We start from the raw sequence: 71,356 nt of genomic DNA, 5'->3' as shown, positions 1-71,356 counted from the left end.
TATATAATATTTTGTCTTAATAAAAATGAAATTTCTTACATATTTCTACGTGTGAAAGTTATAGTAAACTATCTACTAGTTCAACTTAATCCTAAATGAAAGAACGAGCCACATGTTCACGAGTCAAAGAGCAAGTAAAGAGAGGGACTTTGAGTCCTTCAAACGCCCTATTGGTAGGGATCACAAATCGGTTGCTATATGGATGCTGGGTTGCAAACAATTTAAACCAAATGTCTGACAGGACCCATGGAAGTGTCCCATGAAAAAGGTTGCACAAAATTATATATCACACGTGGGAGTTTGTCACAAGTTCGCAAGAGTAAACAAGCAAATAAAGTAAATCAACTTCTCAACCGATAATAAATGAACGCAAATCTCCTATTCTCAGGAATAACAGCAGCAAACATCTTCTCAAGCTTCGAGAGCTCTTAAACTCCAAGTTCCAACCTCCTGAAAACAAAACAACAATAAATATAGATGATTACACGACATTAGTTTTAAATTAGAATCACTAGAAATTGAAATCAAACAATTATTGGAAAATCTCACCACATATATATTCCTATCACTTCAACTTGTAAAATCTATGTACCGTCAATCTCCACGTTAACATGATCCATATCTAACAAAAAATAAATAAATAAAGCATTCGCTCATTAGATGTAATTCTAAGATGAAAAAATATGGACTTACCCAACTCAAACTTTTCCGCATTCTCAATGCACTCTTCAACATTAATCGGCTCGAGAACCGCTCTCAACCAATCTTGAGTGCAAATCAAAGCTTCCACGACTCTAAGAGTCAAAGAACTTCGAAAGCCATCAAGCACATGACTAGATGTACTGAAGGTCGATTCTGAAGCAACGGTAGTTACAGGAATAAACAAAATATCCCGAGCCATCAAAGATAGGATTTTAAACTTTTGGCCGGCCGTTCTCCACCACACCAAAATGTCAAGATCATGAGCCTTTTTCAAGTTCAGCTTTAAGATATCAATCCAGCTCAAATAAGTTACCCTCAGACTCCTTTTTCTCCTCGTTAAGAAAGGCTTCATACGAAGGCTCTTGCACATAGAAATCTAAACCGCAATCTTCCCCTTCATTTCCCTCGTCGCAATGAGGATCGCAACTACTACCGGTATTAGTAGAACTCACAAGTTTTACCACCCAAACTTTTGTTACAAGATCAAGAGAAGATTTCTCATAAAATTTAAACAAATGTTCCAGGGCGAACTTCACCTTATTAAACATCTCATTAGCTATCGCACTATCATTATAAATGAATCTACAACAATACCTCACATAATTCATCTTTTTTTCTACGGTCCAACGTTGCCGCAATCAGCAGCATCTTATTTATTTTCTCAAACTCTCATAATATTTGTCAAACTTATTTTTCATTTTCGCACCCATAACTCTCACCCTAAGATCCGAAGCCTTTGCCGCTTCTTTTAGATAATTATACAAAGAAGCTATCCCCTCAAAATAATAATTTGAAGTGATATACAAAGTCACATACATCTTGTTGGTGGCATCATAAACTTCTTCAAAACTTGCAAAGAATAATGGCATTTTCCCAATCAACACTATTTGGAGTATCAGAGTTAAGCTTAGTTGAGAAAGAAATATCATCTTCATCCATCCTTTCAAAAGCTTTTCTTAGCTTTATGGCGGTGTCTAACATTAGGTAAGTGGAGTTCCACCTAGTAGAGACATCAAGACAAACCAAACCCTTATAAGTGATCCTTGCACTCTTAATGCAATCTTTAAATGTTTTAGCTCTTATAGGAGAATTTCTCACATATCTAACCACTTTATGAATACGTGTAATAGAATCATGTACCTTGGCCGAGCCGTCCCTCACAATCAAGTTTAATACATGAGCCGTGCACCTCATGTGTAAAATTTCACGATCTAAGATCAATAGCTTATCTCTTGAAAATTTTTCTTTCAAATAACCAATGGCAACATCATTCGAACTAGCATTATCCACAGTGATTGTAGACACTTTTTTCTCTATACCCCACTAGTAGATGCATTTCTCAACCATTTTCCCAATATCCCTGCCCTTGTGACTAGGCATCACCACAAAAATAAATAATTCTTTTATGCAATTTCCAGTTTTCATCAATAAATGTGTGGTGACACATAAATAGTTCAAATTCTGGCTCGTCCTCTCTTTTCGCTCCCCTCATTCCAATTTTCATTTGGTCGTGACATTCTCTCGGTCGGTATCGAAATCCCCAACATTGACAGTTCACATTGCAGATTAGGGATTTAGGGTTTTATTTTTTCTAGGGTTTTTAAGTTAGATTGACCAAACAAACAAACAACTTATAGATTTAGGGATTTAGCGAGTAGATTAGAGATTAAGTATTCGAACTTACTTGGAGGCAACCAAGAGCAAGGGCTAGAGGCGCGGCCATGTGGGAGTTGACAGTCAAGGACTCAAGGCCATGAGTCGAGGCCGGAGAGATGGAGAGTCGGAGACGGTGAGTTGAGTGTCGACCAAGAAGAGTGAGAGAGTGAGTGTGAGGCAAAAGCGAAAGAATGTGTTTCTCTGCTCAGCATGAGGCTGTGAGCGTCAAGCGAGTTAGGTTTAGTTTAGGGATTTAGGATTTTTCTTTTTAAAAAAATTAAAAATAAAATAAAATATATTATATTATATTATTATTATATTACCGATCCAGTCCAGGTGGATGGATGGACGATTCCACACCTGGAACCAAGAACCAGACCGGTACCCACTGGTTCCCAAAAACTGGAACTGGGAACTAGTTCCCTTAGGAACCACCGGTTCCGGTCCAACTCCGAGCGATCCCAGGCGGTCCAGGTGGTTCCCGGTTCTTTTGCACACACCTATTACCTGGATAGTAGCAGATCAAGATACAAAATAAAAAGAGATTTTCTCTTTTCAGGGCATACTTCTACTCTCGCCCTTCTCTCCGGTCGTGATCTAAGCTGCCTTCATCCGCTAAGAACGAGCAGCTTCACGTTGAACAAGGGATAGTATCCCAAACAAAGCAAGAGCATCTGGAGGCATAAGCCTAACCCTCCTCGTAACAAGGAATCGGTTGGTCAAAAAAGAAGTAAAAGAGCTCAAGAAAGAGGTATTAAGATTAATTTCTTTGAATTGCATAAGTTTTTATTTATCCTACTTTTAAAGAGTCTATAATCACACTAATTAACTATTTTTTCGTGGCTTTTTTAATTACGTAGACAATGTAATTTCGAATTACCAAATTATGTGTTCATGCCTCACAGATGGCTATCTTTATTTGCAACCATAGCATCTATAGTTTTCTGATTCCGGTTTTCATCTTTTCATTTATTTTTAACACCTTATAACAAAGCAAAGAAAACATTCGCAAGTCAAAAGTTGTCCTAAACACGGGGAAAAATAAACTTATGACCGCCACCATCAATACTTATGCTTTTTAAGATATAAATTTGTTAGCCTCTATAGTACTGAAAAGTTCTATTTCATTTTTTTTTAAGTAACTTTGGAAAGAAGAGATCTTAAATTAGCAGGTATCATTTATTTATCTTGTATTTTTTTTCATGTGGAGATTTTTAATTTGGTCATTAGTATATTAGCCAAAATTACACTCAAACATGTCTTTTAGTTTTATTTGTTTTGTGATATGCAAAATAGTTTTAAATTGTGGAGATCAATAATTGGATGGATTTGAGACTAACTTTTACAACAAAGTCACCCCCACTTCATGAGTTTTTAGATAGTACATAATCCGTGCAATACAGTTGTTACACAACCCACTTCCAACAATATTAACAGCATAATTATAGTTTGAAAATGAATAAATATTTCGAATTAAGGGTAATGTACGTGGGTCGTATAAAAATAAAATCACACAAGCTTAAATTACACAAAGCTAAGCTTGTGTATTCAAAAGTAATCACTTCTACTTCAATTGAAGTCCAGTATTCCTCCATCACAGTCTTGCAAGCATCTCTTTCAGAATCAAGCGCAGACAATTGAAGCACCTCTTCCCGCAATCGATCATCAAGAACGTGGAAGAAATTCAAACGTGATCCCCATGCTATGGAAGCACTCAATCTCAAATTGTCGACAAATTTCCCAATTACACCAGATCTGTATAGAAAATACATTCACAACAATTCAAATTATTCATACTTAGTCCGCCTTAATTCTACTTCTAAATTTAGCAGAGTGAAGCTCGAAAATACATTCACAACAATGTATTTCTTTTCTTTTTACTCCATGAATCGTTCCAACTTTTTGTATACATAAATAATGACATGGTAGATGCCCCATAAATCGTCACATCATTTAGTAAGAGTGCTCGATAAACTTTTGGTACATCTAGCCTTACTTTGAGAAGCGGTGCTGAAAAATTGAAAGATGTTCGTAAAGAAAGATAAGTAGTACTCAAACCAATATGATTTCAAGAGTATGAAATAAGTAAATCAACCTAAACCAAGGGTTAAGAAACATGAAACATGTAATATCCTCGTACCCAATTAAAAGAAAACCTAAATAAACTAAAGAGTATCCGACAAAAATAAACCAAAAGATCCTAACCAAAGTTTAAGAAACATGAAATATGTAAAACCCTTGTACCCAATTAAAAGAAAACCTAAATAAACTAAAGAGTATCCTACAAAAATAAACCAAAATACACTATGGAGAATCGCAAGTAGCTTCAATAGCAAGTCTATAAACATTCTGATGGCATCCCGTGGGTCCGAAAGTGTTCTCCGAAACATCAAGCGTACAGCTCTCTTGTCCAAGACATTGCTGCAAAAAACCGATTTATATCTTAGTTTGTGTCTTGGAAAAAATAATCCCAAAAATAACCTAAGCATTCAATAATAGTAATTAGGAAAAGGGTATTTTTATTTGTTCATTACCTTCTGAATGACGGAGAGCGTGTTGGGAGCTTCGCAGCTACCCCTCGCGTAAGACCCACAAGCACCCGTCGGCTCGCCGAAGCTGGCGAACCGGATTTCTGACATCACGCGCCTACCTTGACACGACAGCTCCAGCTTCTTCCCCTCGTCGGTAGTGGCACAGATCGTCCCGGCCGTGACAGTCTGGAACCTCACGTGGAGCGGCGTGCCGCCGAACTCCTCGAAAAGTACCAGCTTGTTGCCATCGTCTTCAAGGAAGGACCGTGGGATGTGATACCTACACAAGAGCAAAAATCATCATCCATAGTCTCAACAAAACCCTAAAAACAACATGTCTTATGACGAAAGAAATTCACAATAACAAGTGGATGTCTACTGTTTATTACCATCTTTGACTAGGTTGCCCGCAATTGGTCAAGCACTTGTTGGAATTGTAGGCTCCACGGTAATCGCAGGTTGTAGTGCAACCATCCTCACCAGCAACGTAGCTCGGCCAGAACCTGCCAATGTTGTGGCCATTGACCCAAGCAACGCCTTTGCCAAGCCCTTGCAAGTCCACGACCACAGGGTCACTGCCCAAAGGAGCCTTGAAGGTTGTCTGACGAAATTCCAAAAAAAAATACAGTAAATCAGCAAATTTAAGCAAATAAATCAAAGGGTCTGGGTAAAAACCATTCCTCTCTTTTTACCTTGTACCATATGAACAATCTGTTGGAAGGGAGATTGTAAGATTTCCATCCATGTTGGTGACGTGCGTTGTCCAATTGGAGTCCCTTTACTTCCATGCCGTTCAAGCCCACCTTGTACGTCCACGGGTTGGTCGACAAGTCCTTGGTCACCTCGTCGCTTTGGCCTTTGTTGCCGATCAGCTTCACCGGGCCGTGAATCCCGACCTTGGTCGTGTCAAAGTTGGCCCCATAATTCTGCTCGAAATATTATCAAGCAACTAAATTAATGAAAAACTAAAAAGCAAACTTCAATTTTTTTTTAAAGAAAGTTCTGTAATATAAATTTTTATACTTGCAAACCAACGGTGACACTGAGGAGCGAGATTGTGTTGGTTTTGCCAAGCTTCAGTTTGATGTCTTTCTCCATGATGAATTCCAAGTGATCACTTGAACCCCATTGAGACCCTAGACTCGGATAAAATTTAACCTCAACGTAAGTAATAAGAAGCAACCCTTGATACTAATCACTGTATTTTATAGTAATTGACATAATTAAATGGAGATTATATAGATAAGAGCTCGACTCACCGACGTGCTTCCCGTTAACAAAAGCATGAACGATGTGTCCGTTGGTGTGGACATGCAAGGTTATCTTCTTGCCCACGAGACTATCGTTCTTGCTCAAATCAAGACTGTATAACATTCATGAAGAGGCCATTAAAAACTGTGGTAATTCCATAACCAAAACAATCAAAAACACCATATAATACATCAGAACATTCATTGTATTTACCTAGTTAGATACCACAAGTAGTCGCTAGTGTCATTAGTGACGGTCTTTTGATCCAAAAGTTTGTTCACGGTCATCACACTTCCTTTAGCTAAGCCATCATGCAAGTGCTCGGGATGCTCGGGCCTCCAATCCCATGTCAATTCGTAGGGCTCCGTTTGATCGTCAGCTTCATTGGGCAGTTTCACCATTAGCGACTGTTGGGTATTAACCTACACAACATTTAGGGTTTCATCAGCACTAAAGTACACTTGAAGAGCTTTAGCAATGTACCGAATTCAAAATGTAAGAGTCCGATTTTCACCTTCGCCGTGTTGTAGACCTCGGTGTAGCAGTCAGGGAGGATGCTGACGGACCAAGCCGGGACTGTGTAATTGTTCCCCATGAGATTGACGGTGAAGTCTTGGTTTGAGTTGGCATTGCCCAGGAAGCAAATTTGCTTCCCGTCGTACATGTACACGGTGCCCTAATCGACCAACGTAAATATATATAATTATTATCGGGGACATCGAGGAGACTATGTTCGATTAATTTCAAATCTCAATTAATTAGCTAAATTACTCACCGACATCATGTTTCCGTAATCCACATCCCTCTTCACTCCGTGCGTAAGGATCTCCTCCATGGACATGATCAATTCGTGGAGCCGTTTCAGATGTCCCCATTTTGGTTGATTCAAGTTACCTATCGAACGCGATGAGTATTAGCAAAAAAATAAAACAAAAATTGCTTTTTTTTTGTTTATAGTAATGGAAATTGAAACTAAAAAAACAGGTAAATAAAAACCATATTCATCAAGTGGTGCATCATAGTCATATGATGTGGCGATATAGGGACCGCCGGCTGTTCTACCAAAGTTCGTTCCGCCATGGTACTACGAAGGGAAAAAAAATAATTGTCATAAGTACATTAAAATAATATAGTTGTAATAAGTATATTAATAGATTAATATATATACTTACCATATAATAGTTCTGAAGCGATCCACCATATTGGAAAAATCTGGCTACAGCAAAAGCAAGATCCTCGGCAGTCCTATGTGGATCCTTCATACCCCAATCCTTGAACCTAGTTAATTTTTCAAATTAAACCCGAATTAGAAAACTATATTTTGGACATTACAAAAAAATTTGGAAGAAAATAATTTTTCCCTTACCATCCAGACCAGTTCTCAGTCCACCATTTAGGACTCTTAGGATTATTAGGAGAAAATTGGTCGCAATACCATCCATTACATGTATTGATCTGCGCAAGTAAACGAAAACATGTTAATTCACTCAAAAATAATTCTTTTCTTTGGGAATTTCACATTATATTGATGAGTGATTACAATTAATCATACCAAAGGCGATGGGGCGTCGTTCTGTTGACACATGATCCATGGAACATCGACACCATAACTTAGGGCCAATTGCGCGCACCAATTCATGTATGACTTCCCGTTGTTGCCATAAGCCCATTCCACGTTTCCGTACTCATTCTCAATCTTGACCAAATCACAAAGTAAATCTCAAATCAATAAATCAAATTAAACCACTTAATTAGCACGCAATCGATTTAATTAGTAGTGAAAAAGGTTAGAAGAACCACTTAAATAAAACCCAAAAAACAAAAATTAACCAAGTATGAAAGTCGATTTACATACCTGAGCAACGATGATAGGGCCACCTTGGATAGCAAAAAGATTATGCCTTTTCATCATGTCTACTATCACCGTGACAAACGTTTTCATCTCATTCTAAATTACAATACAAAATAATAAAAAAATCCATCAGAAATTCAAATTAGAGATCTTTAAGTTAAAAAAAATTGAAGCTAAAAATGGCATAAAAATTATATTACCTGATAAACGGTGTTGTTTGTTCGCATCTCTATACCAGGCAAATTATGCAACCAGACGGGAAATCCTCTGAATATAAAAATTGGAAGTAAAAAATAATTATTATTATATGACTCATAAAAGGAAAAATAAGGCAATGCACGTTCATAAATACTAATGCAATTCCAAAAATTTTAACAATAATTACCCATAATTCCACTCCGCACATACATACGGGCCGATGCGAAGAATGGCGTAGAGCCCGGCGTCTTGAATGGTTTTGATAAACCGGACTAGATCCTTATTTCCCTCGAAGTCGTACTAAAAACAAAGAAAACACCCCACCACATAAACGAGAATTAAATTCACAATTTAGAGTAAAAATTTACGAGATAAAAAAAAAAGAGAGTAAAATTCACAACGAAATAAAGAGTAAATTAGTAAAACACAATAAGTTCTTCAAAAATTGTTGAAATACCTGACGGTACAGGGGCTCGTGGGCATTCCAGAAAACGTAAGTCTCAATGGCATTGAGGCCGCCTTCTTTTGCTTTTCTAATGAGATCACCCCACATCTAACAAAAAATTTGCAAAAATTAAAGATTCAATTAGGATCCAAATTCGCGAACTAATACACGATAAATTAGCATATAAACACGTCAAAAATTCGGCAAATTCACTTGAAAAAGACCAAAAGCTTTTACCTCAGGAGTGCTACGAGGGTAATGTATCGAACCGGAGATGATGATCTTGCTCCGACCATTGATCTTGATCCCCCTCTCGTCGTACGAGACGTCAAGAGGGATTGCAGAGGCGACGAGAAGGAAGCTCAGAACGCTTAGAACAGCAGCAAACCGCAAACCGAGGGTCGCCATGTCCGTCCGACCAGCACTACTTCTGCTCTAAACTCTGCTCGCAGAACTGCAATTGCAGACTGCGAAACTCGCAACGCAGCACTATATATATAACGAGAGCTCGTAAGAGCACTCGGAGAAGGAGGAAAAGGGTGTGACTTATCGAGTGTTTCGGGATTAAGACGAATTAAAATCTTTCTTATCTGATTGGATAGGGTCTCTCGATGCATGCTGTTTCTTGTTACGAAGTATTATCCATGTACGAAATTAATGATTAGTTAGTATCTTAATCGGACGATGTTCTGTCGTTTTTTTAATTTGGTTACCAAACCATTATGGACGAATGTCGAGACTTTATCTTAGTAAACGAAATTGCATCCTCAATTCGAAAGATAGAGTTCGAGAAAAACAAGATATTCTGGCTTAACTAGAACAAGGTCATCCTCGAGACGCGATAAAATTTGATTTTTTTTCTATTTATGTGTTTTTCATTATCTAAATTCTAAAAGGTGGTCTCTTAAGTTTTTTTGTCATGTCTTAATTTCTAACACGAGAGCTTTTTCCTTTATAGGTGGAAGACGTGATGTGGGAGGTGATGTTTCCTCTGATTAATTGGAGTATATGCATTGTCTTCTTTTTAATTTCTTGTTGACAGCTATTTAAATTCTTTATCTGTAATTACAGTTTTAGGAAAAGATGCTGCAATGGATAAGCAAGATCATGAACTACGAAGTTTGAAATCGTGTGGTTTGTTGTTGCGAGCCTCAGTGTCCATTTTATCTTATTTTCTAACAAAAAAGAAAATTGATTGGGCCTATTTCACTATGATTTAATTGGCTACATGTTCACCTTCGCAAGTACACAAAAAAAAAGGTAATACATTTTTAAAAATTCAGCAAATTTTTTTTGAAAAACCTCAATTGAACAAAATAATAACATGTCTAGGTCTGATGATGGGAATAAACTTGGGTTCGCAATAGTTTCAGTTAATCTATGTTTTTGGTCTGAAAATATTGATATGTTAACTATAGCATATACCATTCAAGCAAATCCGTATACTTTGAAAATAAATTTCCGGCACATACAAGTCTATGAATTTTTTTCTTTTATATCATAATCCGAATAAATTGGAAATTAAATAATATATGAGAATATATCAAGAAGATACATTATCTTTATCTATATTTTAAAATTTAATTTTGATAAGAAAGCAAAACTCAGAGAAAGGCAAATCAATAAGCTAATGATTATTTGGTCGAACGTGGGTCGGGCATGGCAATCACAAAAGCCAAGTGAAGTGACACATGCCGAGCACGAGAGCGAGCATTTTCTCAATTTTTCCTCTAAACATTTGTAATAGAATTACAGATATGAAAGCACAAGAGAAAAACTACCAAATCCTTGGACACAGATATTTCATAGGCGGATCTGTTGGAAACAATCTACTTATTATCTTTGGTAAGATTTCATATGGAAGTACGTTTGCGCAACGAAAATATTTAGGACACTAACAAGAACAAAGGATTAAGGGTGTGTTTGTTTCGGTGAAAGTGTTTTCCGGAAAAGTGTTTTCCGGACTTTTAGTTGTTTGGTTCTCTGAAAATGATTTGGTCAATGGAAAATAATTTTCGGTCAACACAAATATCATGTTTAATTTTCGGAAAGTGAATTCCTTGACATGAGAAGATGAAAACATTGTCCCCTCTTTATCGGGTTCTCTCTCACCTTTGGTCTTCTCGAGTCTCTCCCACCTTTCTGAGGTACGCTTGCTCTTCCTTAGCTCTTTCGCTCGCTCTTCTTCAGATCTTCTTCACCGATGCTCTTCTTCTTCGCCGTTGAAGGTCCAGTTCGTCTTCTTCGCCATTGAAGGTCCAACTCGTCTTCAACGACACTCAACACAGCTCCAGGTTCTCTCTCCCCTCTCTAATTTGAAAATAATCTCGGAAAATTTGATCAATGCTTTACATCATGGACTTGATGTTGATTCTCTGTGCTACGGTCGTTTGATTCTCGTTTTAGTTCATCTTCTGCAAGCAAAATTTTAGAAATCAGATCCTAGAGATTCCATTTATCTAAGCGCTTCACCTTTTTGCTCGATTTGTCGTTGATTTGCTCGAAATTTTCGGCGATATATGCTTTTATGAAAACACATATCAAAGGTAATCTATCAAGATGAGTCGAGTTGGTTGTTGTTTCCTGGTTTGATGAGTATTCCACTTTTATCATTGGTTAGGGTTCTGTTCTTGAGATATGTGCTTTTATGTGTAACATATCATACCCTGTTAGGCAAAGTGATGGGTTTACATGTTCCTTCAGGAGTTGGTTCTGCTCTTGCTAAAATTGCAATCCAGTTTTTAACTTTCTTAGGGCTGGATCTCTTTTGTGAGGTTGTTCTTTTTTCTTTTGTTTGTTAAAATGTCCAAAGGTAAAGAAAATCATTGATTATAAATTTTGTTGCAACACCTCGTTGAAATCATTCATAAGCCTTGTTGTTTAGAATCTATCATCGTGCACATGTGCTACTGCTGTTGCATTGAGTCTAGCTCTCTTGAGCAGTAAACTCTGTAGAAAAAGACTCTCCTTTTTGTATTCAATGAATATTTTTTCTGTACATTTACAATGCTTAATCCTGTTATATATATAGGACATATGACAACCCTAATTAGGAGATATACAATAGGAAGGATTCTATACTAGGAAGAAATCTATATAATAAAAATGCCTAACGAATAGGCTAAAATAGCTCACGACCACACTCCCCCTCAAGTAGGTGCAAAGATATCTTTGATACCCAACTTGATAAGTGAGCAATGAAATTCTCTACTTGACAGAGCCTTTGTCAATATATCAGCTAACTGGTCTTCAGACTTGACAAATGGTAACTGGATCACTTTTGCCTCCAAATTCTCTTTGATGAAATGTCTGTCAATCTCCACATGTTTGGTTTTATCATGATGAACTGGATTATGAGCAATGTTTATGGCTGCTTTATTATCACAAAACAATTTGATTTCCAAACCTGGTGGATACCCGAGCTCAGTTAGCAGCTTCCGAAGCCATAGAAGTTCGCATAACCCCTTTGCTACACCTCTGAATTCAGCTTCTGCACTAGACCGAGCTACAACCTTTTGTTTTGGCAAAAGGACACCAGAAGTGCCATAACTTGTGTACGGAGGTCACTTTGGTGCCATAACTTTTTTTTGGATCACTTTGGTGCCAAGTCGGAGAAAAATAGATCACTTTAGTGAGTCCAGCCAAAAATTGACCTGGCATTTACATTTAAAAAAAATGGTGACCTGGCATTTATATTTTAAAAAAAATGATATGCCTTGTACACATGGAAATTAGGTGGCTTTTTAAAAAAAATTAAATTTAAATTATATTCAAATAAGGAAAAAAAAAAGGGAAGCAGCAGCAGGCGAGGGCTTGCCACTGCCCCACCGCCGCCAGCCGGGCGAGGGCTTCCGTCGCTCGACTCAAGCGAGGGTTGCCCTCGCCAAATCGGGCGAGGCGACCCTCGCCGGCGTCGGGCGAGGAAGCCCTCGCCGGGCGGCGACGGTCGCCCTCGCTTCGAGTCGGGCATGGGCGACCTCGCCCGCCCGTGCGAGGGCTTCCTCGCCGATGCTTGGCGAGGGAAGCCCTCGCCCGAGAGGGTCGCCCTCGCACCGAGAGGGTCGCCACCGCCGGCCGGGCGAAGGCCGCCTCGCCGGATCTGGCGAGGGCGACCCTCGCCGGCGTCGGGCGAGGGAAGCCCTCGCCTAGGCGGGCGAGGGTCGCCCTCGCCTGAGTCGGGCGAGGGTCGCCCTCGCCGGTTCAGGCGAGGGTTGCCCTCGCCGGAGAAGAAAGAAAAAAAAACAGAAAAAGGAAAAAGACGAAAATGCCCTTGGGTTAAAGTGTTGTGAGGTAAATGTATCACAATGAGTATAATTTGGGGTTTTTAGTATCACAAAAAAAAGTTTAGAGTAAACTTGTCACAAATGGCATAGTTTTGGGTTTTTCGTGTCAAAAAAAAGTTCAGGGTAAATTATCACAAGTATCATAATTTGAGATTTTTGGTGGTATTTTCCTTTTTTTTGTTTTTTTAATTATTTTAATATAATTTAAATTTTACTTTTCTAAAAAAGTACAAGTTAGGGAACTAAACGGCGTCGTTTTTGGTTGTTAATGCTGACTGGACCTCTCCGGCGAGCCATGTCAGTGCCACGTAGGATTTCCGGCAAGCCATGTCAATATTGGCACTAAAGTGATCATTTTTCAAAAAAGTTAGCACCAAAGTGATCCAAAAAAAAGTTATGGCACAAAGTGACCTCCGTACACAAGTTATGACACTAATAATGTCCTTTTGCCCTTTTGTTTCTTACTTCTCCATGTAACAAGGTTGCCTCCCACAAATGTAAGATACCCTGATGTAGACCTCATGTCTGTTACACTTCTAGCCCAATCTGCATCTGTGTAACCTTCTATTTCAAGGTGGCCATTCTTTGCAAATAGCAACCCCTTTCTTGGGGCTGACTTCAAATATCGAATGATGCGCCACACAGCACTCATATGATCCTCACTAGGTGCATGCATGAACTGACTCACCACACTTACTGCATGAGCAATATCAGGACGTGTATGTGATAAGTAAATCAATCGACCTACTAACCTTTGGTATTTCTCTTTATTAGTAGGCGTCTGATCAGGGTACTCTCCAAGCTTACAGTTTTGTACCATAGGAGTGTCTGCAGGCTTGCAATCTAGCATGCCAACTTCGGTCAAAAGATCAAGAACATACCTCTGCTGAGACAAGTAAATCCCTTCCTTCGACCTAGCAACCTCGATTCCCAGGAAATATTTCAGACCTCCCAAGTTCTTCATCTCAAACTCCCTAGATAATAATTCCTGCAGTCTCATAATCTCCGCACTATCATTGCCTGTAATAATCATGTCGTCTACATATATGATAAGAGCTGTCATTCTTCCTTGAGCACCTTTTAAGAACAAAGTATGATCTGTGTTACTTTGGGAGTATCCATACCCTTTCATAGCTGAGCTAAAGCGACTAAACCATGCACGAGATGACTGCTTCAACCCATACAATGATCTTTCCAGCTTTCAAACCATGTTCGGCTTATCTGCGCATCTGTATCCAGGTGGAAGCTCCATATAGATCTCCTCCTCTAAATCTCCATGAAGAAATGCATTCTTCACATCAAATTGATGCAAAGGCCAGTCCAAGTTTGCTGCCAGAGATAACAACACTCTTATAGTGTCTAACTTTGCAACCGGAGAGAATGTTTCCTGATAATCCACCCCATAAGTCTGTGTATACCCTTTAGCTACCAATCGCGCCTTATACCTCTCAATAGTGCCGTCTGCCTTATGTTTGACTGTGAACACCCACCTACATCCAACCGGCTTTTTACCCTTTGGTAGTTCCACAAGTTTCCAAGTTCAATTTTTCTCCAACGCCTCCATCTCTGCCTCCATCGCTTGAAGCCATTTCGGATCCTTCATGGCTTCTTCAACCCTGTTTGGAACTTGAACCGAGGAAATCGTAAACACGAAGGCTTGTAGTGGTGTGGATAGCCTCTTGGCAGACACATAGTCTGCAATTGGGTATCGAGACCAGCGGTCCTCTACATCTGGAGAATATCGATTTGGTGGTTTACCCCTATTATGCCTATCGGGTAGCTTATAACCAATAAGCACATCAGTATCTTCAAAAGAATCAAGTACAGTAGAAGTACTTACCTCAGGTACATTCTCAGGAGCTTGGAGTGGTACTGAAGAGGGCGAAGAAGATGAAGACAAGGAAGGCTGTTGTAGCTGTTGCAGCTGTGCATCTGTTGACACCTATTCGGACCCATGCAGTAATTCAGTGTTGTCTGGTCGTGCAGCCTCAGAATCATGCGGCAGTAGCTCAAAATCTTCAGCCTCAGCAGCCTCAGAATCATGTGGTCGTGCGCACCCATCCGTCGCTCCTGCAATTCCTACCTCCCACCAATGTCTGGTTCTATAACTAGTCTCCCCCTGAACAAGACACTGGGGGGAAGGAAAATAGGACTCCGTCTCAATAAATGTTACATCCATGGTGACATACGTGCGCTTCCCGGCAAGATCATAACACCGATACCCTTTCTGAGAAGGGCCATAACCAAGAAACACACATTTGACTGCACAAGGGTCAAGTTTGGTCCGCTGATTTTTGTGAAGATGGACATAAGCAACACACCCAAACACCTTAGGAGGCAATGTAAGAACCGAAGGAAGAGACACATGGACAGCAAGTGCTTGCATTGGCGTGCGATAGCTCAGAATGCGGGAAGGCATGCGATTCAACAAATAAGCAGCTGTGACTACGGCAGAATCCCAAAAACGATGGGGAACATGGCTACCCTCCAAGAGTGCTCGAGTGGTTTCAAGAAGATGGCGATTCTTGCGCTCAGCAACACCATTATGCTGAGGAGTCTGAGGGCAAGAAGTTTCATGTATCAAACCATGTTCTTGAAAATAAGCTGCAAGAGGTTTACTTAAGTATTCGCCACCATTATCAGACCTGAGAACCTGAAGTTTGGCCCCAAACTGAGTCTGAATCATACGGTGGAAAGTACGAAAGATAGCTTCAGCCTCATTCTTATGTTTCATCAAATATAGCCAAGTCATACGTATGCAATCATCAACAAAGATGATAAACCATCGAAACCCAGATACAGTAGTAATAGGAGACGCACCCCATACATCAAAATGAATTAAGGAAAAATGAGTAGAACTTATATTCAAACTAGGAGGAAAACAAGTGCGATGGCTCTTTGCCAAAATACATGTATCACACTGAAAACTAGAGTTCGATAGACCATGAAATAACTTGGGAAACAAATACCGTAAATACCCAAAGGATGGGTGACCTAACCGACAGTGCCATAACCAAAGTTCCTTCTCTTGAGCTAACTGTCCACGAGAATGATAGGTCCATCCAGAAGTAATTTCATCCACGAAATACAGCCCCTCCCTCTTAGTACCACGCCCAATAATCTCCTTCGTGAGAATGTCCTGAAACAGGCAAAAATCAGGGTACATAAGCACAACACAGTTCAACTCACTAGTAAGCTGTCCAACTGATAACAGACGATTAGACAATGAAGGAACAAGCAAGGTATGAGATAGAGAGAGAAGGCGTGACAGACACACGCCCAGCAGCCATCACAGGAAAGCTATGTCCATTAGCATTGTAAATATGATCTCGACGTGGTGTAGTAGATGTAAGAAGGTCACCAGATTCCGGAGTCATATGATCTGTAGCGCCAGAATTAATTATCCACCCATGATGACCATCACCATGTCCATTAGCAAAGACAAACCCACAATTACCTTCAAGAGATTCGGCATTAGCATATTTAGGCTCCATGGGAATTAATGACAAGCCGCTAGTCACTAAGGAGGCTTGCCCTCCATTCCGCCCCGATTCAGGCTCCATGGGAATTAATGACAAGCCGCTAGTCACTAAGGTGGCTTGCCCTCCATTCCGCCCCTTTTGAGAGCCTAGTTTCTTCTTCTTGGTCTGAAAATCATCCCACCAGTCTGGATAACCATGCAGTTTAAAACAAGATGCTGCTGTATGTTTAGGATTCCCACAGTGAGAGCATCCCTCGGACTAAATTGGCATACCAGGTTTAGGGCGAGGTCCCCGGGCAGAAAGTACTAACTGATCACCCTTGCCCCGCTGTGACACCATGGCTGAACCAAAGGTGACCTCGACAGGAATGGAGAGCATGACAGATTGGCGCATATCCTCTCGCCTAACTCGAGCATAAGCTTGCTCAATAGTTGGAAATGGATCCATCTTCATAACATCAGCACGAACATTATCCAGGCGGTCATCGAGACCATCCAAAAAAGTATAAACTCGATCTTCATGGACAATGGCATTGTACCTCAGAATATCGGCCGGACATTGCATAGGATTAGGATGGCGGAAATCAATCTCACGCCAGAGCCCTTGAAGATCATTGTAATATTTCTCGATGGGTCCACCGCCTTGCTTCAATCGAGAAACCTACCTCTTAACATCATAGATTTGGGAGGTGTCAGATCCATCAAAAAAGGTCGTTGTCACAGCATCCCATACGGCTCTGGCAGTAGGAAACCCAATAAAGTTTGGTATCAAGGCTGGGTCTATAGAATTGATAAGCCAACCTTTCACCGTAGAATCATCGATCTTCCATTGTCTAAAAAACGGATCAGTAGGAGGGGGCTCAGGAGAATCACCATTCAAATAGCCCAGTTTGTCTTTGCCTGAGACATACATCTCAACAACCTGGGATCATACGCCATAATTTTTGCCATCAAGCTTGATAGCAATCGGTGTAACAGGAGGTTCAACGCACAGCGGCGCGGCCTGCTGGGTCAAGAGCTGCTTCATCGCAGTGGTCAGGTCTGCCAGAATGGCAGTAGCAGAGGCACTAGCATCCGCTTGGTCAGTTGCAACAATCGGATGTTCGTCGGCCATGAGATCAGCTTCGCAAACTGAATTGCGATGAAGAAGATCGGGTAAGACGCACGTCGAACGGTGCAATAGAGAAGAAATCGAGCCCAAAAAAAAAATTTCTCAGCCCGCTCGCCGGCAAGCGGGACCGCCGTAGCCAATGATTGACGTACAGTACCCCAAGGATCAAACCCTAGGGCTCTGATACCATGTAGAAAAGGACTCTCCTTTTTGTATTCAATGAATATTTTTTCTGTACATTTACAATGCTCAATCCTGTTATATATATAGGACATATGACAACCCTAATTAGGAGATATACAATAGGAAGGATTCTATACTAGGAAGAAATCTATATAATAAAAATGCCTAACAAATAGGCTAAAATAGCTCACGACCACAAACTCAGCGGAATCAAGTTTTGAATCCTGATAAGTCTAGCCCTCCTGAGCCTTTAAACATGTTTGTTAAAATGTCTAGTTAAGCTGCACTTGTCTTTACTTTTTGATGATATTTTTTGTATTTTATTTGAATGCTTGCTATTGGGTTTACCTTTGAGATAAAACCTCTATCTTTACTAGCTCTGAGATTAAGAAATGAACCGTTTTGATCTTTTGATACTCAAGTTGATGTGGTCTTAGCATGTTGTATTTTACATAACTTCATTATGGGAGTTGACCCCCTTGATCCTTTTATGCAAGAACTAAACATAGAGGTCGAATCTCAAAGTCAAGAAAGAAGACATCAACAAACACAAAGAGAGGAGAGGAAGGAAAACAGAGAGTGGGCAGCAAAAAGAGATGGTATCGCACGTGCAATGTGGGATGACTATAGTAGGCATAGAATGAATGTTTAATACTTCTATCTTCTTAGAAGTTGTCTGTTGTTTTTAATGTGACATGAAGTATAGATTACTGCTTTGTGATTGAAGTAGTTCTTGTTAATTCGAACTTGATTTACCACTCTACATCATTGTGATGTTTCCCTTGTCTCAATAGTAAAATGACGGTCTATTTTTGTGTTATTCTTTGTTTGTCACTATTTCTTGTGTTGGATATATCCAATAATGTAGCAATGGGCAAAACTTGAGAAGGGAAGACCAAGCATTTCAACAGAAGAGAAAGTGGATATTGACAAGCATCTGACTTGAATGTTTGTTCTGGATGGTATCTGAACATTATACTTGTTCTTTGATTACTTCTTGTAGTAGCTATCCAAGCAGCTCTTTGTGGCACAATTTTTTCCTAATATTTCATTGGGAAGATAGAGACACTAGTACTAAACTCAACTATGAAATGTTTAGCTCATGTACTGCATGGGATATTGTGAGGAAAAAATGTAATAGAGACCTCTTGTTTTCTATCTGATTGTCTTTTGAAACTACACTTGCTATAGTAGCCTAAGAGACACGAACCTGCTTGGCAGCTTGGGTTGCTCGGCGAAACAAGAAATGTCCTCTGCGGCGTCCGCGGGCGGTTCAGGATAACTCGTGGAGAGCTATGCGGAAGGCGCATCTCTCTTAAGAGTGCCGAAGGTATTGAAGTGATCGATGCATCGTGTTGACTTGCTCTTGTAACTGGGAAATCACGTCCATTTTCGATTTCCTATTGCAGAGTTTCTAATGCATAAGTAGCTCATAGAATTCCGCAAAGAGGAGTGCTAGAGATAGTTGCGTGTCGCAAAGAGCGAAATGCGCATAGAAAATTAGGGACGCCCACGACAGCGAGGTAACAAAGGAGAGACATTAATGATGAAAGATCTTATAAGAGGGGCTAGAGACGGAGAGAGAGAGTCACTAGCAATCTGATGGGGCGCAATGGCAAGTGGTGAGGACGATGGAGATCGACGAGGATTTAGAAGAACACGTGTAGGAATTCGGGTTTCCTTTTCATTTTGCGGGTTTAAATTCTAGATTTACTAGATTTATCGAGAAAATCGGTTTATTAAGTAACATGGACTCAATAAATTAATTTGAAAGAGGCACACTAGTGTAATTGGTTAGTTCAAATGTTATTGATGATATTGAAATCATTTTCCAAATGTGATCCAAACATTGGAAAGTGTTTTCGGTCACATATCACCAAACAAAGGAAAAGAAACCATTTTCCTAGAAAATGATTTTCTGGAAATCATTTTCCATAATCATGGAGTTTTCCCCCAAACAAACACATCATAAATTCATATAATAAATCCTCCAATAAATCTCACATAAGAGGCACATCTCAATAGCTGGCGTGTCATGGTGCATCTTTATCATTTTATCATTTTTTGGAGCACATTTGGAGACTTTTGAAATATATATAATCATGTCAATTACAATTTCGCCAGTGCCGGCGAGGGCGAGCCTCAATAGTGGCCGACGAGGAGCTCTCGGTTGCCGCGACCGGCCAAGGGAGAAGGAAAGCAAAAAATAAAAAAAAATAAAAAGGGAAAAAGATTAAAAAAAATTTTTGAAAATTGCCACGTCAGCATCGGTCGGACGGCCGGCGTCCATATCAGCACCTGTAGCCAAAATTAGCCGGATAGATTTGAATTGGTACAAATGCAAAAGATTTAGGACTAAATTATAATAATTACAATAAATTTAGGACTGTTTTAGTAATTTTCCTTATTTGGAGACTTTCGAAATATATATAATCATGTCAATTACAATTTGAGAAAGGCCAATACAATATATCTTGTTATATAATCGAAAAAATATTTAGGGCAGAGTACTTTAGAGCCTTTGCCCCCACCTTCGTAGATAATTTTCATCGTCACTTGCATGCAAAACTACGTGTGTCCCTCCTCCGCCGCGCGCCCTCCACGTGTCGCTCCGTTGCGCAGAGAAGACACGTGGCAGCTGTTTGCTCCTCCCCCAGCTCCACCTGTCATTCCAATCTCGACTTTCTCTCGTATAAAATGCCCCCTATCTACCGATTCAGCAATACCTTAAACTCTGAAGAGAGGAACCAAACACACGTGATCAGCTCAAAAGAAAAGAGAAAAATGGCGTCGAGGCAAGCTAAGGAAGAGAGGGCCGAGGCGACGGCGAGGATTGCGGCCTCCGACCTCAGGGACGTGAACCGCGACCGGGAGAGGGACCGAGAGTACGAAGCGGCCGGAGAGAGAGCGGCCACGTTTGACACGACGGACCAGCCGCAGCAGCAGAGGCCTGGCGTGATCGGGTCGGTCCTGAGGGTGGTCCAGGACACGTACGAGCACGCGAAGGAGGCGGTCGTCGGGAAGAGCCACGACGCCACCGAGACTGCCCGTGAAGGCGCGGAATACACGGCTGACAGGTCCCGCGAGGGCTACGACGCCACCACGGGCAAGGCCAAGGAGTACAGGGACTACACGACCGAGAAGGCAAAGGAAACCACCGACTCGGCGGCCCAGAAGGTGAAGGTGAAGACGGGGGAGGCGGCTGAGAAGGCGAAGGAGACGAAGGAGTCGACCAAGGGCAAGCTCGGGGAGTACAAGGACTACGCAGCTGAGAAGGCGAGAGAGACAAAGGACTCAACGCTGGGGAAGGCAGCTGAGTACAAGCACTACACTGCCCAAAAGACCGAGGAGGCGAAGAAGGCCAGCGAGTACAAGGAATACACGGCGCAGAAGGCCGGGGAAGCCAAAGAGAAGACAAAGGAGAAGGCAGGCGAGTACAAGGACTACGCGGCACAGAAGGCCGAGGAGGCGAAGGAGAAGGCGAGGGAGACCAAGGACGCAGCATTAGGGAAGGCAGGGGAATGCAAAGACTACGCGGCTGAGAAGGCGAAAGAGACCAAGGACTGCACAGCGGAGAAGGCGAAGGAAGGGAAGGGCACGACGGTGGGGAAGCTGGGCGAGCTGAAGGACTCTGCCGCGGACGCGGCGAGGTGGGCCATGGACATGCTGTCTGGCAAGGAGGAGGAGACCAAGGAGAAAACGTATGAGAGCCTTGTTTGGATTGTTTTACATATTTGCGTTGAAAATGTGCTCCAACTTTGGATCGTTCAAATATTCTTGGCGCTCCATGTGTTACAAATTCGGTAATGGTTTTATATGTATGTTTTAATGTGGTTAGGGGCAAAGAGGAGAGAGGAGGGATTTTGGGCGCGATAGGGAGCGTCATGGGGGCAATCAAAGAGAAGCTGACACAGCCAAGCGACAAGAAAAATGAGTCGCGCATGGCCGGCAGGGATGAAGGCGAGGGGCAGGACCAGAGGGCCGAGGCCGAGAAGGTGGTGGAGGTCTATGTCGAGGACACCCCGCCGGGGGCCAAAGCCTCCACGCTGACGGCAGCCGATCAGATGAGCGGCCAGACTTTCAAGGACGTTGGGCGCATCGACTACGAAGGGGTAGTGCGCGTCACCACGGACCGCCATGGCAAGATGTGAGGCGTGCCTCGATGAGGCAAAGGCTCGGATGGCTAAGATGACACGTTATTGGCTGTGACGCAATGCTGTGCTCGTTACCCTTTTCTTTGTCGCATTTCCTTTTGGTTTCATCTCGGATTTTGCTGGTTTTGTTGTATGTAACGTGATCATACATGAAAATAATCTTACCAAGTATATTTCTGTGTGTGATGGACAATGGCGACTAGTACTCAGCTAGGGAAGTCTAATCCGAACACCATTCGAACAATACACCCCCTGTACCATTCACGCGACAACTGAGCAAGCTCCGGGAGTCTTATTTCAAGGCAGAAAGGGCACTTGTTACATTCATTAATCTCTCTCTTCCATAGATTTTCGATATTACATTGAACTTGATCACACCCTCCAAAGGAAGTTTTTAATCTTTGCCGCACTGTTCAAAAGAGTGTCATCAATGGAGTGTGAAGATGAAAGCTCTCTAATCAAACCCCCTCCTTTGCTCAGCTTTTTGAAGGTGATAAGCTGATCTTAATAGTGAGGGCAGCCCTCCTATTAGCTGGCCATACCAACTTTGACCCCAGTACATGGCTTAAACTCTCTCCTCTCTATCCTTTCTCATGCGGTTCTTCCATGCAAATTGTCCCTTGAAACACCAGTCTTGCAAACCTGTATCAAATAACATGTCTTGAAAGGGTTGGAAATTTCTCCTATCCTTAGCTTACATCCCCACTCTTCTCTGAAGTGACGAACCATCATTCACATTCTCTCTCAAGTGCCCTCATTTCGGTAATCTCTCATCAAAGAACACCCTTGAGGACAGCCATCTTGAGAGATCTTAATTTCTCTCACATTTTGATTTACAGACTCTTCCTTCCTCCTTCCTTCATTCCTCCATCGATCCTTTGACTTTCTCTCTTCCTGCCACATGCCAGCTTCCTTGCCTGAGATGTTCTCATCCATGGACCAAGCTTCACTTTCAACTCTGATTCATCCCACCAGCATGTCCCTTCAGTGTGACCAAGCATCCTGCCGGAGTAGCAAAAATCAGCAACTCTTCCATGCTCGTTGTGTTCCTGGCAAGTTTCACACATATCTTAAGCACACTCATTATGCCCTGTATATCAAACTCATATAACAGAACTATGAGCCCCTCTCAGACTAGGACTTTTACTTCAATAAGTAAAAGAAGCCTTATGGGGTTGAGACATCTATTTCCACTCTGGCTCTTAGAAAAGCCCGACACGACCTGTTCAAAAACATTATAGGCTCCGCCTCTAGCTGCTGACCAATAGAGTTCACAACCATCGTCATGCGAGCTAGTATCGGCACGTTGATCTGAACCCCTAATGTAATCGTAGTGAAATTAATTTCCTCCACCCTTTGATGCATGTCCAAGCGTTTCAGGCAGAGGGCTGTCAGACATGTACCATTTTGTTACGATGCGGGCATGAATAACCGAAACAACTCGAGGAAGGTTTAAATTGCAGAAATAAAATTTGAAAAAAATGGACTTTTACCTGATTCGGTAGTGTGCCTGCTCCAGAGGGAGAGAACAAAGAGATGGTTCCAACACAATCGACTAGATTAGATTCGAATCCACAAAAACTAAGCGGTGTTCTCTCGGCTTTCTCAGATGACCTCTCGCTACTAGCTGTGTTTCTGGCAAGTTTCACACACATATTAAGTACACTCGTTATTGCACTGTGCATCAAACTCAATAACATAACTATGAACCCCTCTCAGCCTTCGGAATTTTACTTCAATAAGGAAAAGAAGTCTTGTGGGTATCTATGTCCCTTTTCTTGCATCACCCTACGATTTAATTTACAAGATTTCAATTTGAGCTTCTCTAATATGGGCTGGTTTCTTTGCAATTAAATCAAGGGTCGGATTTCAGATCCATCGATATCAATTTCGAACCCATGATGGACCAAGGCCTCCTCTCCAGCACCTTAGAGACTCCCCGTGGATGATCAAAGGCTAAAGAGGAACTCGTGCCGTGGAGACGTTGCAGGCTTTTCCCCCATGCCTTGTGCAGGATCCCTTCTACAGCTCCTTGATTCGCCAGCTTGGGACACAAGGTTTGGCCCATAAGCATGACCTCACCTCAAGCATTGGGTCAGTCTGTCCCATACTCTCCCCATGAGTAAATGAGATTTTTGCCTCTTGCAGCCGTTACTGAGAGGAAAAGAGCGCAAGGAACGGTGAAGACAACGAAAGTGATGATCAACAGTAGGACATTGAATGTTTTGCATAAAGGGTTGTGCAATTGGGAATCGGTCCCGTTACTGGTTCCGAGTGAAAGACCACTCAGGAACTTGACCAACCGCAATGAATTTGGAGCTGGTTTCATGAAGCCTAGAAATCCTAGTTTTTCTCCATCTCTTTTTCTATGTTCTCTCTAACCTTTGCCGCACACTTCACAACTCTCTCCCTCTCTCTCTCTCTCTCTCTCTCTCTCTCTCTCTCTCTCTCTCTCTACTCACCCTCCTCCTTCCTAACTCGCTACTCGAACCCTAACTTGTTCCTAACTCACATTCGCTCGCTCACCTTGATTTATCTTTTACATTGAATCATTTTGTAAAATGAAATCAAAGAAAGGAAAAAAAAAAGAAAATTTGGTTCTTAGATAGAATTGGAATCTGAAAAAATAAGGTAGGTCTAAAATTGGTTCCAATGCAAACAGAATAGATTTCAGATTCCAAAAAATAAGAACCGATTCTAATAAGGTAGGTTCCAGATTTCAAGTTTAGAACTTACTCATTCTAAAATCGATCGTCCCTATTTCGCATAATAAGATAATGAATATGACATATAAGTAGAAATCCCAAGATATAATGATCTAGAGAAAATCGATGATGTAAGACAAAAGTCAGAAAGAATGTTATTAAGTACAGACAAAACAATAAGAAAGAATCCTCGACTAAAAAGTAATATTTGGCTCCCATCTTGATAAGAATTAGGTAACTTTTATCCCATAATGATATCATTTTTATCGGTTCACTTACAGACTGTTTCCCCAAACAGCCTCACCATGCATTATTGCTTTATACAGTGAAAATCAAATCAAATCAAATCAAATCATGGTACTAAGAATCAATCAATCACACAGTGCCATGAACTAAGACAACTCTTCTCTTGGTACTAAGAATCAAATCAAACGATGGTGAGCCAGAAATGCGACTCAATCGGCCCCATGATCTTTGGGCCTGGCCCATGATCCTTCGGGAACACGCAAGTCAATTAATAAATTATGTTGTCTCCCATACATCAATGTAATAATTTTAAGACTTTTATGGTACTTTCCCCTTAATAAAAGCGGCGACGGATCATAAATTTAATTCTTCTAAAGGTTAAATAGAGATGGGCATCTCCCATATCCGTTCCGATGTGCGAGTGGGATATTCAAGTCGCCATTTGTGGTTTCGAGCGTTCCCACTTGGCCGTATTCGTATTGATGAATGTGCGGACGAGAAGCGAAAAGCAAACGAGGTGTCGGCACCAAACGAGGTGCTTCTTTCTGGACAGGAGGACAGCAAGATGTCTCGTCTTCCTGGGATGTTGTCCAAGCTCGTCGTCAGGCGTGATGGGGGACAGGCCGCGATGAAACTGTCCTTGCCAAGAATCTTTTGAATCGAATCGAGTCGAGAGGCCTGAGAATCGTGGAGCATCGCTCTCTCGGTTCGTCATCATTGCCGACGGGTCGGAGTCGGGACCATCTCTTCTTGGAGAGCCACTCGCAGTGTCGTGAAGTGTGTGGTGGGGATCTTCTTAACGAGTTCGTCAGCGCACTAATTAAGCATATTGACTAGGGGATATTTGGACTTCTCGAGTGCCGATTACACGTGACAAGAGAAAATCATGGTACCGAAAAATTCTTAGCGAAATTCATCATATTTACCCTATGAATAGCTTAGTGATTCAAGGGCGCAGCCCGTTATCGAGTGGAGATCTACCGGACTTCTATCCCCGTAGAGTTTTCATCATCACTTACATCAAATTCGGTTTCGTGTCCAATCTAATTTTCGGTTCTATCTAATTTTCGGTTCTTACTTACTAAACCGGATTATTTTATCAACTAAGCTCTCCACCGTCTCTCTCTACTCAAGCCCCACCCCCGCCATCGTCACTCCTTCGAATTTAAGGCTCGAATGCACTTCAGTAAGGGTGGTAACGATGATCCGCCTTGCATGGAAATTATTACTGCCAGCTCGTACTTTGCTACTCCCTACTCTCTCTCTCTCTCTCTCTCAAACTCACTTTCAAACTTAAAAAAGGGCCCAAAATTTGATGTGACCAAAATAATAAAAGAAGAACTATGTGCACTGAAAATCATAATATTTATCACGAAAGTATAATTGAATCCTAAAACTTATAAAAAATGCAATCAAATTCAAAAATTTATCAATTATTATAATTAAGTTATTTCGTTAACTCCGTCCAACTTGACTAACGAAAAATAATGACATTATTTTTTAAATATTTTCTCTCTCTTACGTAGCGATGACGTGGCTAAGATGACATCGTTTTTATCTAAATCTGATTTTTAATACAATGTTTATTAAATTTAAATTTAAAAAATAAGTTTAAAAAAAAGGGAGACCCTTGCCACCGCCCCCACCATCGTCAGGAAGGGCCGACGATGGTGGGGAATGATTGTCAAGGATCGTCGAGCCCCGGCCAAGGGCCCCTGGCCCAGAACTGGCCCGGGGACACCCACTGACCAAACACTCCCCCCCTCCAAAAAAAAAAAAGGGAAGAAAGAAAATATTAAGATAAACCACGTCAACATTTTCCGTTAGCTTAGTTAACGGAGCTAACGGAATAACTCAATTGTACTAATTTGATAAATTTTATGATTCAATTGCACTTACATGATAAGTTTTAGGATTTCTATTAAACATATTCCATAAAAAAAAAGAGAGAGAATAAAAGAATCAATTACAAAGCAATGATCTTCAATTTTAAATATGAAAAACAAAACCTTGAGCCAGAAAAAAATCAAAACCAAAACGTGATCCTAGAAGATCGACTCGCATGGATAAAGTACAGACGTCAAACATTCTCCTGACTCACACAGGCTGCGCTATTGCAATCTCAAATCCAACCCAACATATCTGGACTTTTGCGTGATCGTGCACGATTGATGCGCGAGATTATTCCATTGATGATAGGAACCCGAGAAGTAGAAGTCAAAGAGGCAAATATGTCTGTGCATGATGTGTGTCCTATCATCCCTTAAGCAAATCAAGAAAGCAGAACACGGTCTCCAAATGCTTGGACTTCTCTATACACGATTGATTGAGCGTGTGAGGAGCCCCATTTTCCTTCTGTAATTTTCAAAACCGGCCGCGAACAAGCCCGAAAGGACATAACTATGCACGGAGGAACACCAAATACCCGCTCGATCGCCTAATGGATCATCTCGCAGGCAGAACGATCGCGTCGACGGTACTTTTCTCCCACCCGAATGGATTGGGGGGGAGAAAAGGATGAGAACTTCTCGTTGCGCGATCGAACGTGACAATAAGATTAGGATTCAAAGCCTTGGAGGGGACGAGATAAGGACGGAGAAAATAATGTTGTTTCCCCACTTCTTTTCACGGGTCATATGATCAGCGCAATTGATAGGTTTTTGTTTTGGACCCCTCTTATATACGTCAAAAAATCAAAATAATAGATAATATATATATTCAATATATAATAAATATGTGTATATATATAATGAGGGCCTACCAATAATGGACGGATTACGATATCTCGGGGCCTTAACATTGAGCTTGTCTAGACCACACAGCTGTACTCTTTCCGTGGCTTAAATCACATAGAAGATCATTTTTGCACAGGTTGCTGTCAATGGCCATGTTAGCATGTGGTCAGATTGGATTGAAAAGATTCTCTTGTCCGATGATAGATCGAGGCGTAATTGAGGGGTAAATTGGGTTGGAGAAGAACCGGGCGCGGTCTCTTGATCTTGAAAAAATTACCAAAAAAGTTATAAACATGTTGTAACGACGATTAATTCAGTAATCAACATTTTAATTGTGTCAATTTAATCATAAATATTTTGACGATTTGACAATATAATTCTTTCAGCTAATTTTGGCCGGATATTGATAACGTGAACAGCCGGTGCTAACATGGACAATTTTATAATTTTTTTTAATTTATGAATATTTTTTTTAAAAATTATTGATTTTTCTTTTTTCTATTTTTCTATTTTTTCCTTTTTTCAGCCGACCACAGGCGAAGGCCTCGCTCTTTGGCCGCAGGCGAGGGTCATCCTCTCCGACCATAGGCAAGCCTAGGTGAGCGATGGGCGACGAGGCTGCGACAACCTCGTTGCCCAGTTGCCACAAGGAAAAAAGAGAGGAAAAGACAAAAAGAAAATAAAAAAGAACAAAATTCATAAAATTAAGAAAAATTACAAAAATTATCCATGTCAACACCAGCTGTCTGCCGGCTACGCCACATAGGATGACCGGCGTCTACGTCGGCAATTTTTTTAATCAAAATTAACTGGAATGATTATATTGGCAAATTGTCAAAAAGTTTAGAACTAAATTAGCATAATTGAATTCGACCAAAACAAATTAGAACAATTAAAATGTTTATAATGGAATTGGTCGCTCTATAATAGGTTTGAGACCCATCATGGCACTTACGTCTGAGAATTTTCGCAGGGACACCTCCCTGGACGAGGGCTATTTCAAGGATGTCGATGTGCTGATGATGATGGTGCCCTAATTAAGTTCTTTAATCAAACAATGGCGTAGAATATATTAATAATGGATATATTGATTAGGTAAATCATGCCAGGACGACCTAAAATATTGATATCTTCGTCGTGTGCGACTTCTTGACTAAAAAAGGGAAAGAAAGGGTAAAAAAATGGTTACGACATGGCTTTCTTTCATCGTTGAACTCGTGCTTACTATTTTGGCGGGCTCATGTCGTAGTCGTGCGAATTACTAGAACACCGTCCGTTGCCCGGATTCAATGTATGGACAAATATGCTAAAAGGACATTAAAGCATTTAGGTGCAAATTAGAGCAAATATCATAAAAAAAAATCCAAAATTATGTCCACTGTAATACATATATTTCAAACTCTTTTTGCGTCACAAAAAATTCCAAACTTTTCCGCTATAACATAAATACCCAATTTTTTTTTGTCACAAAAAAATCCAGACTTACACATTTCTATTCAAGGTATATTTATCATTGGTATATCGGGATTTTTTATAACACAAATTTTTTTTGGGTATTTGTGTCGCAATGGGCAAGTTTAGGGTTTTTAGTGACATAAAAAAAAGTTCTGGGTATTTGTGTCACGATGAACATAATTTAAGATTTTTTGTAGTGTTAACCCTAAAAATTATTAAAGTCAATTATTGTATTTAAAGTCAATTTTTTGTATCTGTGTTATTCACATTGACGAAATAAATCCTTCTGCCCCACATCAAACGGTAACTCTACGTTGAAGTTTATTGCTACACCGTATTTCTTTCATAAAAAAAGAGAGAGAGTGCCGCTAGCGACAAATAGATTTCTTTATGTAAATGGCGTCATCCGCTCTTGATTTGAAAATTATAACGACCCGTTTTCTCAAATCGATAGCTCCAAAGGTCATTTGTCTGTAAAAATTTATTTTACACAAACGATATATGCTATAATTATTCTATTTCATAATAATTTTGGCTCTCTGCCACAAGAGCTTTTTGTCTCTCTCTCTCCAAATAATTGCTCAAACCTTGCCATTCATCTCAGTTGTCATTTCAACAGGAAAGCCTTCTTTGGAATTCTCTAGATGTCCGTGCTTGCTTTTCAAATGAATGATGAGAACACTTTTTATATGAATGATAAGTTGATAATATTCTAAACTTAAAAAATTAAATTCCTGAGGCGAGTCACTCGCTTCAAATTTTGGGTGTATTTATTTTGCGAAAAAGAATTATTTGAAAAATATTTTTTTAAAAAAATAATAATTTATATCGCTTATAAAAAAAATAAACGAAAATATTTCCAACGTCCACGAAAATATGTAGACATATATTGTTGTCGACAATTGAAATATTTTTCATTGACTAATTATTTCAAACGATATAAATGATTATTTTTAGGAAAATATTTTCCAAATCATTGATTTTATGGGAAACAGACGGAGCCTTAAATTGCAATCTTCATAATTTTACACCCAATTAAATTTATTGGTGAGCACTAATCAGAATATATGGATATTAACTCTTTATTACACATTTATAGTTTCTACTGGAACAATACTAATCCGCATTATCATATCATAAGTACATGCACATATATATTTGTGTGTGTCTCTATTTTAAAAAAAGAAGAATTGGGCAGATGACTTGCCCAAAACCAAATATCTTCCTGTCCATAGATTTTATTGAATTTTATAAATACTATTAGATGCAATGCCATCTTCTACATTATAGTTCAATGAAATACCTGCAATTTCAATTAGGCTTATCAAACCAAAGGAATAATTGTCCAAACTCATAAACCTACTGTATAATGGTCAATTCAATTTTAAATTTTTCAATTTGGCCAATTTAGTCATAAGCCTATTGAAGATTTTTCAATGCAATCATTTCGGCCAATTTTGTCTAGAAATTGCTAACATAGTCGAATTTTGCAATTTTTATATTTTTTCTTTTTTCTTTTCTCTTCTTTTCTTTCTTTTTTCCATTTGCCGACCATCGTCGAGGCCCCGGCAACCGCCGCTAGACCTTCGAATAAGACGAACAGCGGTCAGTTGGCTTGCCCAAGACCAATTATCTTCCTGCCTCTAGATTATATTAAACATCATAAAAAACTGGTAGATGCAATGTCATCTTCTACATTCTAGTTCAATGGGATCCCTGCAATTTCAATTAGATTTATCAAACCAAAAGATACCGACAAACTATTGGCGAATATAATTCTAGCCTACGACGAATCAAAAAGATCTCATGTTGCTAAATGATAAGAAAGACAAAAGTCTGAAAAAAAAAATTGCTTGATCGTTGGTGAAATTGGCAAGACATCATGAATGTAGACGGCACGATTTGAAAATTTCAGCATATCACATCGTGTGGACGGGTAGGAACTCACAATCTCTTACATATTTTATTGTACAAAATCTAATTAAAAGCACGTCTCAACTGAAGAAGAAAAATATATCGTCATAATTTTCCAAACATGAAAATAGGAGGCAAGTTTTATGATTTAATTACTTCTGGACTTAAATATGAGCATTTTGAGATTATTATGAAAAATTTGATTTAAATGGAGTATTGGAAATCTGAGCTCATATATAATGATATGTTTGAATTTTTTATTAATTGCTAACGTGCACATAAAAGCTCACCAAAACTAATGTTTTAATTTCGTCCAATAAAACTCATGGTGTTGAACGAGGTAAGCACAAATTTTAGTTGAAAACAAAATGAGTAGAGAATGTAATAAAAGTACTCCTCACAAAGAAAATGAGCAATCCCTTTTAATTGCAATTTGGAGTTTTATATGTCACCTTTAGAGGCAGTCGTTAAGAAGGAACTTTCTATTATATAATTATTTATATAGGTAGATATTTGAAATTTTCAAAATGGATCGGGTCGATAGTCAAAGTCGAAAAAAAAGAAGCACATAGAATGCTTTTTTTTTTATTGTTTAAGAACGTAAATATTTGTTTCTTTCAGCTTGTCAAATATAGGTTGCTCCAGACAACCTCAACGTTCACCCATGTCAAACGGGTGGATCGGGTTGGGTCAGGTCGGGTCGGATAAAAAATAGTCCGGCCCAAATTGACTAATTTCAATATAATACGCATTTAGTGATTCATATCCAACTCGACCCATGCACAACACATACATGACCGAACCCATGCACAATACATACTCAATCCATATTACCAAAATACTTATATATTTAACTCAATTTAAGAAAATTCATATTCAAATTGAGGTGAGAGCACGAAGTGAGAGAATGCGAGATCAAGTGAGGGAGAAAAAGAGTCATAGAAGTGGATTGAGTCTAAGTAAGTTATAATAATACCCATATTAAACCCATTTATGACCCATAGAATTGGATCTAAACCCATCTATGATCAATTTATTATATATAATGAATGCATATAACAACCCAGCGCATCAAATATTGATTAATAAATGCGTCTATGATCCATTTTGACAAATATAATTTGCACCACGTTCATTGCCTTGCCAGATGAAAATATCATCTTTTAGTCATAATTTAGAACATAATGTGCAATTGTACCAATATAAGTATCTAATAATAATGTCTTCCCCACGAGTTGTCTCTAAGGTTGACACGTATGACTCCAACTTGCAAAATTGATCATTCTTCCGAGAATTCTTACACTCTACCCTACCTATTTATTACCCTTGTCCCTCTTCCTATCTTTTCTCTTCGTTATTTCTTCATTCTAATTTCAACTCTTTTATATTAAAGAAGCTTCCTACCAAGTATTGACATTATATTTATAATAATATACACGTAGGTATACTAAAATAAAAGTATATAAATTACGTATATAAATTACGTGTACTTGAGACATAGTAAGGACGAACGAAATATAAGAGGTCAAAATATCACATTAAATATTATGTTGCTCAAAATGATAAGGTCGTATTGATATTAGATTCTTATGCTTAAACTATGCCAATTGTGACATATTTACCTTAAACTTTTTTTTGTGATGCCAAAATTCTCAAACTTGTACATGTATGACACATTTACCCTCCATCGGAGAACCATTAAAAATTTGTTTACATATGGCGCCCACGAGACTTAAGTGAAATAAAAACGACGTTGTTTTAACTAAAAAATCATCTAACGAAATCTTGATGAAGAGTAAATGTATCACATAGATACAAATTTGGGGTTTTTTTTAAGTCGCAAGAGAAACTTTAGGGTAAGTATGTCATAGTAGGTATAGTTTGAGGTTTTTGATATCACAAAAAAATCATGGTTAATCTGTCACAGTGAGTATATTTCATGGGTTTTATGTGGCTTTTCCCTTTTAATTATAAATTTGTACATGCAATCCGCGCAAAGCACGAGTTCCATCAAACAAAGGTTATAACCACGCCATTTAGTAAATTCATTTACTATATTAATTATACAATCTTTAGCATCAATTCTAGATTTATTAAAAAAAAGTTATAACTTAGTGACTTGGCTTAACAGTCCAGCATAATAGTCACTCTTTTTTTTTGTCGTTAACTTCAATTTGAAGAAAAGCATGTTTTTTTTTTGTAATGTTTTTGCGCATACAATAATTATGCAGCAGTCCAAGTTTGAGTCTTATTAAAGCAACATATGTCGACAGCTTCCTTGCGTCTTTTGACTTGATTACGAGGCAATGCGCGGCGCAGACCATCATACAGTTTCTCATTGGAGTTGTGAGAACCAAAAGCTTGCCAAGGTCGTAAGCTTCCAAGCATTTTGCAGTCGAGTCCTGAATTATTTAATTATACTAACTATTTCGCCGGTTTTCATTTCGTCGAAAATCTTTCACCGAACGCTGCATTTCGGATTTTATTAGAGGAGACCAAGGTCTTGAGTCAGGCTTGGACAAAGAATGTCAAATACGTTTATTAATCCCAATAGATCTTATACCCTGACTCGATATGATACCAAACTCGACAATACTAACAATGAAACGACAACTTGCAAATGTTGAAGTTAAGCTATGTCGGAATCTAATCAACGACACAACTTCAAAGTACGCCAGAATTTAATCAATGACGTAGCTTGAGAGAATATGGCTGGAATCTAATCAATAACTATACTCTAAGCACAACGCCGGAATTTAATCAACGACGCTGAACTGGTGGCACAACATTGGAATTTAATCAACAATGCTGAACCTGATAAAGACCCTCGTCGGAATTGAATCTACGACAAAGAATCTGAAAGCTATGATTAAACTACTCCTAATGCGTTAAGGATAAAGACTAGATAAAAGATGTGTTGTGTTTGTTGAAGAAGGTCCTCTTTTCATTGGAAATCCTTGAGTATTTATAGAGCAGCTTGACAACTGTTGACCGCACTTCTCCTTGAAAGTTGTTTTCCACTTCCTTACGTTTCGCGTTTTAACCGCTTCCTGACTTATCGATGTTGCTTACGCCCCTTGGGCATCACGTAGTAGCTAATTTTCTTTCACGTGTCTCTTCATCTCGTCCTTGATCTTCACGCCCACGGTCATGTCTTTACCTTTTGACACGTGTAAATGAATTTTCCGCCACGTATTACCATGATTCCGTGCAAAGCTCGTGATCTTGGATTCGTCGACGTCACATGCGAAGCTCGTGATCTTGGATTCGTCGACATCACGTGCAAAGCTTGTGGTCTTGGATTCGTCGACGTCACATGCGAAGCTCGTGATCTTGGATTCGTCGACGTCACGTGCAAGGCTTGTGATTTTGAACTTGTTGATACCTCTATGACGTGTCTTGTCGACAATTACCTTAGCTCTTCTTAATGCCTCTGGGCCTGACTTGCGACCTTTTTGGATTTTCACTATGTGGGCCGCACTTTATATCTTTTGTAACTTGTAAACGGCCCACTCCCACCAGGGATAATTTTGGGTGTCAACATATGCCCCTTTTAAAAGGAATAAATTTGAATTTATTTCTTTTAAAGGTGTACATTGTCTGTGTACGAATCCCTAGGCGATGATCATGTTTTCTGTCCTTTGACGTCCTTTCGAGCAGTCCATACGAATTCTTCATCCAATACCCTTTGAACACATCACCTCGTATCTTGGGCTGATCAATCGGATATGAACGTGCCCACCGAGATATCCGTCACGTCAGTCAATCTTCTTGTACCGATTCGTGACGATTCCAGTCGCGGGCTATAAATAGTGGGCTTATTGCAATCAAGACTTCACCACTCGACTTTGAATTTCAACCTCTCATCTTCTAGAGAAAACCCCCTTTCCTTTACTATGCCGATCGTCGATGGAGTCTAGTGCCTCGTCATCAACCTCGAGTGCCCGTAAGTTCAAGGCTTTGTGGAAGGAGATTATCTCCTACCTGAGTCTAACTTACGCCGTCCTAGTTGTCAAGCCCCAGGCGGTGTCCAAGGTCGAGAAGCTGATCGCAAGGGGAGACCTGATGACCTACCTTCCGATCATCCTTTTCTTGCAGACTATGAAGAGTTTGTGACCGTCTTTGAGCATGGGGTGTCCCAGTTCCAAGACAATGAGAAGGCCATCCGTGCGTACTTCGTCATGGAGCATTTGTCCGAGAGTATCAAGGAGGAAAGTGAGCATGCTGATGTGGTGTACAACACACTTTATGACGTGCAGGGCCAACTCCACTTTTCCCGAGAGCATCTTAACAAATACCGGGAGTCAATTGTTGAGCGGATTCGGGGAGTAGAGAAGAAACTGAGGCGAAGAGTTCCTTGCCCCGAGAAGGATGAAATCGAGATGGACCTCTCGATGGATTCTCATTGTGAAACCTTTGTCAACTTCGCTTCCACATCCCTGGGTACAATGGCCGAGAGATCGGATGAATTTGTGGAGTCCCACCTCGAGCTTATCCAAAGGCTTAACAAACGGCTGTCGAACCTAGATGAGATGCTCCCCAAACTCGAAGAGGCCAAAGAGCAGGCTGAAGTGGTGAATCAGCGCCTAGAGGAGCGGATGCAGCACTTCGTGGCCCGTTTTAGAGAACACGTTGGCCTCGGCCTGGGGGAGTGAAGATGGCTAGCAGGTCTAGACTCGGAAGGAAGGAAAGAAGGAAGGAAGGAAGGAAGAAGAAGAAGAAGAAGAAAAAGAAGAAGAAGAAGAAGAAGGAGGAGGAGAAGAAGAAAAATAGGAACGAAGAGATTTTTTTTTTTATCTGTCGTCTGACTGTGAATGAAACTGGATTTGCTTAGAATTTTCAGTCTCTTCTTCCTCCATGTCTCTCACCTCCCACATAGTAAGGTAATACCTTTTCAAATATTTACCGTTGATAGTTTGGGGAAATTCCTTTCCGTTGATATGCATCAGTCGATAAGCATTTCCGACAAATGCTTCGGTTACCATAAATGGTCCTTCCCAAGTTGGTGATCATTTGCCAAACTTTTCACTGTCCAAAGTTGTTGGCAAAATGGTCTTCCATACTAAGTCGCCAATTTCGAACTGTTTATGCTTCACATGTTTATTATATGCTTTGGCAACTCTATCTTTCTGGAGGATTAGCTTTTTCAGGGCAATCGCTCTGTTTTCTCCCAATTCATCGACGTTGGCGAACATTAACTCGTCATATTCCTCCTTGGCCAAGTTATTTTGAAGTCTGACTCGTAGGGACTGAATCGTGACTTCGACAGGGAGAACTGCCTCTTGTCCATAGGTAAGCATATATGGGCTAGTTCCGGTAGCAGTCCTTTTAGATGTTCTATAAGCCCATAACACAGTCGACAACAACACATCCCACTCTCTGGGATTATCCTCCAGGTGTCGTTTAATTAGTGCGATGATGGCTTTGTTGGAGGCTTCAGCTTGGCCATTGGCTTGGGCATAATAAGGAGTTGAATGAATCATTTTAATACCTCTAGCCTTGGCGAAACTAATCACCTCTTGCCCAGTAAAAACCGTGCCTTGGTCCGTAGTTATAGATTCTAGAATGCCAAATCGATGGATAATACGCTCCTCGATGAACTCCTTCACTGTCTTTTGCGTTATATTCTTATACGAGGCCGCTTCAACCCACTTGGTAAAATAGTCGGTAGTAACCAGAATGAAGCTATGTTTTCTAGACGAAGGGGGGTAGATTTTTCCTATTATCTCCATAGCCCAACCTCTAAACGGCCAAGGTTTGATAATAGGTTTCATTACGGCTGCAGGAACATGTTGAATGGGACCGTACCTTTGACAAGCTTCACATCCCTTAGCATAACTTATGCAGTCTTGAGTAATAGTTGGCCAAAAGTAACCATGTCGACGGAGTAACCACTTCATTTTTATCCCTGACTGATGGGCCCCACATATGCCTTCGTGAACTTCGGCCATTGCTATCATAGATTCTTGTCGTCCTAAACATATGAGTAATAGCCCATCCACAGTCTTACGATACAACTCATCTCCAATCATTAAATAATTGAAAGCCTTTCTTTTGAAGTTTCTATCAGTAGAGACTGGGTTATTGAGATATTCTATAAATGGGGTTCTCCAATCTTGAGTTACCACTTTGTCGACAGTCATGTTGTCGACAAGATTTTCTAGTCGACTGTGTAAATATGACTCTATTGTCCATCGATGGTAAGACCTTGGTCTGAGTAATCATATGGCCAAGAAGCTCTTTTGATATTTTATAACCGGAAGCCATTTGTGCCAAATCATTGGCCTCCATGTTATGCTCTCTTTTAACATGGATCAATTCAAAGTCGTCAAAGTGATTTAAGAGCTCCTTGGCCAGTGAATAATAAGATATAATATTCTCATTAAGACACTGGTATTCCTCAGATAATTGCTTTATCACTAATTGAGAATCCCCTATAACTTTGACGAAACGTATTTTCATGTTGGCCAAGATGTTTAAGCCAACAACCAAGGCCTCATATTCGGCCTGATTATTGGAACATTCAAAATCCATTTTGAACATAAGTTTCATTTTCTATCCATGAGGGGATACTATCATGATTCCAGCCCCAGCAGACCCAGGGGTACTGGATCCATCGAAGTAAAGCTGCCATGGGACCACGTGAACGTATCCCTCACAACTTTCATCTCGTGCTCCAGGATATTCCGTAATGAAATCTGCTATGGCTTGTCCTTTTATTGCTTTAAGTGGTACATAGACCAGATTTATTTCGGTCAAAGCAAACGCCCACTTGGCAATTCGGCCTTTAACAATAGGTCGAGTCAACATGTACTTAATCACGTCTATTTTACATATCACATGTACCGTAGTCGGCAGCATATAATGACGTAATTTTGTACATGCATAAAACAATGACAAGCATAGCTTCTCAATCGCAGTGTATCTTGTTTCAGGATCGTTCAACATCCGACTCAAATAATACACCGCTTGCTCTTTGCCTTCACCATTCTCCTGCGCCAGCATACACCCGATGGTAGTGTCACTAACGGCCAGGTACAATTTCAATGGTTGACCCGCTTTAGGCGGCATCAATACTGGCGGATTAACCAAGTACCTCTTGACTTGGTCAAAAGCATGTTGATGTTTGTTTTCCCATACAAACTCTTCTTGACTTTTCAACTTCAATAATGGGGAAAACACCTCAATTTTTCCTGACAGGTTAGCAATGAATCGACGCAAAAAATTTATCTTTCCTAAAATCATCTGAAGTTACTTTTTGATTGTGGGAGGCGGCAATTCTAAGATGGCTTTAGCTTTATTCTTATCGATTTCAATTCCTCTCTGATTAACCAGGAACCCTAAGAAGTTACCAGCCCTTACTCCAAAAGCACATTTCAATGGGTTCATTTTTAGGTCGAATTTCTGCATCCTAATAAAAGCTTGTTTTAAATAGTTTAAATGACATACCTGATCTGATTTGACAATAATGTCATCGATGTAGACTTCCATGAATTCTCCGATCATGTCATGAAAAATAAAATTCATGGCCCTTTGATAAGTTGCCCCTGCATTCTTTAATCCAAATGGCATGACGAGCCATTCAAAAGTACCAATAGCCCCAGGACACCTGAATGCGGTTTTATGGACGTCCTCTTTAGCAATGAATATTTGATTGTAACCTGAATGACCATCCATTAACGACATAATTTCGTTCCCAGAAGTTGAATCAACTAGCATATCCGCCATTGGCATCTGGTACTCATCCTTGAGGGTGGCTGCGTTTAAGTCTCGGAAATCAATGCAGACACGTAGCTTCCCATTCTTTTTCTTTACCGGGACTATGTTAGACAACCACTCAACGTACCATGCCGTCCTAATAAAACCTGCTGCCAGCAATCGCTCGACTTCTTCTTTTACTTTAAGGATAACGTCTGGGGCGAATCGTCTGGGCGGTTGCTTATGAGGCCTGAACCCCTTTTTTATGGGTAGTCAGTGTTTGACGACATCTCTGCTTAATCCTGGCATTTCTTTATAATCCCAAGCAAAACAATCCTTATACTTCTTCAAGAGTCTTATCAGCTGAGCTTTGAAGTTGTCATCGACTAACGAACTTATGTAAATAGGACGGTGCTCATTACCTAACCCAAGGTTGACCTCTTGCAACGGGTCTTGAGCTTCAACTGATTTTTCACTTTCTTTTATGGGTGACTCCTCAAACTCAAGGATTCCATGGACAGCTTCTGTGGATTGTTCTGCGAGCTCGGCCTGATAGGCCGACCGAGTACCTCTCAATAAGGTCTTTTGACAATATAAGGTTCTCCATGGACAACCTCATTTAATTGTGCTGTCAGTTGACTCTTCGGGACCCACTCAACGATCCCTTTGTCAAAACGGCAGAATGCAATACTATTGGGGTCAACGAGAGGTGGCTTGCTGATGGATATACTGTCTTCCAGCGCCAATGCATGTATATAGGTTGTTTGTGACTTGGTATTTGCTTTGACGTATTCTACCTTATCTCCATTCCAAAATGCTAGCATCTGATGGAGAGTTGATGGTACGCATTGATTACCATGGATCCAGTCTCGGCCTAATAGCAAATTGTAAGATCCATCTGCATTAACCACACAGAAAGACGTCCTGGAAGTTTTGGTGCCAACAGTCAAGTCAGCAATGAAAATTCCTTTAACTTCGGAGACTTCTCCAGTAAAGTCGGACAATTGGATGTTCGACGGAATAATCTCCTCGTCACGCCTTCCCAGTTTCTTGTAGAAACGATATGGGATAAGATTTAGTGTAGATCCCCCGTCCACTAATACTCGAGACACCGGTCGGCCATTGACTTTTGCGTTTATATTCAGAGCCCTTAAATGGTTTGAACCCTTGGGTGGAGGTTTCTCGAATTCAACTACCTCTTCTATGTCAAAGTGAAATTCTGCTTTTTCTTTCTCTTCTATTGTAACTTCTATCGGATGATCTGGCTCTATCGTCATTACCCGAAGGTTTGATGGAAGGCATACTCGAACCATGCAAGAGCTTAACGATGAAATTGATCTTGACAATTGTTGTGGTTCGTACCGCGTAGATTCAATGTCTTGCTTTGGTGGAGATTGCTTAGGTCGACCAGATGTCGACGCTTGCATTTCTGGTTTCCGTTTCCAGACTAAATTTCCACGCTTAGGATTTTTCGGCTTGACCTTTTGCTCTGCAATCAAGACCGGTTTAACCTGCTTGATGCGAACTTGACTTACCTGTTGTTGGAGCTGATACTCCTTTCTTTTCCTCAGCATTCTCCTTTTTTGAGTCTGCGTCAGATTTGAACTACGATTTTGAGTTCGGCGGGCCTCATACCATTAACCTACAAGTGAGTGTCTTGACACTTTCAGAGTTTGTCGACGTGGTTGATGAGGGTTTGTGCAAAGATCCTCTTGATCAGGGAAGTTAGAACCCCATCCACTTGGCTCAATCTTCCCGTTGTACGAAGGTGGTGGAGCATAACTAACATAATAATCATATTTACTACTAGGCTCTCCCAAAGTACCGATAGTCGGATCACCTTCTTCATACCTTTGCTGGAATGACTTAATAGTCTTATTACGGTTTCAACGGTCTCTATGATGATTAATACCCCTAGGAGGAGTTTGTTCATCATATGAATCAGTGAGAACCAAATCGCGAAAACCGTCGACAACTTCACTAGGTGGACGTCTTCGACTATTGGAGTGATGTTTGTCTTGTTGCAATAATCGTCTACATTTTTTGCAAAAACGATACGACTGATGCCCCCTGGTCTTTGTCCTTAATGACACCATCCCTGCCATTACAAGAAAAGGATCGACATCAACTTCCATCGGGGACTTACCTTTGTCTTCAGAGAATTTTATCTTCCCTTGCCTAATAGCTTCCTGAACGTTTCTTTTAAACACAAGGCAGTCATTGGTGGCATGGCTCCATGAATGATGCCATTTACAGTACTTCTTTCCTGCTAATTCTTCTTTGGTAGGTATAACCTGACCCTCTGTGAGTCTGATCTGTCCATCGGCTAATAATAAGTCAAATATTTCCTCTGTCTTATTGATATCGAAAGAATAAAATATAGGTTCCTTAGTCTTTGACATGAGGTTGGATTTTTCTTTAACTCTTGCTGGCTTTAGAGCCGTGCAAACATATGGCTTATCAATCACCATCTTAGCGAGAGCCACATCTGCTATATCTGCTGACTTAGTTTCATCCTCGCTCTCGTCAGCGTCAGCCCAACGAACTTCACCCCGTCGATCATACCTTTTGTCTTTTTCCTGAAGGAGACTTTCATACTTAGTAGCTATGGTTGATAATTGGAACAGTTCTGAATATGGTTGCCGAACCATTCTTTCTCGGATTTCAAACTTCAGTCCATTAAAAGCGAGGTCCGCAAAAGTCTTTTCAGGTAAAGGAACCAAACCTTATTCCTTGCCCTTTTAAACTTGGAAACAAACTGATCGACAGATTCATTAGCTAACTGTCTCATAGTCGATAGATCTGCTACCGACAAATTTGGCACAGCTCTTTGAAATTGGCAATGGAATAACCTTTCCATTTGTTCCCATGATGTGACCGAATTTGCAGGTAAGGCAGTATACCATGTAAATGCGGTTTTTGACAAGGATAAGGGAAATAACCTCAACTTCCAATAATCAGCATGAGCCGCATCACCACATTGAGCCAGAAAACGATTAACATGTTCAAAAGTGGACTGATCTTCCTCTCCAGTGAACAATGTAAATTCTGGCATTTTAAAACCTCTTGGATACGGTATAGTGTCCATCCAATCAGGATATGGTTTTCTATAAACGTTTGGGAGATACCCCATATCATGGCCATATCTCCTCATTACAGGGTCCACCACTAACTGATTTTGCACATGACCTACGACAGGCGCAGGAGCTACAACATAATTAGGTTGCAATGGTTGATTCAAATTTTGATGAGGCAATTGGTAAAATGGCTGCTGTGGTAACTGTGACTGCTGTTGAGGTGGTGGCTGCATTAGCTGTAGTACATTGTGAGCAATCAGAGGTAGGTTAGCTGGTAGGTTTAACTGTGCTGGCAATGGTTGTTGGATTACATTTGGACCCATAGGGGGTGGAAAAGGTTGGTTTACGTTAGGCACCACAGGCTGGGGCGCCTGACGTTGTGGTTGAACGTTTATCTGTTGGATCTGTTCTTGCCCCCTAGGCAAGGGTGTTGCGAGATTCTGAACATCTAGGACTACAGGTGGAGGATTTGCCTGGATCACAGGGGGACCATGCACCTGAGTAACCTGATGTCATCTTTGGAGGTTTTCATCGATCATCGACTGTCGAGCAATTCCTCCATTTGGGTCCACGCTAGTATGAGGTAATCCCTCGCTGGGTGTTATTGGCAAAGTTTCTCCCCTTGGTAATATTCGAATGGGTGGGATCGGAGATGTACTTTGCATCATTGTTCCAAACTGTATTGCAGGACCCCCCGATACTGACGGAAGTCCTGTTCTCAGTTGGGTCAGTGTGATGGACCCTCCATGTTGACCTTGCGTGCATTCATGATAAGTGTTAATAATCAAAGGCCTAACCACTTCAGTCATACGCCTTATCACATAATCAGCGAACTCGTTCTGAGTTTCTTCGATAGTCCGCCTCATGGTAGAGAGTGCAACTGGTGTGAGCTCAGTTTGCCTTCTATCTTCAACACGCTGCCTCGACATATCTGTGACCTCCTCTCGAGATTGGTTAGCAACCTCGGTATGAAGAAGTTGAACGGATGATGTCTCAGCACGGGCATTATCTTCCGCTATCGATGCAGCTTGCTCGTCAGTAGTATTATCCGAGTTGGTTCTACTCCGGGTGCGTGGCATAGCACTCTTTCTACTTAACTCAATAGCGGTCCCACCGAGCGTGCCAAAAAGATGTTTCGCCGATTTTTATTCCGTCGAAAATCTTTCACCGAACGCTGCGTTTCGGATTTTATTAGAGGAGACCAGGGTCTTGAGTCAAGCTTGGACAAAGAATGTCAAATACGTTTATTAATCCCAATAGATCTTACACCCTGACTCGATATGATACCAAACTCGACAATACTAACAATGAAACGACAACTTGCAAATGTTGAAGTTAAGCTATGTCGGAATCTAATCAACGACACAACTTCAAAGTACGCCAGAATTTAATCAATGACGTAGCTTGAGAGAATATGGCTGGAATCTAATCAACAGCTATACTCTAAGCACAACGCCGGAATTTAATCAACGACGCTGAACTGGTGGCACAACATTGGAATTTAATCAACAATGCTGAACCTGATAAAGACCCTCGTCGGAATTGAATCTACGACAAAGAATCTGAAAGCTATGATTAAACTACTCCTAATGCGTTAAGGATAAAGACTAGATAAAAGATGTGTTGTGTTTGTTGAAGAAGGTCCTCTTTTCGTTGGAAATCCTTGAGTATTTATAGAGCAGCTTGACAACTGTCGACCGCACTTCTCCTTGAAAGTTGTTTTCCACTTCCTTACGTTTCGCGTTTTAACCGCTTCCTGACTTATCGATGTTGCTTACGCCCCTTGGGCATCACGTAGTAGCTAATTTTCTTCCACGTGTCTCTTCATCTCTTCCTTGATCTTCACGCCCACGGTCATGTCTTTACCTTTTGACACGTGTAAATGAATTTTCCGCCACGTATTACCATGATTCCATGCAAAGCTCGTGATCTTGGATTCGTCGACGTCACGTGCGAAGCTCGTGATCTTGGATTCGTCGATATCACGTGCAAAGCTTGTGGTCTTGGATTCGTCGACGTCATGTGCGAAGCTCGTGATCTTGGATTCGTCGATGTCACGTGCAAGGCTCGTGATTTTGAACTTGTCGATACCTCTATGACGTGTCTTGTCGACAATTACCTTAGATCTTCTTAATGCCTCTGGGCCTGACTTGCGGCCTTTTTGGATTTTCGCTATGTTGGCCGCACTTTATATCTTTTGTAACTTGTAAACGGCCCACTCCCACCAGGGATAATTTTGGGTGTCAACACTAACCTAATCATTAATGGTCTGATTACATAACTAAATTAAATGGTGAAGCAAATTGATAAGGTGGTTGGGAAAATCTTGTCCTATGTCAATAATGATTCTTAATAGAGAAAATCTGACCTTAGACAGATGTACCGTGAATCACGAGTACATGAAATACACTAATAAATTAATGGATCAGATAAGACGAGGGTCAAGATACATGTGCATATTTACTCATGGTAAAATATGAGATTGTTACCGACAGGGTGTTGGTTTAGATTGGAAAGGGAATTTGATCCTTTTCTTGCGGTCTTTGATACAAGTTTTGTTGGGAACACTTCAGGAGTAAAATCCTGAATGCATGTGGAGGAGTGCACATAATAAAAATTGCAACAATTGTTGACGTCGGTGCTAGACGTGGGGGAGTGCACATCACACGAATAGGTAGATTAATTAAGATTTGTGAAAAAAAATAAGGGAAAAAATAAAAAATTCATAAAACTACAAAATTGTCCACATTAGTGTCAACTGTATCACGCGGGAAGCCGACATCCACATCAGCAATTGCCGACCAAAATTGACCGGAAGGATTACATTGGCAAATCGTCAAAAGATTTAAAACTAAATTGGCTAAACTGAAAAGTTGATGACTGAATTAGCATCCATAGAATAAGTTTAGAAATTTTTTGATAATTTTCCCGTACTCAAAAAGTACAAGCCTATCCTAGTATGCCAAACTTGGCGAATGCCTTAGGTAAGTTGGCAAAAGATTTTGAACAAGCTCTTACCAAAATTAATCTCATTTTTCCGTAACGCGGTAGTCCATCTTACACGGTCAAATTAAAGAAAAATGTCGTATCGATTGCATATCATGTTCGAGTTTTGATTTGCTTGATATATTAAGTTACCGTGTACTCGAAAAGTACATGTATATCGTAGGATGCCAAACTTGGCGAATGCCTTGGGTAAGTTGGCAAAAGATTTTGAACAAATCCTTACCAAAATCAATCTCATTTTCCGTAGCGGGGAAATCCATCTTAAATGGGCGGATTATGATCTCATAAAATGCTTCACTAAAGCGGTAACTTAATAGATCAGGCAAATCATAACTCGAACTTGCCGTGTAATTTATACGACATTGTTCTTTAATTCATCGCTAACATTCCTTCCCAACGCCAAAAAAAAAATAATTGCCATAAAAATCTGAAAAATCAAGGATTGTGATGATCTTCAAGATTGTGATGTTCATGCATCCGCTCATCTTGTGGACGTGCTTGTTTCTTCCCCTGCATTATCATTATCACTTGGCAAATTCTTCACGGCACAATGTGTGAATTATATCTTCCTTTTTTTTCAAATCGAACGTAGCAAATATAGAAACAAAAATAAAAACCCAATTTCGTTTTTCTTTCTTGTCAATTATTTGCAGAGACGTATTCAATTGGAACTCGAAAATCCTAGACCTAAATCGATGACTCAACGAGGGGGCAACGTGAGGACAACTTGAGGACCAGAAGGTGACCCACACGACATGGAATTGGAATCGCGTGAGAACCTTCGACGAAATATGTCGGGCGTATATGACAAGTGCAATGATTTCGGAACACTATAGAGACGAGACATCAATTAATGTAATTTATGGGGAAGGAAACTGAATTTTGGTAGGTCGATTTTATTTTCTTGGCAAAAATAAAAAGAGGGTCCTGTTTTTTTTTACACAATCTACGCATGCCGAATATACATTGTTATTTCGAAAAAAAAATATACATAATTATCCTCTAATTATAAATTTTAAATTACTCTCATCCCACAATTATTCGAGTTCATTTCTCCAAATGATTCATATCTTTTGGGCTAATCTCGAGATTGCAATTTTCTTTATTGTTAATATGATTCTCATGATCAAAAGGGGAAGTAAATTTTATTTTATTTTTCTTTATTTGGAAAATTGCCATTCTTATTAGGAGCTTTTTGGCGCGAGCAGAATTTCTCGCCCTGGATTTGGTATGTATGTCCGGAAGGAATATTCAGTTTGGATCCAATGGGTAAAGATTAGTGGTGTCAAGATGGGTTGAACGAAAACCCTTTTTTGCAAGAATGAACGATTTAGAAAATCGTGAAAATTAAATTATGATTTTACATGTCAATTTTTGTTGACTTATTGATTTTAGGAGATGTCGGATACTTCATTGTAAAAGTCGAAAAATTTACAATAAAGAAAAAAATCGTAAACAAGTCGAAAATCTTATTTTGAACCTTATAAAACTACTAAATATTTTATCTTTTACACACTATATGCAGAGCATAAAAGTTCTTGTTTTTAATATTTATGTGTTTTAGTAATGTGGGTCTGGTCATGTACGGGTTGGTTACGGATGGGGTCGGATATGGGTCACTGAATTTGTATTGCATATAAATCGGTCAAAACGGATTAAATGGGTTAATTTTGATCGGAACATTTTCAACCCTATCCAAACTTGATATGACCCACCCATTTTGGGCGGTGGGCAATCGACAAGGGGTGGCGGCGGCTCTGTGTGGCGGCCGGCGAGAATGAGTGATGAAAAGAGGTTTTATTTCTCTTTTTCTTTTGGAAATAAAAAAAGTAGAAATTTTTTTTCTATTCTAAACCTATTTTTAGACTAAAAATTTGTTCTAAAAATAGAAAAATAAAATTGCGTTACAAAACGGATTTCTGTTCCAATCATGTTATCGGAAACAGAAAAATAGAAAAACAGATAAACATAATAATTATCATGCGCGCCCTTGACGGCCCTAGTAAATAATATCACTGACTATGTAACTTCTTATCTTAGGCCCGGCTCATCTTATGGCGCATCGGATGGATCTCGTCCCACGAGATCCTCGACATTCAAAGGTTGCGATTGAGCCAGGAAATTTCTTGCCAGGAAATTTCTTGCCTGGAACCTATTCCAGCTTATCAGATTAATCACAACCGTTCATTTTATAGATCTTATGCGGGCTCCGCTCATAGGTCTTACAAGATCGGTTGCTGTGATCGCACCCGAATTACGACTTGGGTCCAAGTAAAAGCTCTCCTCCAAGCCATGCCCAGAAGTAGATACTCCATTAACTCCACTCACTGCAAATGTTACCAGGTGTTTGCAGGAGCATTGAAGAACCCACTTTATTGTGATTGTGTCCGGCTACCGAAAGAGGTCGGTCCATCAGGACTACTTAATGCCTGGGATGCCCCAAGTCCAAGGAGAACACTGCTCGTAAATGCCACTTGGAGGGAAATGATCTATCTGAACCGATTTCTTTTCCCTGAGGAGTAAATTTTGCAGTCTATTACTGTCTGTCCTTAGCCTCCAAAATCTTCTTGTGCTTAGTTTCACGAAGTAAAAGATATTCAGTCTTTGAATGTATAGATTGTGAGATCTTTGAGTGATTGGAGACGCCATTGGTGGTGGAGTGCAACCGTGATGACCCCGCCACTGCAAGTGCAAGCCCCGGTTGATCCACTTTTTACAAGATCTTTCGTCATTTAGCAGGCTCTTTTAAGAATGAGGGGCAAAGCTTGCACTTTTAGGTAACCCTTACGAAATAAATGAAGAATGAGGACAAGGGGGCATTAGCCCTCTCAAAGGATGAGGATGTACTAAACATGCTGTTTTACCTTGGAATGAGCAAAGCTTTATTGGGACTCTGATCTCCTCCGTGCAGTTATAATTTCACCCTTTTGACCATCCCTCCTTAAAACCTCCTCTCCGGCCTTTGCTTCTCCACTCTCCATTCACCTCTCCCTCTCTCTCTCTCTGATGGAGGAAAACAGGAGAGAAATGAGAATTGTGAAAGGGCTTTTGAGATTGCTCACAATGCTTGCATTGTTTGGTTCGGTGGCTCATGGGGATCCTCTTGTGCCTGCACTGTGCATCTTTGGGGACTCGGTGGTAGATGCAGGCAACAACAACAATCTCTACACACTTGTCAAGGCCAACTTCCCCCCTTATGGAAGAGACTTCGCCTCTCACCAACCAACTGGCAGGTTTTGCAATGGAAAGCTTGCCACAGATTTCACCGGTACTCAAAACAAAATTCAGCTTCTCTCTCTCTCTCTCTCTCTCTCTCTCTTTCCGAGAGAGACCAGACACAAACATGAGCTAATAGTTTGTATGTTTTGCCATGGACAGCCGAGAACCTCGGATTCACTTCCTACCAACCAGCTTACCTTAGCCGCGAAGCTACCGGGAAAAACCTCTTGATTGGAGCCAACTTTGCCTCGGCTGCTTCTGGCTATTACGACGGGACGGCCCAGACATATGTGAGTGCTGGCTTCAATAGTCACTTGTCTCCAACATGCAAGCTTGTGTCTTTCCCTTGCGAAAAGATACTTATTTGCTGAGTGGACTGTTTTTGGTTGGTAATTGCAGCAAGCTATTTCACTGCCTCAGCAGCTGAACTACTACGAGGACTGGCAAGGCAAAGTGGTGAGTTTGGTGGGGAGGAGCAAAGCCAACGCCATATTTTCAGGGGCGATCCACCTTCTGAGCGCGGGGAGCAGTGACTTCATTCAGAACTACTACATCGATCCCCTTCTCAATGGAGCTTACGCGCCAGACCAATTCTCTGACATTCTCATGACTTCTTACTCCAATTTCATCCAGGTCTCTTCATGACATGAACCATACATTTTACTCTCTCTCTCTCATACACAAACATAAAACTTACTCTCCACACACATACAAACATAAAACTTAGACCAGAGAGAGAAAGAAATAATCTCTAACAATTTTTACAAACTCGTATTATATACTGATTAATCACCAAAGTACAGCAAGCGTCAGGAAAACCTTTCGTTTTCTGTTTCTTTTTCTACGAGACAACTTATAGGAAACTCATTTATGAAAGGAGGCATCTTTTATACACAATTGGAAATACTTTTATAACACAAAAATCACCTTTAGCAGAATCTCTATGGACTGGGTGCGAGGAGGATTGGAGTGACAAGCCTACCCCCAACTGGATGTTTGCCAGCAGCCAGAACTCTCTTTGGATCAGGAAGCGACCAGTGCGTAGCAAGATTGAACCAAGAAGCGGTTTTGTTCAATAAAAAACTAAACAGCACATCTCAGAGCTTGCAGAACAGGCTCCCAGGTCTCAAACTTGTGGTCTTCGACATCTACCAGCCCCTCTTGGACATGGTCACAAAACCTGCTGAGAACGGTAAGCTACTCACTACTGAGGGCAAGATCTCCATACTCTGCATAATCCATTACCATACATTGTAAGTTCATTTAAACATTCCTGAATATGTGAGCCATTCATCTGTATGAACAGACTACCTGAAAGTTGACTTAAAATAAAGTATGTGACCTCGTGATAAAGCATAGAGAATGTATATTTTCCATCACATTAATGTTATTGTCTCATCATCAGTCTCTGTACCCACTGCATGAGAACATGAGATGCATTGCAATGCCAGGCCAACTGACAGTGAAGGCCGAACCTACTTTTCATTGTTGAATTGGTCTCTTGTTACAGGGTTCTTTGAATCTAGGAAGGCTTGCTGTGGAACGGGTACTGTGGAAACATCCTTGCTTTGCAATGCAAGGTCCATTGGAACTTGCACAAATGCTACTGGTTATGTTTTTTGGGATGGATTCCATCCCTCTGAAGCTGCTAACATGGCCCTGGCAGGAGACCTCCTTTCTCAAGGATTCTCTCTTATTTCTTGAGTGTCGAAAGCATCGGTATTGCAGCTACGATAATTTATAGTAGCCTTTTCCTCTTGAAAATGAGGATATCGGGGCATATATAAGGAACTCTGATGACTTTAGTTAAAAAGATTTTGTCTGCATTAAATTGTATGTGGATCCGAATTTCCAATATACTTCAAGTGTTAATGGCTTTTAGTGGCAACAGTTGCTTGATGCTTCTTCCAAATATAAAATCCTCCGTGCTTTCTTCCCTTACATGTAAGGGGACTAATAATGATTGTTTAACCCTGGCAATGTCATATTGACGTGATGATATGTACAAGAACATGCCAAAAGAGAAGCAGCAACGGTAAATTAGTGGGATAAGCAGCTATCCTATCCAATTCTATTTCTTGGTGTATGGTAGATTGTGTTTTTGAAGTAGTTCTTTCATAGCAACTTCTACAAAGGAGAGGAAAACGTTCTCTGTCTACTTACCCTTACAATTAGATATTATTTCACTTTACCTTATCAGTACAACCCATTCCTAGCCTACTTAAGCATAAACTATTGTTTCAAAATGATAAGAATGATGTGCAGGTGTAATCATCTGCAGTCGTAGACCACGCATGATCAATGTAACAAGAGAAAATAAAAATTAACCCCATGCCCAATGCCAATCAATCTATTGGTAAAGTGGGACCATTAATTATATAATAAAGCACTCAAATATTCACCGCCTCTTGCCAAGCTAAACCACTAAGATGCGCAGATCACAAAAAGAGTAATTACCAGAAGCAGCAGTGTGGATAGAAAGCTGCTAAGAAAGTTCGAACCCTGTGTTGGAACTAATCGCGTAAAGAAGCTTTGATCTCATCGTGCTTGCACGCTTGTATGTGGGAAGCTGCAGCCAATGAAAAGATACTGGTTGCTATAAATTACATAGTTTGTAGTGTAAGGAAGTTAAAGTTGGTCCCTTCAAGAGTTGTACACGTGCAGAATCAAAAAAGGAATTTGCTCCCAGTCTATCTACCTTCAAGGTATTGTAGCATGTGGAAGCAGATGGAAGTCTCTCCACATCCTGACCTCCAATTGTTGCCCAGACAGGTACATCACAAGCAACCTGCATAACATACGATATTAAAAATTAGATTTTCCCTTCTATATATGATTTCGATAATAGTCCCTCACAATTAATTTCTTCGATCAGGCATCTACCAAGAAACACAACCATGATAAACCCAAATCAACCAGGGAGTCGGAAGGATCAAATCTTTGCTCGTGTTTGACCTCAAGTTGGATAAAAAGAAGCATCAATTTTTTGGATAATCAATAATCAGCTTTCCTGGTGCAAGTCCAGTTACTTTTTTCAAGCAGATCAGAAGATAGTTGCTGTAACAAACTTGCTCATGCTCATGGGTGTAGAGTTCCCATTTGTTTTAATTAGGCTAACAGCATTAACAACAGTAAGAACGGGATCATAAACCTCTAAACCTAATGTTCATGCCATTCTGCCCTCTGTTCTGCTTTCTGAAGGAACTAGTTTCACATCTCCTAATGCATGAGTTCACATATTGAAGTCTGGCCAGAGTCATATGTATGCAGTCTTGCATCTGCGTAACAGAGAGGCTATTAAATGACCTTAACTTTTTGTTTTTTTTTTTTTGGACATAATGACCCTAACTTTTGACCTCCCTATTAAATTGGAGCAACTTGCTGTTGTGCCAAGGCTCCAGCCATAAGTTGCTCTACCTCTAACATATCTAGATAGATAATCCCTTCATTCTATACATAAAATGCAAACTATATAGTATGTTAAGCTCAAATATTTCGTAATTGCCAACGCCAAACCTTTGTAGAAGCACCACATCTACCACTGTGTAGCAATACGCATGACATGATTACAATTGCCAGTGAAAATTGAAGGAATCGTTCACATATAATCAAGAAAAAGTTCAGAACTTTTATGCGAAACATTTTGCAGGCATCTTGAGTTCATAGACATTTGAACCAGAAGAAGATGCATAAACATGGTAGGTCTACTCTTCAAACACGCTCAAGCTAAGTTATCTCTTTTCCACTCACATGCCATCACCAAACTTCAGCTAAATTCAATGTTATGGAAGTTCAGTTTAGAGAGGATAAAGAGAATATGATAAGCAAGATCGCCCCGACGTAAGCGACATGAATCACAGGACTTGGAATAGGAATCAACCAGAGTTCTTTTGACTAACATATTCATCTCATGCTTATTTCGGAACATTACAAGCTTATGGCTACTTCATAGCTATAGCTGCTTCCATTTCGTGGCATAGCATTCGTGTCCAAACACACATTGAAGTTTTTGTGGAATTTTTATTTGTCAACGTATTTTGTTGCCTCTTCCATTCCATGAAGAAACAAAAGACAAAGGAACAAGATCTTGCAAACAAAACTATTAATCAAGAGGCAAATACCACATGGAAACAACCGGATCACAAGCAAGACTTATGAATTGTAAAAGTTGGCCGCAAGTGTTTAAACCCCAGTAAAGGAGCTCGAGAACAACTTGTCACGAACTTAAGAAGCATGCACCGCTCCTTTGGCTCAAATCCTTTCATTACCTGCAGCAAAAATTTAGGAAAAACAAAACTATTTTAATTTTAAATATAAAACAACTGCTTAGAAAGTAAGGCAGAATGCTTGTCCTGTGCATGATTACAGCTTGAAAAAAAAAATCAAATCATTTTACCATTACATCAAAGCAGAAAATCAGGTGAATATCAAATTCTATACAGCATTCCACAGATACAAAAAGCTTGAAGAAGATCTCTTCCATCTATGCAATAGCATTGACACTAATGCTAATAAACATCGATGTTTGACTAGCAAAGATTCAACTAGAATAATCAGTGGGTTTTATTGTAATCCTCAAGGCTCGTGTATTGGTGTCCTACAACTAATACTAGTTGTAACTGAGGAGATTGTAATCCAGGGGAAGACAAAAGGAAATATTGGATAGACGCTACCATATTCTCTTACTGTCAGGAATAACTCAGGAAGTTCAGGAAAATGTCCCTGTATATTTCTTTAAGGAGCTGCATCATATAGAAAATTTATGCACTCTGAATCAATTGGAAGAAAAATCACAGGTACTTTACGTAATAAAATCCATGTATAGAACATTAAATTTTCCACAAAAAAGAGGAAAAGAATTTGAGTTTCCCGTCAGTTGAATTACCTAAGGCCTAAACTATACATTACAGGTAAAACAGTAGCTGCCAGCCATCTGATTCCACTGGTACATACATCTATCATATTGAAGCCTTAGTGCAGCAGTACTAATACCAACCCTCCTTCGCTCAGTCTGTTCCTTCATTTCTTCCTTAAAGAGAAGGAAAGGTGGCTCCTATAGGCCTATGGACAAAGTCAACCATTAAGAACAGATGACTGAGAAGCCAATGTGCACAAACTGACTGAATGAGGATACATGCCATCCCCATGCAAAAGCTAAGAATCAGTATTGAGAAAAAAGTATCATAACTCCGTACTAAGCTTTGAAAAAGCAAATAAACAGACATAGGTAAATGCAAAATATGCAGTATCATTATACAGGACAAAGGGGAAACACTATCTGAATGTAAACGGCTTCCTTTGCAGTTCATATACCTCCCAGAAAAGTTTTACTGTCCGGCTTCCCTCAGAATAACCACCAGTATAGCGTGTATTACTTCTCAAATCGTCGACATCAATATCATGGTATCCACCAGAAAGCAACTGTGCCAATACATCAAATATCAGTATTTCTTTAACATAGGAACAATGAAAACCTAGATTATGACGAAAAGGAATATGTCTTTTTTTTTTTTTTTTTTTTTTTTTGGTAAAGACGAAAAGGAATATGTCAAACAGCTAACAAAACAAGATATCTCAAAATCAGTGTGCTCCAGTTATCCATGAGCAGTTTGGACTCAACAGTATGGTGACAATCTTTTCAATCTAGGATAATATATTAATATGCAAAAAGAGGCAACTCGGCTGTCTTAAGCAATAAAAACTCTACGAAAGACAAAAAACTGCCATGATAGAAGAACTACTTAAGTCAGTTCATGGAGGCCCACAGCAGCTTAAAATATCCATGACACAACAGAACAGTTCAAATGAGTCAGGTGACGGGAAGATACCTGATTAAATTCAGTTGCGTTAAATAACTTAAGCCACGATGGTGATATAAGATCAGTTAACCCTCTGTAGAAAGCATTTGCAAATGCCAATATCTACAATTTGGCAAGAACGGAGAGTTAAATCTAGTATACAAAATGGAAACTTAAGTACAACGTACAAACGTATGATTCACCTGCCGATTAAGTTTATAATCTGCAATTGCATGAATATACTGCATCTTGTTCTCATTTGTCACGCAGATATCCCTGCCACCTGGTCTGAGTTCAATAACACGATTTTTACCAAAAGATTCCTCTGTAATTGTAAAATCCAGAGAGAGTTCCTTTACATCACCATCGAAGTGCTGTCGAAGTCACACCAACCAAGTATCATACAAAGTTGATTCTAATAAATAGATAGAACAAATTACCAGCAAAACAACATAATCTAGTGTACAACTAACACAGAAAATTTAAATTCAACTTTTTAAGCTCTCCAAAATCCTATCTGCAGAAGGTTAGATCAGATGATAGAAGAGGACAGCCAAGTTTCAAGAAAACCAGAACACACAAAATAATAGGTGAAGTCTCCCATGCGTCATTGTAGTATCATTGGTCTACCCCGCTATCCTTCACATTCTCTACTTTTAATGCTAGATCATTATACCAATTTCTCTTGGTTATTTTGATCACCTTTCCTCCCTAGCACTCACCTTGCCAAATTCGTGCGCCCAATGGTTGGGGTCAGCACATTCTTCTGCCTTTTTCCATTTTCCACACCATCTTTCGCTCACCATCACACACACGTCCGCCACCTTCCGTCTCTCCTTCATTGCCACGCATATTTCCTTGCCACATGCCCACACCACCAAGCTGCCACTTTCTTTCTTCCTTCTCATGCCACGCCATCTACATTCACCCGCAGCCGCCTCCTCATTCTCCTCTTCTTGCCACGTCAATTCATCCTTGCCACATGCTAGCCATCACTCCACAGCCTTGTTTGACATGCAAAGGGAAGGAACACAATTTCCCAATTTTCCTCTCAGCATTTTGTCCCACCGAATCCTTCTTGGTCTTATGCTTAGTCTTTCTTTCCCCGACAAACAACCACAACCCGTCCACTCCTTCCGATCAACTAGTTGCCGGACTGCCAAAAAATCCTTGTTGCACTGGAGAATTTTGCCGTTCGTGAGTTGAAGGATACAACCGGGAGCGAGGACTCTCTGTTTTCAAGCCTAAACCAGTACCACGCCACATCGACACTTGAGGCAAGTGAAATTCTGCCTCCCTATATTAGATCGGAATGGGTTGCATGATGAGTTGGGCGTAAGTTTAGGGTATTGATGGAAATGGATGGTAGTGATGGAAATTAGCTTATGGTTTTGGGTGTTTTTGAACACCAAACTCGTGGGGATCAAGTATTGAGTGGTTCTTGAACTTGGGTGTGATTCCCAGACTTGGTTTTTGCTGGACCTTCATCGCTTTCCGATTTTGTAGAGATTTTTGTGGTCCAAATCTTGCAAAACTTCCTTCATGAAAGTTATTCAAAACATCTGCGTGTATAACAAATTTTAATTCCAGAATTTTAAAAGTTGTTTTGGGCAGCAGGAAGGCCTAATCTCCAACCCGTGCTAAACTACCCGGGTGCACTGTTTCAGTGACCTTCTAATGTTCTTGAATTTTTTATAAAATTCTCAAGAAGGATTCCGAACAAACTCCCTTGAAAAAATTTCTTGTGGACGTCTTCCTCTAGAACATATTTAAATTTGAGAATTTTTGGAGATTATTTGGGTACTGAACTGAGCTCATCTTGAGAGGTAAGGATTCTGTTCCAATGAACAGTTTTTTGTCTGACTTTAAGCTCCCGAACGAGGAATTTACAGAAATAATTAGACTTTGAATCCTTCATGAAAATTGTTTATCAAGGTGTCCTCTATGACATATTCAAAATTTATAATTTTTGAAGTTCATTTACTAATTATTTTAATATGATTTCGAAAACGGTGCAAAACTGTCCAGTTTTACTTTGTTTCAAAGATTCATTATTTTCTAAGTAAAAACGTGGGAATCTTGATTTGAGGTCCTCTGGAGATAGAATCTAAACATTCTGAGCTTTCAAATGTGGTATGATAGACTTTGATGGGATACCAAATGATGGGGTAAGTGAGGCCAAGTTCATGAACGAGCTTGTAATCGGCAAACGATGCTAGAAAGAATTGATTATTATGTTGTTGTCTGTGTGACATTGAAAAAGATTGATTGTTGTGAGTGATCTGTGCACTGTCTGAGTTGATTATACGAGTGGCTTGCTGGGTTATTGAATGCCGTCGGTTTATGGACCGACGATGCCCCGAGGAGCCGTAGGGAAAGCGAGATGCCGTGGTCAGTGGACTACGATGCCTAGGAGGATTCTGCCCTAGATGCCTCGGGAGTTTGATCGGGATGTCGTGGTCAGTGGATCACAAAGCCTGCATTGGCTGTTGAGAATTCTGGCGTACATTGTGGCAGATTGGAGTGCGCACCAAACCCTACTAGATGGGAGTTTTCCTCCTTACGTGTCCAACGAGCGCATCGGGCATGTGACTTGGAGTGAGATAACGATACCCAAGCAAGCGTGAAATTGTGTGTGCATATTTGAATCATGCCGTTGATTGTGATTGCTGAGTTAAAGTATCACACTTGAGATGGTTACTAATGTGGAACAATAAAGTATGTTTTGTTTGATTAGTAAGTCCAAATAGAAAATTGTCATACCTATGTCTATTGATATGCATGTTATTCTTGTTTGGTATAGGGTGATAGATATTTCCTTGTTGAGCTATGGCTCACTCTTGTTGTTGACAAACTTTTACAGATTAAGCATGAGTCTCCCACCGCCAGTGACCCCGGGTACTTTCTTCAGAGCCCCTGATAAGTTCAAGGGCCGCCTCACTCCTTTCACCGACCTTGACTTTCCGATGATCAGGTTGGTGCACTACGATGTTACCCTTTCGATGGATGTGGGTCTGTCTAGGCACCGGGTGCCTCTACACTTCGTCTCGATATTTATGAACATGGATGGTAGCTTGGTGGGGCCAATCAGATACCCGGTGGGTGGCAGCGGTGGTGGCGGTGCTGATGGCGGGGTAGAGAGAGTGGGGTAGGCGAGAAAGAAAGCAGGAGTAAGGGAACCATTTTTAGACGACACTACTTGGTACTTTTTGGGAGATAGTGTCAGATGTAAGGTGATACCTTTTGGATGATATCAATATGCGAGACTATATAGATGGACCCAATAGGGGTGACTTGTAGTGATAGTCTCCCCAAGAAGGGATCTTCTCACTTGTATATCACCAGTGTTGATAAATAAAGAAACAGTTCAGTTCGGTACTAGTGTTGTCTTTTATAATGTCAGGCTTGCCTTATTAATAATTCATATTATAAATACTAGCCTTAAAAGAAATTGCTTCCGCATGCGAATAAATTTATAAATGGTAAGAATAATTAGGAATACCTAGAGTGGGGCGTGCCTAGGACGCTACAAATTCTCACATCTAGAACCAATCATTTTATTGTAAAAATTAGAGGGCAGAGCTTTAGGGAATAATTTCACCATCTCCTTATCGACTAAGGGGATCGTACTTGTGCAGCAGGTGCGCCATCTTTGGGCAAAACATCTAAAAGATTCACTCCTCTTCTTCTCTATCCAAGCCAGCATGTCACGCGTAGGAGCAATTTCAGTGTTATACTTATATTGAAGTACGAATGCTTCAGAGACCTCCCCCTATTTCTCCAATTTCTCAGGCTCAAGTAAAATGTAACATTGTAAAACAGGCCTAGATAAGCTCCCTTGGAAGATTTGGATTAGTAAGACAGTATTCTGCGCATATCGCCCATTCTATTTATATAATACTTCAAGTGGATCTTAGGATCTCCAGTCCCATCATATTTGGTGAATTCTGGAACCTTGAACTTATCGGGGAAGTTCATCCCGGCATAGCGAGAGAAGTCTTCAATTTTGTTTGCCTCATACCCCTGCATGACTCTAAGATTTTCTTCTAGCTTGGCAAACCTCTTGTTATTTTCCTCCTCCATTCGAGTTGAAATAGCTTCCGAAATGAGATCCAGTTCAACCATAACAAGTGTTGGGTTTGGCACTTCCTCAGTAACATTTCCTCTAGGGTTTCCATTGATGGGCTCAAGTGTAGCTCTAGGGGTATCCTGATTGGAATTCGAAACAACTAAGCTTGCTCTTATCTCATTAGCGAACTGAGCAAATTGAGCAACTAGCTCGATAATTCTATTTTCAATAGCAGCAAAGCGGGCGTTCTGTTCTTCATTGCTCATTTGTGATGATTTAGATCAAGTCCAGTTAGGCGATCGTCTTGAAACAGTAATGTCAGTACTTGGTAGCAAAGAACCGACATGAATATTCATAAAGAAAATAGATGTAATCCTTTTGATGACATCTTCCCCCACAATAAAATAAAGACAAGATGATCCTTCTAAAAGCCTAGTCTTATAGAATTAAACCCTTGTCTTGATTCTTTTGTAAGAGAATATATCTTCGAAAAGGAATAATCCATGGTGATCAATTCATCATTTGATCCATTGAAAAAATTAACAAATATTTTCCATTGATTCAAAATACGAATGGTCCATAATATTTCATTACAAATTAAAATAGTACAAAAAATATAAAGCATCCACTAATAGATAGTCTAAATCTAATGAAAGTACGGCTAGTCAAGGCGAAGCCGCTTGTTCACTAGGGTTGAACTAGCGGCTTCAATATTATCCCGATCTCTCGTCTGCTACTCTTCTTCTCCTTGGGAACACTGGTGATCTAGCTCTTCAGGTACATAAGGAATGCTGCCTTCACAAATAGGATCCATGGGTCGGTGTATATAATCTAAAGACGCGCGATGGACCTCCATCTTTCCTTCTAGGTCAATGGGCCAAACAACCGCTTGCTTTGGGCAATTCTTACGAGCATATGTAATATGATTGATCTTCTCTTGCAAATGAGTGATTAGACCTTCTCCAAGATCTTTGTGTGGGAGATCAAATTTGAATAAATCCGACCTAAGGGGTGGTGGGATCTCTTGCAAGGCACTAAACTGTCGAACCACCCTCAACAGATAATATGCCGTAACTCCAATGAGTCCCGATAAAGGAATGGGACAATCAAAATCATAAGCAATGCACACTTCACGAAACTTAGCCCAACCTAATCGACATCGGATTTGTGTAGGGGTAATATTTTTTAGAAGATGTGTCCATCAATGAAAGTTTTTTTTCAGGAATACGATCTTGCAAATGAAGTAATCTTTCAAAAGGGTGAGTATGTTGAGTTATTTCGAGCATCCTCATATGAAAACCTAAATCCTTAAAATGGAAAATGAACCACATATACAATAACCCTACAGGCGCTTAAAGGACTCATTTTCCATTGATTTTAAAGCGGCTGAGTGATATGAAGGTTTCAGCTAGGATCGTGTTGGTGAAATTCCATCTAATGCAAACTTGTCGAACCACATGTGCAATCAAAGGGTCCACAGCTGTCCTAGAGATAGGAAAGACAACGAAGCCAAAGAATGCTAGAATAAATGCCCTAGCAGAACGAAAGCTTGATTCTCTAGGAAGATTTGAGAATTTTTATACCAAGTACGACAACGGACAACGATTGGCATTGATTTTCAGGATATTCTCAATTTCGATTTTTTTAATTTCCAAAGACTTGGCCAGAACACTCGCCGGTTTTAGACCTACAAGTGGTCTATTAATCTAGCAAGGGATTGGAATCCAATGGCGACTTCGTATTCTTCGATTGTTGGAACCAATTCTTGTTTGGCGAAGATGAATGTAGAAGTGATCGTGTTCCAAAAATGTGCCATAGCTTGTGTGAGGCTGACTTGATACTTGACTTCAAGGAGATTCACAAGATTACCCTTCCTTTCTTCTATGTAATTCTGATTTCCTTGGTTCATCCTATTCCACCATGCCTAGAGAGCGTCCTCGGGAACAGGAATGATCCAATTTTCCCATTAAATCTAGACCATGAAGGGATACTTTAATTAATTACCATGGATTACAAAAGTAAATTGCGAAAATATAATGAAAGGAACTGCAAGAATTTAAAAGAAAAGGGTAAGCAATATACTCACAATGATTTGGCGAGACGAATTTTCAACTACAGAGACACACAGAAGTACTTGTGAGGTTTTGACACCAAAATGTAGGGTGTACTATGCTCCCATCTCAACGAAATAGTAAGTCATTTCCCATATCGCAAATTGCGGGTGGGTCGGACTTAATTCTTTCGAGGAAATGAGCGGGATTGAGAATGATTGTCCCATTGGCGCAAACTGCGTATGGTCCAATCAATTCTCAACACCTCCTAAGGGTTTCCTAAGGATGCAGTCGGGATTTAACCGCGGGTTGTGTGTGTAAAGAGTGTAGTGCTAAAACAAGTATAAAGGCATACACATCATTTTACATCAAGACAACACTTCTATTTCATTCACATACATATACAGTCCTTACTCCAACCTACAAAACAAATGAGTTAACAAACGCTCAACTCCTTATAACTCCTCACCTACAATAACGTTTAACACAAAGTTAGTGTACTTACCTCAATCTTTACGATGTGCTGCCATAAAACCACATTAGTTAACAAACAATCGATTTTATTAGGCCTAAGTCTTTACGATCCCCAGTGGAGCCGCCAATCTGTCACGAACTACTTCTCGAGGGCCAGCTCGGGGAGTATAGGTTTAGAGGTATTTTGGGACTCTCCCTAAATCCATACCTTGCGTGACGTTAATTGTTTAAATTTACATGTTCAATTTGGAGTCGCTACTAGCCACGATTAAGGGTCGGCTAGAAACCCTAATCGAAATGTGGGAGTGTCATCTTGGAAACATATGCAACCAAAGATTCTTAGGGATTGGGGACTTGATTACACTAGTTTTTTCAACTAATACCCTTTTAGTATCTAAACTTGACTACTTGTTAATCAACATGTCAGGACAAATTTTTACAAATCGAGAATTTTAAATTTCATCCTAACCATTCTAAAAAGAATAACAAGCAATGTATTTAAAGTGCACAATCAAATGACATCGGAATGAAATTGCACAAACAGCAACCTAGAATCGTCTATAAAAGAAAAGGCAATCAAAAAATTTCTAAAGTAAAGCCCTAAAGACTTATTCAATTTTGGGATCAAATTTTTTTGTTCAAGGTTAAAGTATTTATTAAAAACCCTAAACTAAGAGAATTCTACATTTTTTAGCTTCTCCCATATTTTTTCATTTTTCTGAATTTTCCGAGTTTTTATTATTATTATTATTATTATTATTATTATTATTATTTTGGGAAAATAGATTGCGGACCGGGTCAGGGGAACCCAGTCCGATTCCCTGGTCTGACCAGGACCCAGAAGGTCTGGGTTAGGTAAACTCGACCAAGCTCTTGGGCTTGGTTTGAATAAAGTCCAAATTCTCAGATTTCAATTTTTTATTCATTTAAGCCCATATTAACTACTCAGCCCAATCACCCTCATTAAATTCATTTATTCGGCCCAGCCCATCAGTTCTACCGCTCCGACCCAGACCTGTACTCGACCCGGTCTATGTTTTCCATTTCCTTTTTTCTGTTTTCTTTTTTGTTAATTCTCTTTCGTTTCGTTTTGGTCTTCTTCCCCGATGACCCCTTTTCTTCACGCCCTCATCTTTGCCGAGAATAGCTATTTACCGCCTTCACCGAGAACACTTCTTCCTGCGAACTTCATAGCACCGTCGACCTCAACCTTCAATCGTCGACGCCAATAACCACTGCCAGCCAATAACCACTGGCCACTAGTTGGCGATCTAACTCCAACAAGAAATTCTTAAACTCAAAAATCACATAAACCGAAACTTGATTGATTCTAGCACGTAGAACACATATATGCAAATCAAATCGTGAGAGATGGACTAACTGAAGTGGCCTCTAACCGCGGGCAATGCTCCGACGAAAGGGGGATGAATCTCCATTGAAGGTTCCATTAATGGCTGACTTGGACAAACGGTGAATATGCCACCAAAATCAAAGAAATCATTGAGAAAACACAAAGTGAGACATAGTTCGATGATTATGAGAACAAGGTACAAGTCGATTTTAAGTTTAATCACGAGCTTAAACTCAACCATCTCTTTGGCATTTCATCAAACATGTAATATGCAGGTTAGAATATAGGCTTCCGATTCGGATTCTATTCAATTCTCGGCCTAGATAGGGTATATTAGCCTCCAAATCAGCATTACTAATCATGAAATAGCTTTGGTTTCGCACAATTAAGCCACAAATTAGTCGGTTGAACTCAGTATCCTCAGCTTTAGTAAGGCAAGAGAAAATGGTCTACGAAGAAGGAGACTCACCTGATTCGTGAGAAGAGTTGAAATCGTAGAAACCAATGCCGATGAAGATCAATAATATTGCAGCAAAATCGCAGTTCTTCATTCTTGGCGATAATGAACAACTCTCGGCCGATATCTCCTCTGTTTGGCCATGAAGAAACATAGCGACCAGCCATTGAAAGCAGAGGTAAGGAACTCAACTATGACAAACAATTTGAGACCTTCGAGGACAGTGAACAGAAAAAATCGGGGAAGAGATTTGCCTGGCCGTCTAAGGGGTGTTTGGTTCAGCTTTCGGAAGGGACTTTGAGCCTCGAAAGCCCCTTCCCAAAATGCTGAGGTGTTTGGCCTAGCATTTGGCCAATGCTAGCATTCCAAATGCTGAAAGCCCAAGGCTGGTCCGGACCAGCCTTGGGCTTTCAGCCTTTGCCAAATGCTACTGTTCATGTGTCACTGTTCATCTTCTTCGGCAAGGGAGGGCGACCGGCACTTGGATCACGCCGGTGAGAGGCCGGCGAGGTCGCACGACCCAGGCGACGGCCGCCAGAGGTCGCACGACCGCCCAGGCGCCGCCGGCCTGGGTCGCGCCGCCTGGGTCGCGCAACCTCAGGCGGCCGTCGCCAGGGTCGTGCGACCCTCACCGAGGGTCGCCTGGCCTCAGGCGACCGCCGCCGGCGGCAGATCTGGCTCCGGCGATGGGTAGGTTAGTTTTTTTTTTTTAATAAATAAGATAATTCTCAAAGTCCATTTGCAAAAAAAATTCACTAAACACTATATTTTGGCCAAAGCAGCTTTACAAAATATTTTTATCAAACACCATTTGCATTTCCCCAATGAGCTTTCACCTAAAGGTATTTGCATTCTTCCAAGTAGCATTTTCAAAATTGAACCAAACAGGCCCTAAAGACGACGGAACGCTTTCCTCAAAACCCTTTTTCTCCTCCTTTCGATTGGCTCCCCCTGCCCGCCAACTCTTGTTCTCTTGGTTTGTTATCTCCTCCAGCTCGCAGAATTTTTTTCTGTTATTTCTCAAATGATCGGCCAGCTCATTAGGTTCTAGAACATCCTCTAGCTTGGATTTGCTCCCGTCACCTCTTGTGAGCCTCACGGACGTTGTTCATCATCGTTGTCGCCCTATTTATTTACATGTCTACGCTTCTTATTATTGCGCTATTTTTTTTCACTACTTATTATATTTTCTATTCGTTATTTATTTAACGAAAAATGAGGTGTCAATAACCCCAAACTGATACACCTGTGACAAATTTACCCTAAACTAATTATTTTACCACGAAAAACTCCAAACTGGTATACTTATGACACATTTACCCTAAACTAATTTTTTTATCACAAAAAACCTTAAACTGGTACATTTGTGATAAATTTACCCAATGTTAAATTAAATTAATACATCGAAAAATTATAAACCGGTACACCTATGACAAACGAAAGGCAAAACCCCAAACTAGTACATCCATAAATCGTTACGTATCATTCAACTCAGAAATTTGACGGAAAAATTTAACGGAAACTAACGAAGGGTAAAATTGTCACAGATGTATCAGTTTGAATTTTTGGTGGTCAAAAAATTAGTTTGGGGTAAATTTGTCACAGGTATGCGAGTTTGGGGTTTTCCGTGGTATTAACTGTCACGCCCCGTACCCCATTGGAACGCAACATCTCGTCACGGTCGATTTTGGTGCAATGCTCCCAGGAAGCATCGCCAACCCAACGCTCAATCAGAGATCAAACACATGCAGAAGCACGTATATAAATATATATATACACCCTGACAATAAAACACATGAGACCAAGGTAGTACATTAAGTAAACAGCACCTCTGAAAATATGTATACTAGTATTACCATAGGAAACTTTTTACAAAATTCATTTATACAACGGCCGAGAAAACACACAGTCAGCAGCCATTCAGTAAAAAGGGGTCAGCGTATATCACTTCGGGCTCCTCAGCTTCCTCGACCATGGCTGCAGGTCCATCCCCACAAGGGTGCACACTAGATGACCGCTGGATGAATTGCGGTATACCAAAAAGAGGCGCTCTCCTCAGCATCCTACGGCTGGGGGTCTAAAATGTTTCGGTTTACACAACCGTGAGACGAATCTCAGTGAGTTCAACCCCTAAACCTAGGCTAGGCTAGCATGCAATCTCCTGACCGGAAAATAAATATGTGAAACCATAGTGCAACAACAATTAAATAATCCTCCGACCCTGCAGGTTAGGCAGTTCAATATATAATAACCACGGCATGTACGTGGCACATATTATCACGCGTACGCCAATCACATGCTCATGCACCGAGGCTCACACACTCGCATGCCAGTCCATGCATGTTCATGCATGCAAATGTCGTCGACATGTCACGTGTATTTCCCCGGCCCACTGGCCCACACTGGCACACTGGCAATCGCCCAATTTATTATTTATTACGACTCGAGTCAACAACATTCACGGCCCGGTGCGTCTAGCCTGCTTCAAAGTGCATGAGGCGCGGCAACCGATCTGGCCCAGTGTCTCTAGCCTGCTTCAAATTGTATGAGGCGCAACACTGTTCTCCTTGCGAACCAGAGCCTGCTTCAAAGTGCATGAGGATGGTCGCCTTCCGGACGTACCGGGCATCGTCCTGCTTCAAAGTGCATGAGGCGCAACACTGTTCTCCTTGCGAACCAGAGCCTGCTTCAAAGTGCATGAGGATGGTCGCCTTCCGGACGTACCGGGCATCGTCCTGCTTCAAAGTGCATGAGGACGGTATCGACCCGAAGGTCATGACCCAAAGGTCCTTAGGTGATCACACAACTCATTATTATCTGAACCCAGCGTATAACGCTTCAGGGTATTTTAGGTGATCACATGCTCATGGCAGACACGCATTCTCGCGCAAGTTCATCACATGCCTCACTCTTGGCATACGCAATGCGTGTCCATGTTATGCAATGCAATGCACCACGAGCACCAATATAATTCAGACACCCAATGTCACAACACGTGCTTAATTGGCCCAATTAATACCGTGTGGCCTAACGTGCGATTCACAAATCAGTAAATCATTGTAAACCAAACAATGGCCAATCGCACTCCATAAAATCAGCCACACCACATACGACATAGCAGTACGAAATCAACCACAATTAAGCACAATTGACGTACAATCAGTCAACTCGGACATACCTGGTAATTTTCCAACGGGCTCCTAAATTGGTCATTTAATCCAATTAATCTCCCCAAATAATTCTCATTAATCCACTAAATTTCCAAATGATAATTTCTACCAATCCGTCCTCAACCCATCCAAATACACACCGATACTATCTAAGCCACCCAAATTGTACCGATAATACCTAAACCAGTCCGTAAAACGCACTAACAAATCCTAATCCGGGTTTAGGAATTTTACTCACTTAATTTCTCGACCACAGCGACGGGCAACGGCGGCCGATCACTGATGAACAGTGAAATCGGCGACGGAATTCTCGAAGCGCGTACTGTTCACGCGGCACTGTTAACAGTGTACTGTTCACACGGTATGGGGACTTGTACGGACGGGCAGAAAACGGTGGCCGGCGAAGTGGCGGTGACGGCACGGCGGCCGTACGGTCCGGCGTGAACAGTGATCCGTACGGACGCGATGAACAGTACCGTACGGACACCGTACGGACAGGCTGGATGGCAACGTACGAGCGGGCTGGACGGCTGGGTGGCAACGGAACGGCGATCAGAGCTCCGGCGAAGCTCCGGCGAGGCTCGGACGCGACGGCGGTGCTTTACCGGGAGAGAAAAAGAGAGAGAAAGAGAGGGAAAGGGAGAGAGAAAGGGCTGGACAGAGGCGGGAGTGGCTGGTGGTGGTGCTGGCTCGGCGGGGGCAGCTCCGGCTGGTACTGTTCCGGCGTGAACAGTACCAGAAAATGCAGAAACGTGCCCACGGTAGAGAATACGTTGAGGAAGAAGAGGAAAAAAAAATTGGGAAATGGCCAAATGGGTTTGTACGAGAGAGAGAGAGAAATATAGTCTGGTCAAAGCTGGTCTAACATGGAATTAGTGGATTCCAAGTGTCATTAATCTATAGCATTGGACACTTTTGCCCCTAATCCAATGGCCCAAATTTGATCCGATCCAATCCAATAATGTAGGGGTAAAATGGTCATTTGTCCTTAACCATGGTTGACCAGACCTGAGTTAAGCCTAACTAATCTTGGTTAACCCCCAAAAATTAACTAAATTTCGGAATTAGTGAAAAATGGCCTAGGGGCATTTTCGTAATTTTCCGATCCCGAACCGAAATTTCAATTTTCGCACATACGTGTTCCATATGTGCGTGGTCAACATAATATGGCGTCGGAATCGCGAACTTCACTTTTTAAGTCCTCGAAAACTGACTGCAAAGTTTCGGGAATAAAATAATATTATTTTTCCAATTTTTGTCGAAATTCCAATTTTTGGCCAAAACCACTCTAAATGTGCGTGGCCACCCCAAAATAACCTTGGCCGCGAAAAATAACCTCAAACGGCCTCCGAATCTAGCCTCGGTGCCCACAGGGGCAAAACCGTAATTTTTCACCCCCTGACCGAAATTCCACTTTTTACTCGTACTAACTCCAAACGTGTGTGGCCAGCGTAATATGACATCGGATTCCCAAAAATAGTCTCTTAAGCCTTCGAAAATCGACATCGAAATCCGGGCCCAATTTCATGATCAAAACTCGCTCGAGTTTCAATTTCAGGGTCTCTGGCTAACGGGCGGCTGTTTAGGACATACGCGTATCGACCTAGGGTTATTCAAATTACGACGGTCCCGATCATTGAGAGAATGAGAAATTATCATTAGTTCCAAAGATCACGATCGTTCGGTTCAGGTTCAGGACTGGTTGGCCACGTGCACTTTCGGTCTTGCAGAATCACCTGCGATCCGATTGTACATCGTTGGCCTTGGCCAAACCAAATCCATCATCTTTCCTAAGACCGGCCCACGTTGGCCCAAAATATTCACTCATCGTATCTCGAGATCGGTGTCCCGTTCACTGTCGAGTCCCTAGTCCACGTACCGTTTCCTAGTTAACCATACCCCATTGGTTAGTATCCCGAGAGTGATCAGCTCTAGGCGAGACTTACTAAAATGAAATGCGAAATATTGTCAATTTTATTGATCCCGGAATTACGTCAAAATTCGGGTTGTTACATTAACCCTTTTTAAAAAGTTAAGGAACCTAAGTTGTAAGTTTTAAAAAGTTGATGAATCTAAGTGTTCACTTAAAAAAATTTGTGGTAGTCAAACAATTATTCATAAACTTATTGGAACTTCTACTATCTTTCAACACCATACGCATGATAGCCAAAACCAACCAAAAAATGTAGGACCATCTCGATTCTTGCTGCAGAAACTGTAGCACAATTGAAAACCATTTATCCTTTATATAAATCAACACCAATGCACAAACCGCATCGTAAAACGCCATTCCACCAAATCGACCAATATGGCCATTCAACCTAGTCAAGTAATCACAAACCAGGCCATTCAACACACATACATAGAATTGCCAAAAGTAACAATATTCCAACATAAAAACATTCAAACAACTAACATTCATTGGTCCAAATACAACAACACATTTTATTGTTATTCAACTGTGATAGACTTGGTAGCTTCTTCTTATTGAGGTTAAAAATGACCAAAAACCATATAAAACCCAACAACGGCAAACACAAACAACACTCGATTAATATCTCTTTGAATTTTCACCGTTGAAACTTCCATCTTCAAATGGTTCACTAAAGATTCCAAACCCTTGATTTATGCTTGCATTGAGTCGGCATCGTCCAACTTATCTATCAATACAGGTGGAGGTTCATGTCATCCTTGAAGTAGCTCCAAGATCATCTTCGTTGCTTGGTTCGAAAATTATGCGTCAACCCACCTAAAATATCCACAATTGAAGTCCTCACTATACTTGGCACATCCATAGAACCTTCTCTCGGGATTATCTCTCATTCAAGTTTTTCTTATTGGACTTCGCTGGCCACAATAGCAAAAATATTGACTTTCATCTTGGCTTTGTTCATAAACTCTTGAGTTGCTTCTCCTATTTGTGCTTCCGATTGCGAATTTGATGAGATGATTTGCTCGAATTTGAAGAATTGAAGTTTTGTGTTCGGTTAGGGTTAGGGTTCTCAAAGATGAAAAATGGATTTTGCCCTAATTTGTTGGAGTAAATGAGTAAGCAACGTCGTTTAGCATCTCAATTGTTGACTTCGGCTTGCCGGCACGCCATATCGGATGGTTTAATTTATTTTAATACCACGTCAAATTTTCCGGTAAGGCAAATTGCCGATGGCATTTAAGGGATCGATTTTTCAAATTTGTGGCACTTAAGTAAGCAAAAACAAAAAAAAATTATGTCACTCAAGTGAGCGTTGTAGAAAAGTTATGGTACTCATATTGTTCTTATCCTTTTAAACTGCATTTGGTCGTCCGGATTTCTAGTTATGATAGAATTGGACAGTATAGGATAAGAAATTCTAGGATTTTGTCATATCCGATCTATTGATTTTTGAACTACGGATTTAAAGTCGTATATTTTTATATCATATCCTATCCATTGTTTGGTAGTGCCCATGAAATAATATTAATCTTATCATCATAAATATATATTGCGTGATTTAGCATTATTATAAACTATTCTTTGCCAAAAATGACAAAATTTGCACTATTGGAAAAAGCCGGGTTGCAAAAAGAACATTGTTCATAAAACATATGATTCCAATAAATAGCAACCTTGCTTAATTCTTCATATAACAGCAACTATGAACAATGCTCTAGTCTTTACAAGAAATAACACATTCAGTAAACATATGATTCCAAGAAATAGCGAAAAGAATATTGTTCAACTTTGTTCATTTTCATAAAACAACAAAGGCAATAGACCAATTAATTATAGACAAAAAATTAGGGACAATTTTCCCTTTCCAACTTGCACAAATGTACTGTGATGCATCGCTCCTCCTCTCCTAACTCACTGAATACCACGAAAACTATAAACCAAGTTCCAAACTTCACAAGAAATAGCACATTCGGAAAATAAATCATCTTTCTTTCCCATCCATCATCTCTTGGAGAAGTTGTTCCTCGTACAACTAGTTCTTCAAGACCATCTAGAAGCGCATTTTCTTCATCCATTTTCCAGACACGTTAGTCTCTCTTTGTTCCCCTTCCTTGAGCTTGACTGAAATCGCTACGTTCCATTCCTAAACATAGACAAGTCTTGGTGATTGTTGTTTGAACAACGAATGTATATGGACAGCAGGCATGAACATGAACCCAACAAATTTAAATGGCATTTGGAAAAGGTCACATTTTGTAAAGGACTTTTGCCCATTCTTTAAATTAAAAAAAAAAATCAAAACCGGCGAAGGGCTTAGCAGTCGGCAAGCTAGATCTAGCTAGATCTAGCACCAACGGCCCTCCCTTGGGGTCACACGACCCTAGGCCTTGTTGCCTAGGATCGTATGACCTCCGGCGAAGCTGCCTATGCCATATCTAGCCTCATTGATGGCGTGCGCCCTTCACCGACGATAGTGCGAGATGTGAGGATATTTCCAAATTTATGAAAGTTTAGCGAGGGCAAAGTAGTAAGAAAAATATATTAGCATTCTAGAAATGCTTAATGCTCAAAGCACCTCTGCATCTGCCTTAGATGTATTGACTTCAAAAGTTATGTGATATATATAAGAGACTTATTTGGAAGGTTACCGTTAGAGTTTTGACATGTGGAAGAATCCAATTCCTAAACACTAATGAACTCTAACTATACATGTCATTCAACTAAAAGTCATTCTGCAAATTCGTTTTCGAGGTATCTATATTTTAAACTAACAACATGTGCGCAATGTCTTTTATTGTGTTTGATTCTTTGTATTAGTATTTTTTAAATGATTTTTAAGTTCCATATGTTGTAGATCATCTTCTTCGTTTACATGAATGGATTGTATATTTTAGATATCATATCACATGTAATAGATTTTTGTATTAATTTTTGCAAATTATGAGAATTAAAAGCATAATACATCTATTACTTTAAAAACTATGTTTTTAGGGCAAAAATTAGTTATTGTTGTTGTTGTCGACATGTTAAATTTTCTTTGTTTCTTTCAAATTTATCTTTCTCTTGTGTTAAGTGGTATATTTTGTAATTGTCATGATCAACATATCGCATGCAAAGAACTTGAGAATTATTATTAAATAGGGTTAATACCATAAAAAACTCCAAACTGGTACACGTGATAAATTTACCCTAAACTAATTTTTTGACCATAAAAAATCCCAAACTAGTACATATGTGACAAATTTACCCTACGTTAGTTTCTGTTAAAATTTACTATCAAATTGCTAAGTTAAATGACATGTGGCAGTTGACAAATGTACCGGTTTTGGGATTTTACGCTCCGTTTATCACAGTTGTATTAGTTTGTGGTTTTTTTTTTTTATTAATTCAATTTAACGGAGGGTAAATGTGTTACAAATGCACCAGTTTAGGGCTTTTGGTGGTACAAAAATTAGTTTGGGATAAATCTAACACAGGTGTATCAGTTTAGGATTTTTTGTTGTTAAAAAAATAATTTCGGGTAAATTTGTCATATGTGTATCAATTTGGAGTTTTTGATGGTATTAACCCTATTAAATAATGCAAGACACTAAAGCTTTGAAATTGTTATAATACGAGATTCTTTGAACCACGCTATGCAAGGGGTTCATCTTTTGCCATGTTAGAGATGAAATAATTCTAATTTGTATTGTATTTTTTTGGTTGACTTTTGTATTGTATTTAGGAAACGCAATATAAACAATAATTATATTTTTCACAAAATATGTAAAAATGGAATAATTCAAAATGTTTAGTAGCATGGATGAAAAAGTGAGTAATTTTTTCTTGGGTTGATACCACGAAAAACCAAACTGGTACACTTGTGACAAATTTACCCTAAACTAATTCTTTGACCACCAAAAACCCCAAACTAATACACATGTGATAAATTTACCCTCTGTTAATTTCCGTTAAATTTTACCATCAAATTGCTAAGTTGGATGACACGTAATAGTTGACGGGTGTACCAGTTTGGGATTTTACCCCTCCATTTGTCACAGGTTTACCAATTTTTTTTATTTTTCATGGTATTAATCCAATTTCACGGAGGGTAAACTTGCCACAAATGTACTAGTTTAGGGTTTTTGGTCGTCAAAAAAATTAATTTAGGA

At 40.3% G+C, this 71,356-nt stretch overlaps 5 protein-coding genes and 2 long non-coding RNA genes across 10 annotated transcripts; 2 read left to right on the top strand and 5 right to left on the bottom strand.

Moving 5' to 3' along the window:
- Positions 1-4,662: 4,662 nt before the first annotated feature.
- On the bottom strand, positions 4,663-16,389 carry LOC130135145 (beta-galactosidase 15-like). Its single transcript, XM_056303573.1, has 19 exons — positions 16,000-16,389; positions 8,873-8,973; positions 8,648-8,743; positions 8,378-8,490; positions 8,193-8,259; positions 7,996-8,088; positions 7,693-7,836; positions 7,507-7,595; positions 7,313-7,418; positions 7,137-7,224; positions 6,916-7,034; positions 6,655-6,816; positions 6,354-6,562; positions 6,149-6,252; positions 5,913-6,025; positions 5,582-5,815; positions 5,279-5,490; positions 4,893-5,169; positions 4,663-4,779 (listed from the first exon to the last, which is right to left on the bottom strand). The coding sequence occupies exons 1-19, from the start codon at positions 16,082-16,084 to the stop codon at positions 4,663-4,665; spliced, it is 2,529 nt and encodes an 842-aa protein (XP_056159548.1). The 5' UTR covers positions 16,085-16,389.
- A 4,065-nt stretch (positions 16,390-20,454) lies between these two features.
- On the top strand, positions 20,455-21,897 carry LOC115675258 (late embryogenesis abundant protein At3g53040-like). The gene is made up of 2 exons (XM_030597858.2): positions 20,455-21,394; positions 21,532-21,897. The coding sequence occupies exons 1-2, from the start codon at positions 20,478-20,480 to the stop codon at positions 21,842-21,844; spliced, it is 1,230 nt and encodes a 409-aa protein (XP_030453718.1). The 5' UTR covers positions 20,455-20,477; the 3' UTR covers positions 21,845-21,897.
- Positions 21,898-35,911: 14,014 nt separating this feature from the next.
- LOC130135144 (uncharacterized) lies at positions 35,912-38,630 on the bottom strand. The gene is made up of 2 exons (XM_056303572.1): positions 38,352-38,630; positions 35,912-36,553 (listed from the first exon to the last, which is right to left on the bottom strand). Exons 1-2 carry the CDS (start codon positions 38,628-38,630, stop codon positions 35,912-35,914), a joined length of 921 nt encoding a protein of 306 aa, XP_056159547.1.
- A 9,013-nt stretch (positions 38,631-47,643) lies between these two features.
- LOC115675310 (GDSL esterase/lipase At5g03820-like) lies at positions 47,644-49,783 on the top strand. The gene is made up of 5 exons (XM_030597913.2): positions 47,644-47,951; positions 48,062-48,192; positions 48,302-48,535; positions 48,839-49,094; positions 49,413-49,783. The coding sequence occupies exons 1-5, from the start codon at positions 47,690-47,692 to the stop codon at positions 49,604-49,606; spliced, it is 1,077 nt and encodes a 358-aa protein (XP_030453773.1). The 5' UTR covers positions 47,644-47,689; the 3' UTR covers positions 49,607-49,783.
- Positions 48,648-54,095, bottom strand: LOC115675311 (E3 ubiquitin-protein ligase UPL7-like). Of its 4 annotated transcripts, none has more exons than XM_030597914.2 (7): positions 53,904-54,095; positions 53,731-53,823; positions 53,216-53,323; positions 52,091-52,170; positions 50,601-50,690; positions 50,360-50,471; positions 48,648-49,131 (listed from the first exon to the last, which is right to left on the bottom strand). In XM_030597914.2, exons 1-5 carry the CDS (start codon positions 53,946-53,948, stop codon positions 50,603-50,605), a joined length of 414 nt encoding a protein of 137 aa, XP_030453774.2. In that variant the 5' UTR covers positions 53,949-54,095; the 3' UTR covers positions 48,648-49,131; positions 50,360-50,471; positions 50,601-50,602. The 4 variants fall into 4 exon arrangements, with proteins under 4 accessions (XP_030453774.2, XP_056159647.1, XP_056159645.1 ...); XM_056303672.1 differs by having other exon boundaries at positions 48,648-49,085; XM_056303670.1 differs by having other exon boundaries at positions 48,648-49,082.
- Positions 50,901-52,034, bottom strand: LOC130135166 (uncharacterized). Its single transcript, XR_008814639.1, has 2 exons — positions 51,246-52,034; positions 50,901-51,208 (listed from the first exon to the last, which is right to left on the bottom strand). It is a non-coding gene; the product is annotated as an uncharacterized LOC130135166 (long non-coding RNA).
- Positions 54,096-59,839: 5,744 nt separating the features above from the next.
- On the bottom strand, positions 59,840-62,349 carry LOC130135168 (uncharacterized). Its single transcript, XR_008814641.1, has 2 exons — positions 62,115-62,349; positions 59,840-60,289 (listed from the first exon to the last, which is right to left on the bottom strand). It is a non-coding gene; the product is annotated as an uncharacterized LOC130135168 (long non-coding RNA).
- Between the last annotated feature and the right edge of the window lie 9,007 nt (positions 62,350-71,356).

This window comes from Syzygium oleosum, unplaced genomic scaffold (genome assembly GCF_021117445.2).
Source record: "Syzygium oleosum isolate NSW1041296 unplaced genomic scaffold, Sole_v2.1 Sole_v2.28, whole genome shotgun sequence".
NCBI classification, from domain to species: Eukaryota; Viridiplantae; Streptophyta; class Magnoliopsida; order Myrtales; family Myrtaceae; genus Syzygium; species Syzygium oleosum.
Note: the sequence above shows the minus strand (reverse complement) of the source record. Positions and strands in the feature narration are given on the sequence as shown.

Bases quoted from the DNA above. Each gene is read 5' to 3' on its own strand.
- LOC115675311 (XM_030597914.2), bottom strand. From the start codon at position 53,948: ATGCAGTATATTCATGCAATTGCAGATTATAAACTTAATCGGCAG. The intron at 53,324-53,730 runs GTATCTTCCCGT...GTATTGGCACAG, and splicing joins ACGCAACTGAATTTAATCAG to TTGCTTTCTGGTGGATACCA. The intron at 50,691-52,090 runs GTTTAAACACTT...TATGTTATGCAG, and splicing joins TCTCGAGCTCCTTTACTGGG to GTTGCTTGTGATGTACCTGT.
- LOC115675258 (XM_030597858.2), top strand. From the start codon at position 20,478: ATGGCGTCGAGGCAAGCTAAGGAAGAGAGGGCCGAGGCGACGGCGAGG. The intron at 21,395-21,531 runs GTATGAGAGCCT...TAATGTGGTTAG, and splicing joins GAGGAGACCAAGGAGAAAAC to GGGCAAAGAGGAGAGAGGAG.
- LOC130135145 (XM_056303573.1), bottom strand. From the start codon at position 16,084: ATGTACCCTGATTTTTGCCTGTTTCAGGACATTCTCACGAAGGAGATT. The intron at 6,563-6,654 runs GTGAAAATCGGA...AATGTTGTGTAG, and splicing joins AGGTCTACAACACGGCGAAG to GTTAATACCCAACAGTCGCT. The intron at 6,253-6,353 runs GTAAATACAATG...AATGTTATACAG, and splicing joins TACTTGTGGTATCTAACTAG to TCTTGATTTGAGCAAGAACG.
- LOC130135144 (XM_056303572.1), bottom strand. From the start codon at position 38,630: ATGGCGGATATGCTAGTTGATTCAACTTCTGGGAACGAAATTATGTCG. The intron at 36,554-38,351 runs GTATGTCATTTA...TATTTTACCAAG, and splicing joins TTATTGTCAAATCAGATCAG to TGGGTTGAAGCGGCCTCGTA.
- LOC115675310 (XM_030597913.2), top strand. From the start codon at position 47,690: ATGGAGGAAAACAGGAGAGAAATGAGAATTGTGAAAGGGCTTTTGAGA. The intron at 48,193-48,301 runs GTGAGTGCTGGC...TGGTAATTGCAG, and splicing joins ACGGGACGGCCCAGACATAT to CAAGCTATTTCACTGCCTCA. The intron at 49,095-49,412 runs GTAAGCTACTCA...CTCTTGTTACAG, and splicing joins CACAAAACCTGCTGAGAACG to GGTTCTTTGAATCTAGGAAG.